This window comes from Chenopodium album, chromosome 11 (assembly GCF_948465745.1).
Source record: "Chenopodium album chromosome 11, dcCheAlbu1.1, whole genome shotgun sequence".
NCBI classification, from domain to species: domain Eukaryota; kingdom Viridiplantae; phylum Streptophyta; class Magnoliopsida; order Caryophyllales; family Amaranthaceae; genus Chenopodium; species Chenopodium album.
This window is the reverse complement of record NC_137844.1, coordinates 12,423,252-12,495,340: the sequence shown is the minus strand read 5'-3', so window position 1 is coordinate 12,495,340 and position 72,089 is coordinate 12,423,252. Positions and strand designations below refer to the sequence as shown.

Below are 72,089 nucleotides of genomic sequence, written 5' to 3'. Positions count from 1 at the left end.
ATTGCAAATGTACCCCACAACTAGTACATGAAAAGACGTATGTAACCTTCCACTGGTACTTGAAAAAACGATTCAGATAAACAAGTTTTTATCTGGGAAATTAACTGGGCACAGCTCATTGTAATCCTAGCAAAAAGGTCCTATAATCAGCAGAGCATCTACAAGCAACCCTGAAGCAAATATCTCTAAAAATGGTTTCAGCAGTTCTCCCATTCTGGTTGAAAATCAAATCATTTCTCTGAATCCAAATAAAGAGCATTAGGTAAACTATGTGTTTAATAGTAGAAATTGTTTCATACACTCAGGTGCACGGTGCACCCAAGAGTATTTTTTGCTCATTTCGATGATTATTGCTCATTTTATCATCAAATGAACAAACAAATTCCCTTGGGTGTACCGTACAGCCGGGTGTATATAACAATCTCTCCTTTAGTAGTTGCATCTCTTGCTATACCTCACAGCCCAAGTTAGCTCACAAGAAAAATCATATCCTGAATCTAAGTAGAGAATTGACATTAAAAGAAAATATGCTCAAAAAACTATGTAGGTTGCCCGCTGGAAGGAGGGTGTTCCTATCGTAGGGGATCTTCTCCTTAGATGCCCGTTGGCCCTTTAGAAGCCTAGGACTTTACACTTGTTAGGGTGTATTAGGATTTGAATTCCTCACTGTTTGGGGGACCTTGAATTAGAATTGATCTTGTCATCACGCTTTTTTTTTATAAGAAACAAGTAGGGAGTCGCCAATGAGTTTTAGGAAAACTCATGAACCTCGTTCATGCCTTTCTCCCATGTGGAGTTCATGGGATATTTAGCACGAATCGTAAGTTTACCCATGCCCAAATTGGTCTACATAAACTAGAAATGAGTTCGGGAGCGAGGGTACTAAAATAACGTTCCTTTTAGGGAGGAATCGCTATTCTAGCCCTAGTGCGGCCTCTACTAGCTCTTCCTTTTTCACAATTTCATCACCAAACAATATATGCAACGCGATACCTAAAACTAAGTTAGTTGATTTTATTTACACGCATTAATCATGTAGGAATTACATTGCAAAATTCGTTATTCTTATTTAATCAATATTCGTGAAAGAACAATAAATAAACAATATTCGCCTTGTCTTAAGTGATAAAACAACAATTAATTATTCAAATTTTAGTCTTGATTAACGAAAGAGTACTATGTGAATTAATTAATTAAAAGTTTGTTTAAAGTGATCAAACAATACTAATTAATCAATTAAAGTTATTTAAACAATAAAAGAAAAGTGATTTATCTAAGTGCTCAGGAAACTAACCGTTCTTCTTTTATGCTAAATCTCCGTTTATGCGTTTACGGACTTTCTTTCTTCTTCGTACCTTCAAGAGCTTCAATGGATGGATTAGGGTTGAAGAGTAGTTGGGAAGAAAGAGGGAAAAGTAGTATGATAGTAAAAAGGTTTGAGAGAGATTAGGGTTTTCAGAATTTAGGGTTTAGTATTCTGATTTTTCTGTCCGTTTAGAGCTGAACAAAGAACCCTATTTATAGACCCCTATCATTGGAAATCTCTGAATTTCTACTTTCCAATTCCGTTGGAATTAGCTTAAAATATGTTATGGATAAAAAGTTATGGCCGTTGGAGTGTAAGGGTGTTGGTTTTAGGGCCTGGTTTAGTGTTTTGATCATAACTTCTTCGTTTTGGCTCGGAATTGGGCTTATAATATACCGTTGGAAAGATCTTTGAAAGGGCTATCCATCTGTATAGGCCTTGAATGGGAATTTGATGGTTGTTTTATCTGTTTGGCTCGGTTTTTTCAACAATGTAGGTTCCATTGGATCCAATTATTGCATTTGACGCATTTGGGTCCGTTATTAATCAAGTTTAAACATGTATGAACACGTTTTAGGCCTAATTAGTAATCGGACAAGGCTCTAGGATAAATTGGTCTCAAATATGGGTTTTAACTTACTTCATAATGCATTTCGTAGTCCATAAACACTTCAACTTTGATCTAGCATGAAGAACGGGTTTTTGTAACATCATCGCACTTCCTTTTCGGGACAAAAGGCCAAAATTAGGTGTCTATAGTTAGCCCCCACTTTGATCGAGTCTAGAATAGACGATGATCAAAGTAGTCAAGGAAATAAATCCGAGACTTATTCTGCGAAGTTCTCAAAGAATAGAGAATCTTTCAGAAATGTTAAGGATGTCGAAACGATCCTTGATTCGCTAAGTGTTTGAAACAAGTAGCTATTAAGGCTAGAAAAAAGTATTTTCTATGTCTTAACGCGCTAAAGAATCTAGATTGATCCTTTGCATTTGTAGAACGCTTTTACGAGTAAAGGTGTTCTGGGTGATGTCATGTCATGAGAAGAGATCGGTTTAAAAAGGATTAAAAGGGGATGATGTCCTCCCAATCATGTCATCGTTGGTCTAAAGTCCCTCGATATGTCATTGAAAATTTAGCCCGACTTTAACAAAGTAAAATGATAAAAAAGGTGTTTTCGACATTCGAGCCTAGACGTTTTCGGTATTCGAGCCTCAATGTTTCGGCATTCGAGCTTCATCGGTATTCGAACCGGATGTCCACAAGATAGAAATACATGTCTCAGGACTGGAGGCACATATCCAAATCCAGTGAGAGAGAAGAAAGTCAGCAACTCTCTCAGTAGTTTTGTCCACAAGATGAGTACACGTGTCTCAGGACTGGGGGCACGTGGCTACACGGGTGCGACATCGTCTCGTCGCTTTTTATACAGGGGGTGGATGGACACCCTAACTGTCTGGTAAGCTAGTAAGCTCACTAACTACCGTATTTGCTTCCAATCAAGAAGTGTCTGTTCCTGATGGTTCGACGCGCCTGTCGACTCGTGAACTAACGCTTAAAGTAAAGTAATTCTCTACCTTTTAGTTCCGAGAGGTAGACCTCGCAAATCTTGGGCTGAATTGAAATTTTGCGCAACACCTACGCCATACAATTTTATGCTGTACGATACGCCTTGCATTTTTATGCTGCATGATGACGCCTTCCTTTTTCCTTTGGACGTGAAAAAAGAAGAAAAGCCGGACATTTATAACGTCATTACAGTAAAATAACAAACCTGTCTATGGGAGCTTTTACGTAAAGTACCACTACGGAACGTCTTAAGACACTTTTACGAAAAACGTTCAAAACGTATGCTTAGGAAGGCACAAAGAACGGTGTGCATGCAAGATGATGCAAAAAACTATCAAAGAAGAAAAGAAACTACTGGATGCAAAGCAATTTTAAAAGATTTCGATAATTCGAGCGTTATTACGTCTAACAACGTACAAAACCGTTGGGAAAAATTCAAAACGGATCAAAATATGAGTACTGGTCTTTTAAGTGACCAGTGTCCGCCCGCAACATAGTAAGTCGCGCTGGCCAGGCGCGCGCAAGAAACTAGGTTGTGCTAGGATGCCACGCGCAACTTAATGAGTTGCGCGCAACATTTGAATTAGTAAAAGAGTTGGAGAAGCGCGATCTGCAGCTCGCTTTCTTCTTCTCCTCTTTCTCCAATTTTGATCTCTTCCCATTTTTTGGTTGTCGTTTAAAGCTAAGGAAAGTAAATCTTGCTCCTTTTATTTTACCAAACTATGATCTTGGTTAATAAAATGGAGAAATCGAATGAACAATCCTAACTTGAAGTTGGGGCTTTTGATTCGACTTGTTTTCATGAATTTGTTTGTTTGTTGTTGTTTTAAGAAATATATTGCAACAAATTTCATGCGAAGTTGTAAAGTATTGATCCTGTATGAGCATGTCAAGCATATGTGTTTTTTTTGTTCATTCTAATTTTGACTTTGTGCTTGAACTTTATTTCTCTTTTTTGCTCACATAGACTATATTTGTTAATTTTAATGTAAATTGAAGTGTTTGGAACAACAATTATGCATTAAAATTATAAATGAAATTTTGAACTTTTATAATAGCATGAATTTGTTCTTGCGACTCTTTTTTTTTTTTTTTTTTTTTTTTTTTTTTTTTTTAATGCGTAAGTTGCAAATTGGTTTTATTAATGATAAAAAATAACCGATGGTTATTATTATTCATTTATAAAACTGTGATTTCAAGATTTCCACAAAACTAGTTAGTTTTAGGAAATTCTTGAAGAGATCATCGAACTGGAATAGTTTGGCTATACTTCGGGCTTTTGAGCCCCCATTTTATGTTTTCGAATATTGTAGCTCCCAATGTTGGGTGACTTCGATGCCTTGTTTGTTTTTTAATAATTAGACCCTTTCATGTTGCTTGAAATGGGTCTAGAAATCCCGTGTTTCGTCTTATTATGATAACAACTAGGATCTTGGAAACGATTAAACTAGTGTGTTTAAATTGTTTTTTGACCATTCATAGTTTTAACAAAGAAATTTGCTAAGTCTAGTAATATTGGTCATTCATTAGAACAAATAAGGGGAAAAATGAAATGTTGTTCAAATTTTTCGTCTATTCTTGCTACTTTTGAATTCTTTCTTTTGAGTTCAAATTTTGTCACTGTTTTGAAGCTCGAGAAAGTAGATGTTATCCTCCTTGCAAAATTCCAATGTGTGCAACAATGGAGAATAATTTAGAATGAAGACTCCTTAATTTCGAATTTAGGAGTCTTTTGTTTACATTCTAACTCATGAAATTGTTTGTCTTATGTTAATAATGTGTCTTGATACAATTTTCATGATGAATGATTGAGTACTAAACTTTCGTATGAGTAAGTATCATGATTTTGTTGCTCTATACTAGTCATACTCTTTAATCTCTAGAGTAAATTGAAGTATTGAAACAACAATTATGCACTAAGATTAGTTCTTGAAGTTGAACTTGAAAATGGCTCGAATATGTAACTTGTTTCATGGCCAAGTTCAGTTGCAAACTTAGTTTTCAAAGGAACAAAATGATTATTAAATCATTGTGATGCATTTGAAAATTATAAGGCTCGAGATCTACAACTATTTAGGCGATTCTCGAAAGTAGTTCGAATGACATGAATATCTCATTTTGTTTTTTGTTGATATTGGAGCCCCCATGTGTAGGGTATGCGCATTCTTGCTATTTCACAAGTCTTGGAGCCCCCAATTTGGGGTAATTCTATTGACTTGCTATTGTTTAGGCCATTCATATAATCATGATATTGAGATGGACCTATTCATATATCCTATTTTTGTTTTTGAGATATTCAGGGTAATGACATGCCTTTTGCATTTTAGTTAAAGTCATTTTCAAGAAAGCAAGTTAGTTATTTGCTTGTTTATAGACCAAAAACAATTGTGTCTAAGGTTTAGTAATCTTACCTAATGTCTAAACGTTTGTAAAGATCATTGCGGTGATTTTATTGTCAAAGTTGATTTAGAACATCAAATATTTTCTTCGTTCTTATCAATCTTTGATTTTGGTCTTGTAGGTGGTTCGTTTACCATCCCTTAGCCAATATTCGAAGGAGAACTAAGCAAGAACAAGTTCGAGTCAAGAAGAAGTCGAATCTTAATTCATTCCTTTTGGAAATACATGTATTATCCAAACAGTTATTTGAATCTGAAAATTTATTTATTTGAGAAAACAAAAATTCAGAAAGGAAATTTTGAATACTAATTTTATTAGAAACATGTTGTTTCGAACTAGAACTCAAAATTTGAAAAGGGTCCAATAATTTAAATGAAAGTTTATTTTGAAAAGCAATTTTTTTCTAGTAGGCAAAATACATAATCATATTATTTTAAAAAATGGACCCAAAATGAAAAGAAAAGTCTAGCTCGTAATTGAGCGTGACCTTTTTTGTCCAAGATTGATGAAGGTAAGTTGTAATTTGCAACTTATTTCAACAAAGGTATGACAGTGTGAGCAAACTTTCGTATATCTGATTTTGTTAGTTTTTTTCTTTTTAGTGTTTGTCATCACTGTCATATTTTGCTAATTGAAAGTGGAGTTCTTCCAATTAAAAGATGCCGTAGTTTGAAAATGAATATTTACCAAACTTAGGTTTGATAGAGTGTTAGAATAATTTATGAAATTATTCGAATCACTTTCCCAAAATATGGTCTCGTTTCAAAATAAAAGTTAAGGTGAGACCTATATTTTTAATTTGAAGCCCCCAAGTGTAGACTTTGGGTGGCGTTTGGAATTCATGTATACATATGTTAGGGGATGTTTCTCATGTTTTTTTTAAGGCCCCAAGATTTGTATTTCCAATTTGCAAAATATTGCATATGTTTATCATAAATTGTTTGATCAAGTAACATAATTAATTATCTTGGTCAAATAATAGGAAGTGGTATTCTTCCCTTTGTCATTTAAAGTTATTAAGATGGTTCGTAATAAGCTTTGCATGGCATTGATTTTGCAGCATAAATAGCGTGTTCCAATCTGTAAATAGAGAGAAGTGGGGATGTCCTGGCTTTTTTAAGTCCCCAATTTGAGGCCAAGAGCGAAAAATTTATACTATCTTTCGAGTATTTTAGTTGCCAAATGGGAGGGATCATCCCGACTTACCCCCTAAAAAAGAAATGAACAAAAAAGACGGATTTGTATAAAAAGGAAGGGGAATCCAACTTTCCCATAAAAGAATAAAGAAAGAAAATTAGACATGTTTTCGAAAAGTAAGGATTATTGACTTAATATTTGAATCATCGTGATGACTTGGCAGTGAGGTATATGTGTGATAGCGATAACGATCATTTTTTTCATGTAGCGATCATGTTCAATCAATGTTCCTCGCTTAGAGAAGATGGAGATATCCCACGCAGGCGGACATATTAGTTGTTCATCATAAGTGAGAAGACCAATGCTCAAGAGTTGTAAAAGACATCTAAAGTTGACGTCAAGGCTGTCGATATATCAAATCAATTTATTGTGTTAACTCTTTTTCTTTCTAGGCAATGTATATAGAACCTGAATTACCTTGGTAATAAATAGCCCTATTATTAAAAGAAAATGAGATGATTGTTTTTTTTTGTTTTTTTTTTTAAAGTGATAATCATCTCATTTTTCTTTGGCAAAAGACATGAAAAACATCGAATTTAGTTTGATTGGATTGCTTTACTAACATGATGTAATCAAGACAATGGCTATCAAGTCATCCAAATCATTTGAATTTTTTTTATATGATCTTGTAATCATAACTCAACACTTCATGCATTTTATATATGGGCATAACTACTCAATAGTAGGTCCATATGTGCAAAGGCCTAAGATTGACCATATTTTCATGGAATGATGATTTTGGTGTATGGTTATGGTCTACCTTAAGGAGGGCCTTTCCAAAGTCGTAACGTGGCTAGGCTTAGGGTTATGAACAATGGACAGGCTCAAGTATACTCCCAAAATCCCTTACTTTTGGTGCTTCTCAAATTTAAACCTTTCTGCTTTGTGTGGCAACTTCCTATATTAGGTGCCTTTTCCTTGTCATCTCTCTTTTGTTTTTTTTTTCTCTTTTTTTTTTGACAAGTTTTGTTTTGGGTTTGGAACGATTTTTTGATCTTTCCTTTTGGGTTTAGACTAACTTTGTGTCCCCCTCTTATGCTTCGTTCCCCCAATTTCCTATTTGAGATCTTTGCACTATTCCCATCCCAAGGTATGGAATAATGTAGGTTGAATAACTAAGGCTCAATTGACGAGGCTCAAAAGGGCTGCCAAAAACATGGATTTTCTCTAAGGTTAAGAACATGGGATTATATTTGTGGAGTTTCAAGTTGCCTCCTGTGTTGGTGAGATCATCATATCCTTTATTTTTGGGCCTAAGATAGGCCTCTTTTCATTCAATACATCTTGTAAGCCAAAGCTCATCAAGATTCTTAAAGTGTTGAGTATGTATGCCTTTTGATATTGCCTGTTTGTATGTATAAGTTTTATTTAATTCAAGTCAATAACAATAAAGAGATTGAAAAGAGAACAAGATAGACGTACTTGAAAATATATTTTTTTATTCATTAATTAATGAGAGTACAAAATAAGTAGATTCGACAGCTCGAATCTCTTAGTCTATCATAAAAAAAAGACAAAGGAAAGAAACAAAACAAGACCTAGGGGTGCTACATCTTGAATTGTTGACAACTTCTTGAGATTGCGTCTTCGAGTTTTGTCCATTTCTGACGTAGGTGAAATCCTCTCTAAAAATCAAGTCCATCTATATGATTCATGATTTCATTTATCAAGTCCCTTTCAATTAATATTCCCACATTATAGATTTTTTGAAATGTGTCTAAACCAAGGTATTGTAAATGACACTTGTACGGTGGAGACATATTGTCTATGAACTTTGGGACAAGTTCATGATTCGGAGGTCTTTGTGGAATAAGAGCAACCTTTGATCGCCACCTGGAAAAGAAGTCAATGAAGCCTTCTTCTTCCCGTTGCTTAAGTAATTCGAGATCGCGCAAGGTAGTTGTGAGCTCAATGTTATCTCCATATTGGGTTAAAAACGCTTTTACAACGTCACTCCAAGTGGAAGTTTGTTTTGCATCGAGGTTATAAAACCATGATCTAGCAGTTGGGTCCAATGAAAGAGGAAAAGTACATGCATATAGGCTTGGCTCAACCCCTTTCAATGCCATAATTCCAATAAAGCTCATTAAGTGAGTCCTAGGATTGTCTGTAACCTTAAAGGTTGGCAAATCCGTAGTCAAGAACTTTTCTGGGAGAGTCTTGCCACTAGGTTGTGGTGCAAGCTCATAATTGAAGTACTTATTCCCTGAGTTAGCTCGAAGGACAAGTTTCTCCAAGGCCTCTACTCTTTCGGCTCTTGCTTTTTCTTAAGAATGTTTTCTTTTTCTTTTTCTGCTTTTATTTTAGCCTTTTCTGCTTTTTTATGAGCCTTCATTTGGGCTTCTTCTTTTCGTAGGGCCTTTAGGTTTTGGAGTTCCTCTTTAAGTTTCTCCAATGCTGCTTTGTCACCCATGATTGGACTAGTATGCGAATGTGGAAGATGATCTAGTAATGTGTATCACGAGAAATTGAGCGTGTTCACTTAAACCTTTTCTGCCAAGCATTCAAACAATGAACCAAAGTCAAAATAATTTATTTATTTATTTATTTATTTTTTTTAATCCTTGTAATACGAATTCACTTTAAGCAAGTTTGTTGATGAAGAATGTCAAAAAATTCACAAACAATCATTAATGGAATGTCATGATTTGTGTTGACTTCAACAAGGTAATCATCTAAGGATTTTACTTTAAATGAATTGTTTTCGAAAAAGGTAGAAGAGAAAGACAAGAAAGTTGGATTGAAAATGCTCATCAAATTTTAGGAATATTAATCAACCCGAACATACTCCTTAAAATGATCAAATATACTATGGTATTTGTTGATCACTTAGATTGCAATAGAGATCTATATCATTTTTTTTTCAATTATGATTCTCATATTGCTCATCTTTAAAGGATAATATTTTACTATTTGCTTAAAAAGAATGATGGCCTTCGAATGTAAAATCCAAGAAATAATTAAATCATTTTCTCGGTTTTATCATTCATTATCTTCTCTCATTTTTTTTGAGAATTATAATATTTTTTTTTAAAAGAACAATTTTTTCGTTCTATTCTCTCTCTCTCTTTTTTTTTTTTTTTTTTTTTTTTTTTTTTTTTTTGTGAAGCAAACATCCTAAGTAAGGTTCTCGGGATTTTCTTTTTAAACCATAGAAGATGTAAATAAATTATACTTTTAAATCAAGGTTGATCAATTACAACTAAAACATGATGAACACGAAATAGACACATTTAAAAATAAACATATTGATGACGTCCTATTAAGGGATGCGAACTTCTAATGACGAACCTCATAAGAAGTAATGTCATTAGTTCGATTATAAAGTACGTAAACGAATCATTATAATAAAAAATAGTATCGAGCGCAATTTTCTGTCTTGCGCTAAGGTGGAAAGTGCATCCACATGCGGGTTTTTTTTTTTTTTTTTTTTTTTTTTTTTTTTTTTTTTGCGAAAACACAAAAAGAATGATAAAAAAACATTTTTTCGATTTTTTTTTGTGCGAAAACGCAAAAGGAACGATAAAAAAACATTTTTTTTTCGATTTTTTTTTGAAAAACGAAAACGATGATCAAAGTAAAGGTAATTAAGTCAGACAACGTTGTTAGCCGAAGAGATACTTTTAGCACCTAATTAACGATTAACCTTGAAGCGGTAATATCGTTTTCTCCGTATGATATTGCTCGTAATGAGTCAAAGTCAATGTTGAACAGTTGGCGCGCGCATGACACAGAGTTGCGCAGAGGTGCCACGCGCAACTTCTGAACTTGTGCTTGGAGGGCGCGCGCAACTTTGACAGTTGCGCGTGCCACTTGGTAGGTTCGACATTCTTTTTTATTTTTTATTTTATTTTTCTTATCGAAAACGCAAAAAGAACGATAAAAAGAACTTTTTTTTTATTCTTTTTTTTTTTTTTTTTTTTTTTTTTTTTTTTTTTTTGTCGAACCACAATTTTTGCGATTTTTTTTTTTTTTTAATTATATCTCTAGGTAACAAGTTGGAATTAGTTAGATTAGACACGAAGCACATATTCATGTAGTCACATAAGCACATAAAAGGAACCATCAAAGCATACAATGTCATTCTAAGGTCAAGACTTGGGTGTCCAAGGTTACCATATCTTAAGAGACGATGCACGAATCAATCACTCAACGTGTTGACCCATGACATAGCCCTCCCAACATTTTGTTGACGATATGAGTGGGATGATTGTTATTGATTTCGGGATAGAAGCCTAATGTTGGCAGCCCCTAATCAATGAGCCAATCCCCAATGGTTAAAGTGTGTTATACTTATGCATGATGCAATGTTGCTTGTTTGGTTTTTACTTTTGTGCAAAAGGAAGATATTATGCGTTCAAGTCTCGCTCTCTAACTAGAGATTATCCAAGTTAATTCCCGTTACAACCCATAGGCAACCTAGTGTTGGAAACCTTGGACCATAACTAAGAACTAATCTTGTAACCTCTAAGTCCCCAGTGGAGTCGCCACTGGAAGGAGGGTGTTCCCATCGTAGGGGATCTTCTCCTTAGATGCCCGTTGGCCCTTTAGAAGCCTAGGACTTTACACTTGTTAGGGTGTATTAGGATTTGAATTCTTCACTGTTTGGGGGATCTTGAATTAGAATTGATCTTGTCATCACGCTTTTTTTTTTATAAGAAACAAGTAGGGAGTCGCCAATGAGTTTTAGGAAAACTCATAAACCTCATTCATGCCTTTCTCCCATGTGGAGTTCATGGGATATTTAGCACGAATCGTAAGTTTACCCATGCCCAAATTGGTCTACATAAACTAGAAATGAGTTCGGGAGCGAGGGTACTAAAATAACGTTCCTTTCAGGGAGGAATCGCTATTCTAGCCCTAGTGCGGCCTCTACTAGTTCTTCCTTTTCACAATTTCATCACCAAACAATATATGCAACGCGATACCTAAAACTAAGTTAGTTGATTTTATTTACACGCATTAATCATGTAGGAATTACATTGCAAAATTCGTTATTCTTATTTAATCAATATTCGTGAAAGAACAATAAATAAACAATATTCGCCTTGTCTTAAGTGATAAAACAACAATTAATTATTCAAATTTTAGTCTTGATTAACGAAAGAGTACTATGTGAATTAATTAATTAAAAGTTTGTTTAAAGTGATCAAACAACACTAATTAATCAATTAAAGTTATTTAAACAATAAAAGAAAAGTGATTTATCTAAGTGCTCAGGAAACTAACCGTTCTTCTTTTATGCTAAATCTCCGTTTATGCATTTATGGACTTTCTTTCTTCTTCGTACCTTCAAGAGCTTCAATGGATGGATTAGGGTTGAAGAGTAGTTAGGAAGAAAGAGGGAAAAGTAGTATGATAGTAAGAAGGTTTGAGAGAGATTGGGGTTTTCAGAATTTAGGGTTTAGTATTTTGATTTTTCTGTTCGTTTAGAGCTGAACGAAGACCCCTATTTATAGGCGTAGGGATCTAGGTTTAGGGTTTTAGAGCCGCGCCGTCAGGTGGCGCGCGCAACTCTCTGAGTCGCGCTGGGTGCCGCGCTCATCTCAATGAGTTGCGCGCTCCAGGCGCGCGCAACTGATTGAGTTGCGCTGGTTTGCGATTTGCCTTATACGAAAAACGCGTTTTCAAAACTTTCATAACTTTTGATTGCGAAGTCGGATTAAGGCGTGTGAGATATCATTGGAAAGCTCTGAATGTCTAATTTCCAATTCCGTTAGAATTAGGTTAAAATATGTTATGTATCAAAATTTATGGCCGTTGGAGTGTAAGGGTGTCGGTTTTAGGGCCCGGTTTAGTGTTTTGATCATAACTTCTTCGTTTTGGCTCGGAATTGGGCTTATAATATACCGTTGGAAAGATCTTTAAAAGGGCTATCCATCTATATAGGCCTTGCATGGGAATTTGATGGTTGGTTTATCTGTTTGGCTCGGTTTTTTCAACAATGTAGGTTCCATTGGATCCAATCATTGCATTTGACGCATTTGGGTCCGTTATTAATCAAGTTTAAACATGTATGAACACGTTCTAATTAGTAATAGGACAAGGCTCTAAGATAAATTGGTCTCAAATATGGGTTTTAACTTACTTCATAATGCATTTCGTAGTCCATAAACACTTCAACTTTGATCTAGCATGAAGAACGGGTTTTTGTAACATCATCGCACTTCCTTTTCGGGACAAAAGGCCAAAAGTAGTTGTCTACACCTGCATATAGTACAAACTACATCTGAAATAATCTTCCAGTCATACAAATGATTAAGAACGACTAAGAGTTGGGAAGTCTCTCCATATTGCAAGTCAAGAAGTAAATAAACTCTTGGGAGTAGCATTATTGTTGCAGATAAGCCAACATATGCAAACTATATGAATTTCTCTAAAACTTTTTTAGGGAGAATGAAGATTTGACGCTAGAAAGACTACAAGCTCATAAGAATTACCTTCACTAGCTGTAATATACTAGCATAAGAAAGGTACTTCATTGTCCGACTATTAGCTTTTGCAACAACTTTACTAAGAGTTTTTAAGTGGTAAGAGGAACTCCCAAGTATATGGAGGAGAACGAATTTGCTAAACATTGATAATACTTTGCTGATCAGAATCAGGGATCCCAAAATAAATGTTACTTTTGTACAAATTTGCCTCTAAATCAAATGTTTTAGAGAAATTAAGAAGCATTGAAAAACTTAAATCAGCTCTGCAAAACATTAATTTATTATCTGTAAACATCATAGGTGTAATAGTCAATCTCTCACATCTGGATACCATATTCACAAGTACTCTTACCAATAGCAAATAGGAAAAGAGAGATAAGATCACATTGCCTAAAAAAAAACATAGGTATTGATATAAGAATATAAGATGATATAAGATACACGTAATTTCACATACACTGTTAATCAATGTATAATTTTCATGTAATTTTTATGTAACATATAATATTTCATTTATCAATGAATTTTATATCTAATATAATACTCGTACAATAGAATACAATTATTTTAGTTTTGTAAGTCATTATAAAAGTGTATTTATATGTTTTCCTTAAGGATAATTTACCTGAATTATTTTATTTACATTTGAATTAAGTTATTACGAATAAAGTGTATTATGAATGCGTATCGCGATATTGATCAGTGTTCGAGCAAATGAGTTCTCCCAAATAAGATTATGTTCAGTCACCTTCTAACATTGTAATGCTGAAAGTTATGAAATCTAACGTATCATTTGTAACAACAGCTTGATACCTAATATTTGACACCCTTAAATAATATAGTCATATTTTACATGATATAATCACGTTTATTTTAATTATATTTTAGATGATATAGTTACTATTTGATATTTTTTTTAATGATAAATTCTTTTGATTTCTGTACATAATCAGTTTCTGGATGATATAATCACTTTTCAAATGATATAATCACATTTCAAATGACTAGATGGTTGATTGCACAATAAGTTATTGTGCAACAAGTCTATGTTAGAATTTATACATTTGTAAAAGATACTGCACAAATCATTCCAAATATCCCATAAAACATTTAAGACATTATTTCCTTGGAGAACTTACCAATACAGTAGCTCAATTAAGCTTACTATAAATGATCTTGTTAGCATTGCTTTGTGTTTATTTCAAAATATAAACTATATACAGTGAGAATTTAAGATGTTAATGAATAAATTATGAATTAGCAAGTGTTAAAATAATTATCATGGTAAGTATAAAGAAACAAAAGAAGTATGTATGATAAATCTTCTGTCTCACAATTTGTGTGTTATCTAAAAGACAATTTTTATTTTTATAAATTTTTTATATTTATCGATTGCAGAATTTAGTTTCATGATCTAGGTCGTGGGATTAAAGTTATCCTAAAAACTTTTAGGGATGATGACTATTTCCTTATCCTTCACCCGACCCTATGATTCCGGTCTGCAAAGTTGAACGTGATTATCCTGCCTTTTCTTTTTAAAGTTAAACAATTATGGACATTTATTAAAGTTACAAAACTCTTCATGTTCAAGCATCGCTCCCAGTAGTCTAGGCCTCTATGGTAGCAAGCCGTAAAATTTTAATAGTCAACATTTGTATGGGGCGTCATCTGGAAGTTAAAAAAAAAAAAAACTTTGTAGCAAACTTATATCGCATATACTAGTAAATTCAATCTTTTTTTCTCTTCAATTAGAACAATTTCCATGTACCAAAATCAAATTCGTATACACGAGTGCTGAAAAATGCTAGTTATAAATGAATATAGTTACAAAATTGTATAAGCTATTGTCTAGTATCATAAGTTTTTAGACATATTCAATCCTCCAACCTTTCCTTAATGCATAGCCTAGGCACAAAGATCGACAATCTCAATCTCCAATAGTCCACCTCACATAGCAGTATTAGTTAAGAAAACACCATTATCACCAGGCTATCAGAAAATATACAAGCAAAAATGAAAAAGAAAGAACGATGATTGGAGACAGTATGATACATGATGGGAGCTATACTGTGGTAAACCATATGGACCTTGTGTAAGACTGTCAAGAAAAATGGTGAAGCATATAAATATGACCTGATAATTCTGTATGAGCTTCAGGGAAGGATACAAAATGCTGCATCTCTTAACCCCTCAAGAGAAAGCTATGTAATCCACGGTGGTATACCTCTGTGAGTCTATGCTTGTGATTTCTTCTTGTCACTATCTGTTATTATCTGTTAAGAGTGCCATAAGATCAGCATCGTTTATTTTTAGATCCAAAGCCAGCTGCATTGCAGATTTGCCTATGTTGTCAACAGTTCTACCGCTAGCTCCCCTACAACAACAAAAATTTACTGCAAGTTGTAAGCACAATTCAAGGCAATTAAGAAAGGAGAACCAAAGTAAAATAAAATCATCATTAACCCCCCTGCTACAGAATGTGATTTGTAAACTACTAAATGTGAGTCTCATGTTTTGATTTCACACAGCTCATTCTAACTCATAGCTCCACCTACTCATTGAACTGTCAACTGTTAACCTAATATGCCAACTTGCTTAATCAACCTCCTCAAACCCTGAGTTTTCTAATTTCTCTTTTCACCTTCAACACCAAAACTCAAACCCAACAACTTTCATGTATACATATTCTGCATCAAGTAATCTACCTCACACTCCCATATCCATCAGTCCAAACACACCAATATCTTTCCATACCAGACATGTATTTGATTCTTAAGTGGCTCGGACATTCAATTGCAATCCTCAAGCAATGATAGGAAAAACATGTTTAAAATCTTGACATATCTATACTGGAAAAAATTAGCAAGTCTTTCACATCTGAAGAGTTTAAGAGTCCTCAATTAAGCAAATTTCACTATTTGCTGTTCTAAAATAGCCTTAACACCTTCTATTGCATCAAATTGCCTATACAACCCTTGATCTTTGTAAGATTTTTTCACAACAGCAATTGCCTTTATCTAATTGACTTGTGCTCTTTATTTTTCTCGCCTTGACACACACTCAAGATACATAAGACTCTGTAATACACCTTATATTTTTCTTGAGATTGCTCAACCATAGCCACCATTCTCTCCAAGAGACCTATTATACTCTCTAAAAAAGTTTGTCTGTTTCGCATAGTCTTGCTCTTTGCAGAGTCAAAGAATCTTCTCAAACTATATTTCCCCTTGAACATAATGCCCTAAATCAGGTACCTGGAAACTCACCTGAAAGAATTTTACAAATCTCACAAACATCATATAATTCGTATGATTTGCACTTCACTACTCTTTGTGATGAAATGTTCCGTTTTCTAAAAACCTGTTAAATACCATCAAGTCATATGACACAACAAAGGCCATAGTAGTCTTTCCTTCTTATTCTTTTAACCTACCCTGCTCCCACTGTGAATGACTTCATATCCTGGCCTCCAAATACACTTTGTATCAGTCCTTTTTTTTTTTTTTTTTTTTTTTTCTTTTTTCTTTTGTATCAGTCCTTTTTTCCCATTTCATCAAATGCAAGGAAAGCAAGCCATACGCAATTCAACCTACCAACAATGACGAGGTTCTTCCAGCTGTTCTCTTTCAGTTCACTGTCTACTACTATCCCAAATTTATGCTTTATGGCTTCTGTCAGCCTATCTTGCTAGGTCCAACAAATAAGGTTCACAGTTTCCTCAGCACAAGCAAATTTATATCCTTTCTGTTAACCCTGTTAAATGTGATTACAGGCTTTCCACAAGTCTCAATGCTTGACTGTAGAATACAAAGTTCTAGTGCGGGCAATTAGTAGCCACCCTGACATTGTCCAAAGTCTGGAGAATCTAGTTTAGGACAGATCTGGCTATTAAAGGAAGCTTAGTAACCTACACCTTCACTTGAACTGGACTAGCTGGGCAGAAGTAAATAGAAGATTAAGGGAAGAAAATTGCTCTGACAGATTTCTAGAAACAGCAACAATTAAACGATAAACAGAAGCATATGAGAGGCTTGGTTATCTTCCATAAAACAAAATTAAACAAAAGGAAGCTCTCAATTATATTGACCATAAATTCTCTCTTTAACATGATCTATTTATAACGATTGGAATTAGCAATTGATTTTCTATGACGAAGAGGATGAAAACCACTGGCCCCTTCTTAGGAAGCAATTCACCCATGTCTGAGTTTAATACAATATAATTAATATTAGGTAGTTGATGCTGCAGCTCAAGCTAGATAATTCTTAAAGTATGAGTACAGAACTTAAACACCTTCAAAATACCAAGGTCCATGTCTAGAGTTTTTTTTTTTCATTGTCACGGTCACATACTCTGTACTTAGAGTTTAGTCAGGTGCACTATTTATAATACAGATAGGCAGTTTACGTTAAATTTTAAGTTCATGTCTTTCCAAAAGCTCAATGGCTTCCTAAGGAAAAGATTGTTCGGAAAGAGTGAGAGAAGTGGGATGTCTTTGAAAGCAATAATGAAAGAAATACAAAAATCCATAGAGAAGAAAAAGATGGGGATGCTCAAGATAAAGAATACCTCATGAGAAGTACTTTTGCTATATCAGTTTTCCGTTCTGATATACAATGATGAAGTGGTGTTCGACCTCTTGAGTCTACAGCATTTATATTAGCACCATACTGCAGGAGCAATTCGACCATGCCTACATCAGCAAATTGACAGGCAAGGTGAAGTAGAGAGCAACCATCAAGAGAATTGTCTCTAGAGGCATCTTTTCCCTTAATTAGTGAGCTCAGCGATCTTGAGGCAGTCCTGTCAACAGATTTTGCTCTACCTCTATCAGCATCGTGAATAAGGGGAGTCTCATCCGACTTTCTCGCTCTAGGCATAATAAATGATTTGGCGGATGATGGTTGACGGTGCATGGCATTAACATCTGCTTCAGAGCATACAATAAGGTGATAAACTGCTTGCTTGTTATTGGCACGGACACTCTCCCACATCTGTTGCGGCACAGAGAATGCATTTTGATTTCCTTTGGCCTTGCGAACAAATACTTTTTCTTCATACTGCAGCAAAGGAAAGTCATCATCACCTTTTGGGGTTAAATTGAAGCTCTAACTATTACAAGAGTTGTCATATCAATTCAGTATATAATTATGCTGCTAAGCAAAAGAAGATAGGAAAGTTTAGTCCTACGAATCTAGAAATGTGGAAAGAAACCTTTCAGTTCTCACACAAGAAATTTAGACGGGAAAGACAAATAGGAACATGAGATATTTTTCCAATAAAATAAAAAATTATTAGGCGTGGTCTAGCTAGTTAGGCATTAAATCATTCAGCAAGATTCAACTGCACATGGTGGGGCCTGATGGGACAAAATATCAGGCTGGAAGTTTTTTAAAATTCAATCTGTTAAGAAAAAAAAGTTGCAGATCAAAGAGTTTTCAGGAAGAATAATTTGGAAGAGTTAATACACAAACACATAATTGCAAAGACAATGTAAATTAAATTTATTTTGCCAAAATTTATATCTGCGTTATTGTGTCTATGAAAGCTCTTGCCTCTGATATTTCTATGCTATGTGTTATAAGAGACAATGAGATATTACATATTCTAGTATGGGTGGGTAGAAATTAGATTCATTTGAATTTCAAACATTCAATTTCCAGCCATGAGCACATGAATACAAATCCTATATATTATTTTGTTTTTATCTTAGATTCAATTGTGGACAACAGTCAAAGAGGTGATGATCTCATATCACAAGTCTACGTCAATAAAATTCGGTTGTCAAAATAACAAACACCTAATAAGAAGTCAATACAATGGATCATATAAATGAAATTTAATGAAACATAAGCCTGATACCTTTGCATGAATGAACAACTCTTTGACTGCAACAGGATCACTGGGTGTAGGCTTCTTCATGAACGCCGGTTTATGTTGCTCTGACTTTGGGAAACTGCAAATGTGAGCAAAGATTTTAGCACAGCAGCAAAGATTTAAAAAATTACATATTATATCTTTATATGTTGTGAAAGCATACGTCACTTACATTACCGGTCGTTCATCCGTTTGAGAATAGTTTCGAGCATGCAAAAATTCTTCCCAGACTGAATTTGCATAGACATTACCTAAGGCTTGAAACAATGATATAACAGAAGGCTCCCACACTCTTACATCCAGTGTTAATGACCTTACCTGTAATCAGTAAAAGGCATCACCAATCAGCACAAAACAAAAGCTCGATAAAATTTAATCAAGAGTCTGAGAGCAGCAGATGCATTTGACTGAGGAATAAGTAAATAGAATAAGCAGCAATCTGAGTAAACCAGCTCAAGTGACAATAAGTAGAAACTAAAACACATATTTTGAAGCGCCAATTCAAGATACTGTTAATCAAGTAGTCATAGCCTCGTAGTGGTGCAAAGAACTTTAAAGAAACGTATCTAATTTAGAAATCAAAAGTAAGTAGATAATGTTCTACTCGCTCATGATTAAGTGGATGGAGAGGAAGATAAATCTTCAGTCAATCATTGGAAATCTGATGCTACAATTACAAATTACTTTTCACTATGAAACTTTGAACTTAAATTCCAGTGCCACGCTTCACTGAAAGAAGCATTTAACATAATTTGTGTGACAAACCTTTGATATATGAACCCCAAGATTGCGATGGACACCAGAACATTCAATGCAAATGAGAATGCCAAGGTTTAAGGAAGCCCAGTCAGGTCCAGTAGCACCACAATCAGCACATTTTTCATTACCAGTCACCTTTCTTAAGAGATCAATAGGTTTTTCAATTCTCACACTATGTCGTTGCTGCTGGAAACTACGAGGTCCAAATGAATTTGAAGAACCTTCTTCAGTGGCTGATGGATCAGAAATAGAGGAACCTTCAGAGGAACCACTATCTGACATACTGACTGGATCCCTTTGATCTCCCCTCGATGAAAGTCGCTGGCAGTGCAGTAAAGTATGCTTTAGCAGAATGGTTTGGAAAAAAAAGAACAAAAAAAACTAAACTAAACAAGCCATATTTTATTCAATGTTTGTCATTATAAAACAGTAGGAAATAAAAGAAACAAAATACATTACAGATATACCCCTTCAATGGCTTGTGAGGATAGCAATGAAGCAATTACTCCTCTTATCTTCTCAATCCACTCCATTTGATCTGTTGCATTCTCAGCCTACATATCCCAAGAAGTAGTATTCACATTAGGATTTAATTTTAAAACATTATGCTCAGCTAGTCAACTTAGAAATTCTATGGGCCTTGCATTACAAATGAAAATGGCAAGTACCTGCAAGGTGTAAGTCTTCACAGGAGAGATGATCCTGAAGCAAAATCTCATATCTGACTGCTCAGCATCAAGCTTTATTGTTGATGTTAGCAGGTTGACAGTGTGACGAGCCACAGACTTTTCTTCACTGCTGACAACATTATTGTGAGAAGAGGAGATCCATCGACCAAGTACTGAGCCAGGGTCAACAGAGCTATGAAGTGGACTAGAAAGCCTACTTGTTGCCATCTGAATACAATGAAAAGCAAATAAGTGGAGGTTGAATATATCAACCTGATATGCGAGCTTTTATTTTTTTTGAACTTACAGATGTCTTGCTCCGGGGCTTTCGATAATAATATAACATCCCTCGACTGTCGAGAACAAAATACCTTCGTTTCCAGTCAGCCCTCAAACTAGAAGAACGCTTAAATAGGTAACCTTGTCGAATGATTTGGACCTGTAAACAGAAACTAAAAGTAAATATATGAAAAATAAGGAGCTACGAAGAACTGAAATTAATAGGCATTTGACATAGGCTCTGATTTTGACAGCAAATTGTGAAACACCTTTCCATTTGCAGAAGACTGCATAACTTCTTCCACTGATTTATTGGTGCTTTTGGTAAAAGGTTGTGGACAATCCACTCCAGAAAGATCATTAGACCCATTAACAGATTGTCTACTTTGTTCATCTATCTGCCTTTTGTACTCTTTCATCTTTTCATTGAGGGATGTGAGCTCGTTGCTGGAGTTTTGTTTTGACTGCTCAGCGTAGTCAAGAATCTGCAAGAGACATTTGGTAGTTATAACAAATACTTTCTCATGGAGGGACTAAAAAACAAAAGGTGACTTCTATCATTTGGTATATGAATAAGATATGAATGAGAAAAACAACTAAAGCAGATTAGAAACAAGACCAACTGGAATTTAGTGGACTTGGAGAACAACTGTTTTTTATTTTAAAAAAAAAAATCGCTCTACCGATTTGTGCTCCATCCCCATGCACGAGGATGAATCCAACATGGATACTTGAAGTGAAATAAATTTGTCCAAGTAACATGATTGCACTACTCGAGCTTATTATATATTTTTATTTAAAAAACCACAAAGCTGAAATGAAATGTCACTTAAAAAATTGCAATATTGCATTATTTGAGAACAGTCAATGCAAAAGAAAACATCAATAAAACACACTGACCATATTACAAAATACAAACTAGAAACATAAAATCACAAGATACAATAAGACAAACCTGCTTCATAAATGGTTCCATCTGATGCAACAATTCATAACCCTGGAAAGCAAACAATTAAAATATAATCAAATACCGCACACATCACAGATAGCAGATTACACTGATGGTGCCAACATATAATGTACCTGTTTAAAGTAATGGAGATGTGCATCCATTGATCGGCTAACAGATTCCAGAAACTCATAATGTTTTTTTGCTTCCACATTTGAAAGAGAAGTAACCTGCAGTTTGAATTTAGAGAATTCTACCTCATTAATTTAGATGCAGACAATCAATTATTACAAATATAGTTTCAGGGGAACTTCATATTGTGAAAGATCAAGAGGACAAAACAAACTCATACCAAATTGAAACGTGCTTGATCATATTGAGCTCTTGCAGTGTGAAGTTCCTGGAAGGTCTCTCTACCAAATTAGATTATGAGAAATAGTGATCATTGAAAAAAAATAGTTATCATGCATCCATCAGAACAATTTTGGCAAAGGACTACTACCTCCTCTGTGCTGGCCACTGTATCCTTCCTGGCACTTTTCTTCAGCGACAAAAACTTCTCACGAGCCTACAAAAACGGTATATTATGGCAATTTAGTTTGAGTGTCACAAGAAAGGGAGGGTGGTTTCCAATATTTACTTCTCTTGAATAGCATTATTTCACAAAAGGGGGGAGGTAAGGGAATCCCCCAACTCCCAAGCAAATGTAGTGGGGGGGCACAAAAGTTTCCCACCAACTCCACCAAGCTTGCTTGGTTATATTTAATAGGAAAAATTGGCAAAAATAATACAAATTTTAAGCGGTCCGCCAAAAATAAGTTAACATTTTGATTATTTCTAAATAATACAAACTTTAGGGAGTGTCCGCTTTAAACAAGTTGTGACCGGTTGGTAACTTGATTAATAGGTATTCAAGACACGTGTCATTGTTTTATTGGTTTAACAATTTAATTTTTAAAAAAAATTTATCTAATGTTTCTAATTTTTAAAAGATAAAATAATATTAATTATTATTAATATAACTATAAAAAAAAAAAAAAACCCAACCCCCTCCCCCACCAGCCACACCTTCCCCGGTGCTCCGGCTACCCCTTGCTGGCGTTGCAGCCACCGCCCTCGCGCTGGCGACCCCGATCCCCGCAGCCCTACCCCTTCCCTCTCCCTTCTCGACTCCACGACAAAACCCACAAAAACCATTATCCCCCACCACTGAAAACCCCAAACCGCCACTTCCACCACTCCCGAAACCCTAGCGGCTAGGGTTTTTGATGATGGGGAAGGTCCGATTGCGGGTTTCGGGGGCAGGAGAGGGATGTTTCGTGGTTTTTTTTGTGGGGAGTGAGGGGATTACGTTTATGGTGGTTTGGAGGAAGAGGAAGTGGTTTCGATGATGGTGGTTCGGAGGGAGGGAGAAGGCGAAGGTGGGGTAGGAATGGGTGGCGGCCGACGAGGTGGCTGGGCTGAGCGCCGTCAGGTTTGGGGGAGGTCGGTTATTGGTGGGGGAGGAGGGACTTTGGGGGAGGGGATTCAATGGTTCAGGCAGCGCTGGGAAAAGGGAAGGGGGAAGTGGGTGACGCGCAGGGAAAGTGCCGGCACCGGGGAGTGGGATTTGGGCGCAACCGGCACAGGAGGGCAGGGAGGGTGGCTAGCGGCGGTGGTGGCCGGTGGATGAGATGTTTTCTAAAAAAAAAAAATTTTGAAGAAATTTTTTAAAAATATTTTAATTGTTAATTAAAGTTGTTATTAAGAGTTAATTATATTGTTAAACAAATTTATTAAAAAGAAAAAAAAAAATTAACCAGTCATTCAAGTTGCAAGTAAAATTACTTGTTTAAAGCGGACACTACCTAAAGTTTGTATTATTTAGAAATAATAAAAAGTTTGGCTTGTTTTTGGTGGATCGCTCAATTATTTTTGATAATTTTTCCTATTTAATATTCTAAATAGGTTTAGGAATTAGGACATATTTTAATAAATGATATTCTACATGTATTCTCCTTCAATAAGAATATTCTAAAAAAGTTTTAATAATATCACACTTATAACGCCTGCTTACCCCATAAGCCATACAGGAATAGGAAAAAAAAAAGAAAAAAAAAACCCTTAAAAGTCACCTTAGCTAAATCGAATAATGAAATTTATGATGCCATCAAAATGATGATGCGAACAGGAGAGTTACTCACATTAGAATCTTAAACATAAAAAATAAAAAAAGAGTAAAAAAAACAGATTGGCTTTTGCACAAGTGAATACATTCCAAGACATAAATTGCGAATCCGTAATCAATGCTAAAGATCATTACGCAGCACTTTATAATTAAATCAATTGGAAGAATAGAGCATGCATTTGGAAAATTGAATGGCAATCAAAATGTGTAATAGCAATCCAGATTTTACTTTCTAACTTAGAGAAAACAGATTGTTCACCTGATCATATGAAGCAGCAGCCTTGTCAAACCGTTTTCGAGCTTCCTGTTTTAAAACACAATAGATCCTTATATAAGTATGTAAAGTCATATAAGCATGTTAAGCTTGATCATATCACATGCACTAATAATTCTAGGTGTGTCTTGTTTTCACACGATGAGCTTCATAAAAAGCATAGTAGATTCTGTAGAGGAATCCTATGACTCACAAGAACCACCTCAAGTTCATGACGGATTCTTCACGAACATTATATCAGATGTGGAGCAAATCATTAAAAGCAGAATGAAATAAGATAAACTAGAATTAAGTTGATTGTGGGTTCATTCTAAGCTTCCATTTTTCTTATTTTGGAAGAAATAAGTGCACAGAAATAAAACAGATATGGTAGATACCATCAAGTACCTTGACATCATATAGGTCGACATTGACAAATTGTAGCAGCTTAACGTTTAGTAAATTCTCCACCTAGTGTAGCCAAAAGATAAAATCAGCACTCAAAAGGACAATAATACAATAAACAACACACCATAAGTTTTCTATACAGACATGGAAAAAACTCCCTTAATTCACAGGGAAACACCAAGTGTAGTCAATGACAGTTAACATTTTTACTCACTCCGTTATAAGTTAAACACAAACCATTTAGACAGTAGGAACTTTACAGTCTTCAACAAATATGTTCAGCTAACAATTATCTCGGTTATTTCATATTTAATTTTTAATAGAATTGTACGTAAAAACTAGGGTTTTGTTATTTACTCACGCTTTAAGTGCTTTTTTTTTCACAATTTGATAGCAAAGTCCCAGCGGGGAGAAACTACTCATTAATCAAACTCAAGTCATCAAAGCTCAAAAGATACAATAAGAGAAGAAAAATCAGACATTCAGAAACTTTTACCAATATCCCACACACTTGGACATGAACCACCTAATATGCTCTCTCCCACAAAAGACGAAGCAATAGTCTATCACTAGCAAACTCTAAGATATTGCCAACAAACAAATGGAATGAGCTCAAACCCTGTTCGTTCCCACACATCTTTACAGACTTGTAGATTCCATAACAATCTTTTAAAATCCAAACTCCCCTGCAAGCTTCATAAGACCGACTTGATGAGCACCCTTGTGCTTCCAGACTTCCACATATTTCATGCCCCACACTTTTGAGAATAACAATGTGGGACACAAGGAATGCGATTTTTCAATGGGGGCAAATTTTTTTTCCCTGCAAGTCGTAACATTTTTCAATTGAGGCGATTTCATTTTTCCTGCAAGTCGTAACATTCTAGAACAATGCAAATCAGAGCCACCAGTAACTTGTGGAGTGATAACACATTGACCAAACTCAGAAGTTAAGTAACCAATATCAGATGAATGTGGTAGCACCAACTACCAAGTCTACCAACAACACATCCATCCACTCACAGCTAAACTAAACTAGTAAACTTCTCTTTCAAACAATTTGAGATAGATATTATGATTACTTTTAGTAGTATATTTCTACACTGAAATCTATGCACCACATTTATTCAATATAAAGATAAAAAATAATACATGCACCACTATTGATACTACCTATGTTCTTTTTTGTGTCCCATTAAGTATATTCCATTCAAAGAGAGAAACTTTGGCAATGATGGATTAGAAATAACATATTCATGTGGGGTTTTGTTATTCATCTCAAAGTATAGTTTCAAAATAATAACATGTTGATGCGTATCCAAGACATCAATATCATCATTTTATTATTTTTATTTATTTTTGTTGAGTCATCTATTAATCATGAGGTTGAGTGGCGTCAATCCAAAAGTTACGCGTGATTAATCGAATTAGAGTTGGAGTAGAATTAGTAGATTGATAAGATATTATTTTCTAATATTATTAGAAGATATATTTTGCTATTTAGGATAGGTTATTTGATATCTATATCTTATATATTTTATATATCTTTTAGTTATCCTAACGGCATGGGATGTTTGCCTATAAATATTCTTTATTTTCATTATTAAAGGTAGAGAAGTTTTGAGTTATGATCAATTCATATGAATTGTTTTAGCAAGAGAATTGCATATGATATTTTGCTGAGAAAGCTACCAATTTAATTGTTATTTAGTCTTGGCTAGATTAAATAGCTTCATATCCCCAAAATTCTTGAAGAGTCCATAGAAATACGCATCAAATTGGTGTGTCTGCTGCTATCGCTGTTAGGCGAGCGAAACGGAGCACTTCTTGAAGTTCATGCAAAATTTTGTTGAAATCGGGCCTAATAAAAATCAGTTTTGTAGGTCAGATTGTTTGGCTTTGTTCTCCTTCGTTTCTAAAGCTTTTGGGGTGATTCTTTTTTTCAAATTGGTTAACTTTTTGTCTAGTTTTTACCTGAGGAATTTGAGAATTTTATGAGTAGCGTAGATATTAAACTGGGTTCGTTTTTGGCAACTGGTCAAAAATCGAATTAGTCAGACAGTGTTGAGAAGAAATTAAACTGCAACCACTTGGCTGGGTATTTTTTGCTGAAATTTTGATCGAGTCTTGTAGACATATAGGGCTAGCATCATACAAAATTTCAGAATTTTTCAAGGTGTTTTGATTGGGTTTTTGTCCTCGAACTTTCGATCAATTTTCGGGACTGGTTTTGTGTGTTTTCTTATTCACTTCAACATGGTGAATCAAGCTAAATTTGCTGCATTGTTGGATGAGCTCAAGAAAATTAATGCTCGATTGGATAAGTCGGAAGAAGTTAATGCGACACTCCAGCAAGAACTACATAACCGTGACTCAACTCCGCACACACGCAATCACACAGTTGAAGAGATCAAACTTGCTGATTTGCCCACTTTTGAAGGTGATGGAGACCCGGAAACTTATCTTGATTGGGAACGAAGGTTAGACCGTCTCTTTAGGTACAAGAACCTAGATGACACTAAGAGGTTTCACTATGCTATTCTTAAACTGGCCAAATATGCATCTCTTTGGTTTGAATCCTTTCAAAACCAACAAGAATGAGATGGGAAAGCACAACTTGCAACTTGGACTGAATTAAAACAAAAGATGAAGAAGAAATTTGTGCCACGATCGCATGAACAAGACTTGTTTTTGAGGCTAAACTCTTTGCAATAAGGGTACATGACAATTGATAACTATATCAAGGGATTTGAGAGGTTATATATAGCATGTGATTGTAAGGATGAGGAGGAACAAAAAATTGCTAAGTTTGTTCTTGGCCTCAACGCAAGCCTGCGTTTTAAGGTCGAATTGCAGCCCCTAACTACCTTCGATGACGTTTGCTCGTTGGCTATGAAGCTGGAAAAACAGAACAAGGGGAAGAGTTCGGTTTTTGGGCAATTTTCGGCACCAAAAGCTGAGCATATTGCTGCCCACGAAACTGAACAACAAGCTGCCACCAAAGACGACACCATGGCTGCCTTAAAAAGAAAACTTGAAAAGGCTCCACTCTCGCAGCAACCAACGAGGAAGACAGTATGTTTTCGGTGCCAAGGTTTGGGTCATGTTGCCAAACAATGCCCCAATCGTTCCATGGTTACACGGGAGGAATTTTATACGTTTATGTTGCATAATATGGATGATGTTACAGTAGATGAGCAACAACAACTTTTGAACGATATTACATCGTCGGATTTTTGGGAAGCTCAACCAGGATGCACTCCGGAAGATGAGGGACATGCTTTGGTCTTGCGGCGTTCTATGATTTCCGCTTCGGAGGATGATTTTGACACTCAAAGTTGTAATCTCTTCCACTCAAATTGTCTTGTTAAGGATAAAGTGTGCTCTCTTATCATTGATAGTGGAAGTTGCACTAATGTGTGTGCTCTAAATTTAGCCGAATCTTTGCAATTACCTATGCGTAAACACCCTCATGCTTACAAATTAAATTGGTTGAATGACGATGGAGGTGTTTGGGTTCGAAAGCAAGCATTGGTGGATGAAATGTGGTTCGACGCAATTCCTATGATTGCTTGTGCTCTACTTTTAGGTCGTCCATGGAAAACCGATCGTCGTGTCATCCACAATGGCAAGACAAATGAGTATTCTGTGCTTATGGGGGATAAACGGTTGCTCCTCCAACCTTTACCACCACGAAGGTAGTCATCTACAACTAAACAAGAGAGTTCTAATAATCATGTATGCTTGAGTTCTTGCCGTGACGAGGTGCTTGATACTACCACTACTAAGAAAGATCGACACAACCAAGTACTACAATTGAGGAAGGGTACAACATTGGATGTTGGTGATCGAGTTTGGTTGTCACTCACAGCTCAAAGGCTTCACGTGAATCACAAGGATGGTGAACCTATGGATGAGGGTCCATTCCAAATCATTGACAAGGTGGGGTATGAAACCTTCAAGGTCCTATTGGGTGATGGAGTGTGTGCTAACTTGTCTTCGTGCGACCTAGTTCCTTGTTTTCCCGATGAAACTTGAGGACAAGTTTTTTTTCAAGAGGGGGAGTATGATGCGTATCCAAGACATCAACATCATCATTTTATTATTTTTATTTATTTTTATTGAGTCATCTATTAATCATGAGGTTGAGTGGCGTCAATCCAAAAGTTATGCGTGATTAATCAAATTAGAGTTGGAGTAGAATTAGTAGATTGATAAGATATTATTTTCTAATATTATTAGAAGATATATTTTGCTATTTAGGATAGGTTATTTGATATCTATATCTTATATATTTTATTTATCTTTTAGTTATCCTAACGGCATGGGATGTTTGCCTATAAATATTCTTCATTTTCATTATTAAAGGTAGAGAAGTTTTGAGTTATGATCAATTCGTATGAATTGTTTTAGCAAGAGAATTGCATATGATATTTTGCCGAGAAAGCTACCAATTTAGTTGTTATTTAGTCTTGGCTAGATTAAATAGCTTCATATCCCCAAAATTCTTGAAGAGTCCATAGAAATACGCATCACATGTAATCATTTATTACAAAGGAAGTACCTGTGATCTAAGAACTTCCTTGTACGTACCGATCTCTCTCAAGGCAATAGTAAATTTTGCCATGACTGGGCCTGTATTAGATGATTACACATGAAAATATATATGATGAACCGAAAATATGGATTAGAAAATCCTAAACAAAATAACTTTAAAAAACAATCTTCTAAAGAGAAGCATTATATTATCCATATAGAAGAGGAGAAAATCAAAGATGAAATACCTCCAAAAGAAACACCTAAAGGATCATTATTCCCTCCTGCAAATGTTTCAAGTGCGCTTGCAAAAGCAACATCTGCATCATAACCCTCTCCAAGCCCTTCCCTGGATTCATGTTGATAGCACAAGTTCAGAAAATTAGAAAGAAAAGGAGCTTAGGGCGCAGCATGTCACAACCTTCATTGATGAATATGAGCTTGCTGACACAAATTCCTAAAAAACACAAGATATAGCACTTGTTCAAGTCATCCTATATTTCCTTTACTGCTTTTGCATTAGCACACTAGCTTATTCAATAAAAAGGTCCAAGCTCCTTAAAAACACTCCTTACATCTATACTCCTTAAAAATAAAGATGAAACCAAATATTGAGAAAACTAGTTAATCCTCATGGTTATAATCAACAGGAGTCCAAATACCCCAAAAAACATGTTGCAACTAGTTAAATACAAGTAGCATTCAGCCAATAAAACAACAGGCCTCCTGACAAATGTTTAATTAACTCATAAACTTCCTACCGCTAATTCTCACTTCTAATAGTTATCTGTTCTGAATAAAAAGTCAAAGACCCTCCATACATAAAGCCCAACCCCTTCACCGGTCATTACAATAAACCAATCTGTAAGGAAGGATAAAAGGGGCGTTCAACAAGTCATGAATAGATAATCGATCACAAAAAAGTCTCTAGGCCATGGATGATTTAACGTTGCTGGTACATAAACTTAATACTGTGCTTAAAACCAATTAAAATAGTAACATAAATAATTGCCAAACTTATGAAGGAAACAAGATAATATATATAGAACTATATAAGCTACTAAAATACAACAAACTCCTAGACCCCAATATAAAGGACACTTGAGACTTGAGAGCCTCATTTATCGCATTGATGAAGGTATTATACATTATATAAGAATCAAGCAAAAACAGCAGAAAAATAAAAAAAATGTTGCTGCCTTACGTGTACTTGTGACATCCTTTGTAAAACTTTAAACTTCGATCCTTCAGCAATTCAGAGTTTTCTTCCAAGCATTGAAGCTGTTTCACCAACCAAATAATATAGCTAAGTACTTTGTTCAGCTGGGAACTACTCGGGGTGAAATTCCCCATTACAAAAAAACAAATAAAAATCTTTTTAAGTAATTTTACAGTTTCAATTATACACATCCTATCAAAGAAAAAGCTGATTTATATCTGGTTTTAATGCTTGGACCACCAACTCTTATTAGCTAATGGTAACATTTTGATCAATTTTGAAAGCTAATATAAGAAACTACCAATTATTTGTTTTTATTCATATGGTACACGAGCAACATTAAAAACAGAATTTAATCTCAGGTCTGGAGTATCAACCCAGGCTTTAACTTTTAACAAACAAATTAAGTTCATTGGCATTGTAAAGACCATGTAATCAAATCGGATGATACATAGACTAAAACAAATTATAACAACAGCTTTCATTGTCCTAAATTGTATTAACAAAATCCCTTGTAATTTGTTATACCTCATATACAGTGATCAAATAAAAATTAGAAAAAATCAAATAAAATGAAAATTATGTAAGATATAATAACCTGAGTTCTAAACATGGGAGAATCATCCAGCTTTAAAAAGTCCAATTTTGAGCCTTCGCCCATTCTTTTCTGCAAAACAATATTTCAATAATTCCATACCAAAAATTTACATAAAAAAAAAAAAAAAAAAATTGAAAAATACCCACATAAATGTATACTTTCTGACAAAATTAAGGATTAAATTAAATACCCGAGGAGATAGACCGTAACAGAACATGCAATTTCCTTCAAACAAGCAATTCTCTTACTTTTGCAATTTTTTGATACCAAATTTTTGATGAATTTATGAATGAAGTTTGAAAAAATCAAACCCAGAAAAGGCCTTAATTCAAGAACAAATTTTTAATACTATATAGAAAAATGATCACGTAAAGCAGGGAATTCCAAATTCCATAGAAAGAAATAAAAATAAAAGAGAGAGAAAAAGTGGATATCTGGAAATATTTTCTAATTATAAACATTTAGTTTTTCAGTTGAAAAGGAAAGTACTTAAATTAATTAAAACAGATAAGATAAAATAAAATGGAAGATTTGTGCATTTGTCATTGTTTTATTTTTGAGAGAGAAAAAAGGAGCGCGTTAAGAGGACGGCTTTTCATGTTTTTTTATTTAAATGACAAAACAAGATTTGGTGATGCCCAAAAAAAACATGGGAGGCATGTCTGTTTCTTTCTTTCTTTTTTTTTTTCTTTGTTTTTTCACAATGTTTATATTGTTGTGTGTGTTTATGTCAATTTTCATCCTTTTATGAGAACGACTTCTTTGAAATAGGGTGCTCTTATTGATTTTTTTCGGATGGAAAGCCAATATCTAAATTATCCGTTGTATATAGTTGTTAGTTTATATTACTTTTTTTTTCATATATTTTTTAAATTGTGTGTCGTTTAAATATGTAATGTCATAATGGACAATATTGTAATAAATAAGAAAGTTAGAATATTTTCAACAAAACTAGCAATAACATGAAATTTTAACTGTTAAGCTGCAAATATTCATTAGAGTAGCGGATAGCTGTCATATATAGATGGTTTAAAATTAATTGTTATAATAGTTACTCCCTCCGTTCCATTATAATTGACACACATTCACTTTATTAGCTATACCATACCTTTAATATGCCAATAAATAAATTTAATTATATAAAATATTTCACTACTTACTAATAGCGGTTTTCATCCAAATTTTCGTCTCTTGAACCCTACTTTTTACTTTCTTGTTTCCCCTCAAATTAATTTTACTACCTTTACTCCAAGATTTCTCCATTATTTTGTCAAAATTTTCATCTCCGTCTTAGATTTTAATCATGATCATTCACTTCTCTCACCCTCCATTGCCTCCATTATACTTGTTCTTGCTTCCATTAATTTATGATGGTCTCATCTCAATTGTCTCTCACTCACCATCGTATTTGTTCTTTTCTTCATGTATTACTTCAATTCATACCTCAATGGCATTCATTTCACCTTCAAGCCTTATTCATACTCCATGTAGCCCAAATTTTTAAAGTTCCAAATTTTTAGAATTTGTAGCCCACGCATTTGAAGCAACTAGCACGCACAGTGACACCTTTCCAGGCAAAAAATTGAATTTGTAGTACAAGAAGATGAAGTAACAGATTTATAAAAGTTGCTCAAAATTACTAAGATGGAATTTATGTTATTTTGCATTGAACCTATTTCATTTGTATCAAGCTAATTTTGTTTTAAGTGCCCATCAATTTGGCCAAATGATTATTATTCCAGGCATAAGAACTTTTTTATATTTTTTTTTTGAGAGAGGGGGGGGGGGGGATCTGGGGATCCAGGCCTTAGAATCTCATTCTCAATGTGCTCATGGATTTGCCTACTAGCTGCGTATTTTGTCATTTTGGGTTGCATAAGGAATTAGTTATGTGTCGCGGTGTTTCACTTGAATTGTGAAAAATGACATCGAAAGGGTCAATGTAGGAGTTTCTAATGAATCTTCAAAGAAATATTCATAAACATAGCATGGATTTCATGACAAGGACAATCAAAAGGAGAACATTTCAAAAGGACAAAATTCATGCATAAGTTTTACGTTATATTTCCATGAGAAACAATCATACAAATGTAATTAGGTTCACGGGTCAAAGTGGATTCGCGGATAACAGTAAGTAAAAGGCCCAAGGAAAAAAGATCCACCCCAAATTGGCCTTTACTCGATTCAATTTGACACAATGCTGCAATCTAAAGGTAACAATACATTTACCGTGTTAAAGATTCAAAAATAGGCAATTTATTTGTTTATAAATTTCTGGAAACAAGAAAAAGAAACCAAAAATAGGTAATGGTGGGATTAATTTGGCTTGACAATTGATTTTTGACAGTATATTTTGTTAATAGAATGAGTAGAATAGGTGGGACCGTGTATCAATTCGTTAGGCATGAGACATGCAAATATACTATAAACAGGCAGCAAAGCACCAGCAGATACTAATTCAAAGGAAGGATTTCACGTAAGGTGAATGGCCGGCAAATCACATACTGCAAGTATACATTAAATCAATTGGTTGAATCCTTGCAACTAAATTTCTAAACAATGCCGTCTCATTTGTTTTCAATCGACAACTGTTCACGTGGACTTGTAAAGCTAACGCAAGAAACAGGCACAAATGCACAATTGATTGAGTTTTAGCTTCTTATTTTTTTTTTTTTTTTACACTAGTCTGGAAGATCAAACATCCAGGAAGAACTGACGCCCCAAGTTTCACTTTTTCGACATCCACAAACAACATGCTAAGATTATAAAACTAAGCAATACAAAACTGTGAAATACAAAATTGTTCATTTATCAGAAACAATGATGAACTAAAATCAGAATCAAAGCTAAAATAAATAAATAAAGACAGGTCCTAATCGCTTTCAGTGTCAGTTTATCAATTTTCAGCAACACTCCAGAAAAGCTCCCTTTAGAAGAAAAGAAAATGGTACTTGAAAATGGTACTTATCTCCAAGGCCAGAAGCCTCTTGTCTTCTTCATCCTGTTGTCAAGAGTAGGGAACTCAATCATGTTGTAGGCAAGATCGAGAACTATTGGATTCCTTGGGACTGCTTGGAAAGCTGGAGGGAAGGCTTCAATGCGGGGAGGTACTTTTGTGTTGGAATCACTGACAGCAGGCTCGTACACATCAAGTTTCTCAGCAAGGAGTTTATCCTGTTAGAATGAAGTCGAGTGAACTATAAGATTATATATACACCAGCATACATAATATGTAGACCAGTGGATGATGCCAATACCCTTATCTTTCCCTCCAAAAACAAAGTAGTGAGCACACATATAACCATGATCTTTATGCAAAGCTTAACAAACCCCAAACAATAAAATTCATTTGAGTGGGTGGTGCTACATCACACAATCCAACATATTCAACTCGTTTTAAGTCGCCAGATATTGATCAGAGTTAGTAACATAAGGCTTCAATGTGGCTTACCTGACTACGTATTCCCCCAAGCAATAGTGAGACACCTTGTAGCACACAAGCTGGGCAACTATTTACGATCAGGGAGAAGTATGATATAAATCCTCCCCACCCACCCCACCCTTTTTTAGGTCGAATATAATTTTTTACTGCAAGCACATAACCCCTTTGACATTGGGATTCAGAACCTAGGTACCTTTTATTTATATTACACACTAGTGCAGGGAAATGCTTTCAAAGAAAACATTTCATAGAAGAGTAAACCATAATTTTGGTAGACAAACCTTCTTATCAGCCCCAGTCAGAGACATATTTGATATCTTTTTAGAAAGCTTTTCAGGAATCTTCTGCTCTTCCAAGATTCCGGTAGCATGCTCTATACAAATGTTTGATCTGCACTGTTGATGTAATGCCTTCAACTCTGCCATCATTCCCTGTCATGAAGAAAGTGTACCAATCAACCTTCTGGCAGTTATACTCACTAATCAATAAAGCTACAATTTACTTCACCAAAGGAAAAAAAATAAAAATAAAGCTACAATTTACAGTTCAAAGCAAGGATACAAGATAAGCAGTCAGCAGGTACAACAAAATTTCCTAGGCATCAACTTTAACATTACACACAAAATCCTTCCATCAGATATTTAATTCTCTTCCAGGGAATTCTGTAAAGTAATGCCCCCAACATTCTTTTCCTCTTGCCTCAAAAGAGACATATACAGCACAAAGCATCTGCAAACATGCTGCGATTCACATGATGGTAAACTTACCTGTTCACTGTTTTCCACGCTCTGCAATTTTTGCAGTGCGTTCTCCGTCACAGAAAGAGCACGAGAATATAATGCATAAGCTTCAGCTCTCTTTCCCGCCAAACTGTAGGATTTCGCCAGGTAAAAGCACCTTCAAAAATTGCAGTGCGATGTTAGAAATTATTAATCCTTAACATATTCTGAGAAATCCAAATACTTATCAGGTAAACTATCATGACAGCATCGGCAGCAATAATCAAGGAATGCTCACAACACTCGCTGGGAAGCAGAATTCACATTTACCCCTTGCATGCATATAGCGAAAACTAAAAAATAATCATGCACTTATTGCAATTTCTGTTTAGGTAAGCAGAACTTCACAATTGAAAAAGAATAAGGAGTTCACACAAATAAGGTCTAATCTCTAATGTATGAGTTTGAAATGACTAAAGCACATACCAAGCGTTTGTTTGAAAAGATATTCTATACACATACCTCAAGTCCTCAAACCCACAAGGTAGGGGTTTAGAAACCCAAGGGGAGAGGAGGGTATGGCTCATACCAAGCATTCAAGCATCAGATATGAAAGAAAATAAAAAATATACCTTTCTGCACGGAAAGCTAAACTTTTGAGAGTGCATTCCTCAGCAAATGCCACTTCTTCACCTTTACTATCCCTCCCAGAAGTGACTAAGTCAGACAAATCAGCTACATTCTGCAAATGATGACAGCTGAACATGATTTTTTTTCCAAAACATTTTACATGCTTGAACATATGGAATACCAACCACCGTCATGGCGTCATCCAATCAAGAAACCGGTTTATATATCCAAAACGAGTATCATTCTGAATGCTTACTTGTAATAGAAGATCGTACAAGCGAACTAGTTCCTCGGGTTTGGTAACCTTTTCATTTTTGTCATCACGGTTTCTGCTGAGTTTGCTCTTGGCAATACTAACTAAAAGCTGGTTTCGCTCAATGGTACGTTGTCCAAGAACGGCACTTACAGCTTTGTCAAGTCCATTCAATTCATCTTTCACATTTTCAGCACTCCCTGCAGTAACCTATGTGACAAAGTTTTAACCAATCATTATTTTGGACACTAAAAGCCACCTTTGAAATCAAGCCACAAGAAGACATAAAAGTAATCAACATGGTACCAAACTACCAGAAGCAATGCATACCAAATCATTGCGAATGCAACTCCTTGCATCATGATAGGCAGAAAAAATTTTGTCAAAGACAGCAAGTTTTTTCTCAGCTGACAGCGAGTCTGCAGTTGGACCCTGAATATCCTTCTCCAATTCCTGAGCTACTCACATGTAGAAATAAAAAGCTATAAATTATATAGGTTCAGATGTATATAGTGTAGGTTCAGAAAATAGCAACAACTAGAAGTTGAAGATAGACAAGATACTCCATCTCCAGAAGCAAGCTCTGGAAGAGCCAACCCCTTGCTTCCGTTTTTATGCCCATTACTTACACATACCCTCAAGATAAACTTTGGGGAGAAATGTGGTAGATAAACCTCAACTATGGAGTGACAGGGTAGCAAGTTAATTTAGTTTATTTTATAACAAAATGAAGCAGATACAAGAGTTACTGCAAAGCAAATAAAATATAACCATTTATCGACTCCTTTCAATCAATCAATCAAAGCCTTAATCCCATAAGTGGGGTCGGCTATATTTAATTATCGACTCCTCTGGCGAATAAAATCTTGAATGGTAGTAAATGATGAGTTTTTATTGAGTTGAAATAATACTACTAGCAAAGAGAAGGCTATATATAATTATATATACTCACAGCTTGTTAAATCAGATGAACCCATCACTACTAATTATTAAAGAAGAATGAGCTTATGCCTTTTATCTTTATGCTCAGCAAATTCCTAGTGAAATTAATCTACCATGTACTTCAAAAGGGAAGCAGCCTAGCCACAAGATTAATACACACGGCCACACAAGTAGGTGGAAAACAGATTGGGATCTGATTCCCTTGAAGAAAACAAAACCGAAGGAAACATATCAACAGGGAGACAATTCACTATGCAAAGGAGAACAGAAGACTAGATGAGAGCAAAAACAGAAAATTATTAGTGAATCCTTCTCATCCTTGTATTTTTATGGTTTGGAAATTCCGTTATATTAACTGTGCATATTCAATAAACCGTAGGAAACAGAAGCCAAAAGCGCAAAGCTGATTTTGATCAAGTTGTAGTGTATTTTGGTTATGTTTCTCTAGCAATGAGCAGCTAATTGTTTTCCAGGATTTATTATCAAACTTTAGCTATGTAATTTGATAATTAACTTAGTGTTGGAATTATCTTTGGTGCTATTATTGAATTATTCATCTATAAAATTGATAATTAATCCTAAGAAATTCAGGTTATAAAATTATGCAAAGATAACAATGCATTGTGATCAAACCAATGAATGCATTGTCTAAGCTTTGTTTATACAGGCCATGTCACCAAGTCAGTCTCAACTGTGACCCAAAGCTCATAGCCTAAGGCACCTATATCCGTTTAATTGCAAATCAAACTAGAAAATTAGCTGTATAATTAGTGGTGAATCAAATGTCCTTTCCAATTACTGATTGATCCCCCAGGTTACCCTTATCTTGACCATTTAGATAATATAGTTTCTATTCTGTTATTTGTTTTATATTAATTAGAATCAGAAACAACTTATTTACCTGGTTTTTGTCACTAACTCACTATCTATAAGATATCCAAGTATTTGTCACTATCCTTTTGAACTTCTACGCTTGTATGAATACGATTTATAGCATGTCTAAATTTGCTATCAAGCAACAACATTAAAACAAGAAACATGGAGCTTTTAACAAGGATATGCACCATTGGAACAACTAGTAAGAAAGCTCCAAAATAGTGCTACTTCAAAGCTTAAACAATGCTCTCCTGACCCACTTCAAGAGTGATCTTTACCAAATATTCTCAAAGAACCAGAATATCATTGTCTTGTGTGCCATGAAAGGTCATCAGACAACAGCTAGCAAATAGCTCGAGAGTGGCAGGCATGTAGTATTTTGAACCCATGATTCATGGTGATCAGGCAGAGAAGAAATACCAAGCCAACATTTTCAGGGAAATCATGAGTCTAGATATGGTTCAAAAAAATCTTCCGGGACAAAGCTCACGAATGCTAGAAAAGTATATTAGTTAAACTATGTTTTATAAAAGATAATGACTACTAACCTTTTAGAATGGAAACCCTAGTCTTAGGATTGGAAATTGGAAATCGGTGTCCCAGCCAATTGAACTCTGTCATTGAAGCAGCTTGTTGAGACCTTGCCTCAGCCATGACAGCCTGCATATACAAAGACAGTTATAGCTCCTTGAAAGACCTGACTGTAGTCTGCAAATTGGTTTAAGCCCAATTCAACAGGATAAATTGTATGTTTAAAATGATTGGGAAAGTAGCAAAGCACCCTCAACAGATGCATATCTTTAGGGATTACACTATTCATGACATTTAAAGATATAGGCTGATAACTCTTACTTTATAAAAATGAAGCATAAATCCAAGCTACAAACGAGTCTGATACATGTTTTTCAAAAATATAAGGTAGTTTTTCAAGCTAAAAGTTCAAGGACCTTCACAGGAACATAAACTGGCAGAAATGGTTCAAATTACAGAAAAGCAAACTTACTTCCAACTTGGATTTGAAAAGGTCCAATGCTGGCCCCTCCATTTCACCAATCTGCTTAAGTTCTGAAGCTTGCAGATTGGACTGGCCTATTTTGTGTAAGCAGTACCTAATACTAGGCTCTAGCTCTTCCACACGTTCACGACACAGAACCTGATTTTCAAGGTCTCCATACTTCCCAAGCTCTTCATAGACAGCCCTGCAATGTTAACATTACCATAAGAGTTATGCTCTGTTTGAATAAAGTGACAACGAATATGTGCCCCCGTCATACATAACATTCCTGCAGCATGCAGCCTAGAGGCATGTGGCTTCCAATTAAAACCAACAAATGACACTAAGACAAGTATTCTAGCATCTTCAGATGTTCTTGAATCATTAATGCCATAAGAATCATGCAGAAGGATATAATTCATAACAAAATAAGATTTTTTTTTTTAACAATGACACTGCTAGTCATCTACAAGCTAAAGACAGTATAATGCACCTGGCACTCTTGAAATTCCGTAACGCCATGTCCCAATTCTGATCTTGCTCGAACAACAAGTTGCCTTTCATATATGATGCATAAGCCTGGTCACAGTGAAACACATGTTCAGTTCCAATAGTAAGTAATAAAAACTTCAAATGCGATGTTGGTCATGCAACCTAGTTTTCTTGAAAAACATACTAAAACATTATAAGTTTAAGTCACAATGCTGCTTGAACAATAACGCAGGAAAACAGAAACTAGTACCTAACTGTAGCTTTGGCAACTAGATATGAATAGCTCCAAAAGTGATTAAAGTATTCAAGGGAATTAAACAATCCTTAACTTGCCTAACATCACAATCAAGAGCATATCGCTCAAGACTATTTTGCACTCTGTTCATCCTATGTTTAAAAAAATGGTTGCTTCTCCACAGTCTCCAATGCATACCTTTTTTGACCATTAATTATGCATCATTCACTCCATCTTAAATTAGTTGCTCTATTTGCCTTTTGAAGGTCAAATTTCATCAACTTTGCCCAATTACTTATACCATCATATGAGGAAAATTATACTATAGGGTATCTTGTTAGATTCATTATAATGTATACTTTCAAAATACCAAATTCTTATAATTTTCTAAAAATGCGATTAAAGAAATTATTGGTCAAATGTGTCTTGGAGATTTTGAGAAAAAAAAAATAGGCAACAAATTGGAGACAATAGGATCATCAAAAATGATTTCTTGCAACCAAGATCTTACATGATAAATATTATGTATTGGTGAATATCAATGGCTAAAGTTTTGGCTACGAAACCTTTCTTGTAGGAAGGTGAAAATGGGGAGGAGGGAGGATATGAGTTATAGAAAAGTCATCAATGCATAATTCTGTACTAGCATTACACAAAATCCACTACATGTAGTCCTTTATGCAGTTGTTTACATTGAATTTTCTACAAAAACCAGTACCTAGACAGCAATGATGTAATAAAAGTCCTAGAAATACATTTTAAACTAAGAGATGTCCAAGGTTCACACGACATGGATGTCAAATAAAGAATAAAAAAAAACACAGTTAAAAAGGTAAATGAAGCTTTATCCTGCAGTAAAAAAACAATTAAAAAAAAAAAAAAAAAATTGTGTCGGACAGCACGGGCTTGCTTGGAGCTTATCAGCCACAGCTATAATAATCCTCACCTTCACAAAAAAAAACACAAAAGGGCCTCATATATCTCTTCAAAATGTCATGGAAAGTTCAACCAGTGAAATGGTAGAGAGGCACAATGGGAGGATGGAGACATTAGATGCAACTCTAAAAGGGACTTGTATATTTCAAGATGCTTATCAAGCAAAATGACTACAGTGAGTGGCATAATGGGAGAATGGAGACATTAGATGCAACTGGCGCATCCAAAAGATCATTGGCATTGGTACCAAACAGATGGGTTCACAAATCACAATACTACTTCATCAGTTAAGCCATCCTTTATACATCCAAGAAAGAATTAGGGATCGCAACACAAAAGTTTCCTAAATATAATCGAGAAGCATATCAAGAACTTCCAGAGCTATAAAGAAGTTCCATTCAAGAGCACAGAAACAAATATGTTGACTAGCAAATTTCAATAGCAGTTCAGAAGAACAATTTTAGGAGAGGAAGATAATGGCTCATTAACCCTTGGGACTCGAAGAAAATTCATGAGATACATGATGAGCTGAAATAAAACTATGTCCATAGGCTACTCAATAAAATTAGAATAAAAGTTCTACTGCTCTACATAACCATGGGTGCTAGAGTATCAAGACTTGATTTTCAGTCATCTTACCAGCTTGACAAAAGTTCACACAATTCACTAACACCATAATAAAATTTATTAAACATTCAAAGGAAAGGAACCCACTGCAACCCAAAAATAATACAATTTAAAAGTAATATATATGCGATCAAACCTCAGCTTCCAAAGAGGTTCTGGAATCTCCTTTGAGTGCACAAAGTTGCGCAAAAAGAGTAGCCCATTTTACAGCCTTCCTCAATCTTCCAATCAGATAGATGCGTTGGCGCCCATTTGGACCATCCGGTAGTTGTCTTTTCTCCATGGCATGGCTCCATGCCCTTTCAGTTGTATAGAGTAGAATATGGAGAAACCTACAGACAAAATAAATTCCAAATAAAAGAAACTTGCTTAGAATTGCACAGCACAGCAATGGAAACATTTGGCAGAGCCGCAGAGCACAGAGAGAAACATAGTGTAAGCCACATACATTCCACACTTAAGGACAGTGATTGAACAATTAGTTAAAAAAATGAAAATTACCTTACATCAGTAACAGTGCTCTCAGTAATAACTTTCCGGCTGTATTTATTACGGCCATGTGTAAACTTGAGGGATTTATACAGCCTTCTCAGACGAGCTGTACAATACCGCCTGCCATTCAAACATTCCAATCAATCAATAAAAGCACCTCAATCATATTAAATATATACAGCATTCAACTCAACACAAGAAAGCCTATACCCTATGTTCAAGAGAAAATTAGGTATCAAAATGTCACAGAAAGACAGACTAACAACAATCCATTCTTTCATTCTAATTTATTTAAAAGATTAAGACAGATATTCAGGTCTAGACATGAAGCTAGAGGACTTCTGATAAAGATAAGTTATGTTAACCCACCACATTAATGATCTTCGCATCACATGCTTTACGAAATGCAAGTTTACAACTATTTAAAAAATATGCTGCATACAAACTTAATACGGAGTATCACTTATTCTACATTTTTACCCCCATATTTTTTAATATTATTAACTTAGAGCTCGTCCACTATAAGTAACTTTTTTTTTTTTTGGCTGTTTATTATAAAGATTTTAGTGTTATTTTTCAATTTTTACAAAACCAGTACAAAGCTACTTTTGTTGTTGCTAACTTTAATTTTTGAATACCTATTTTTAAATCAAAAAGAAAAAAAGAGAAAAGAAATTGACTCGACCCACTTCATCTTCCTTCACAACCATAGTTGACACCCCTAAAGGCCTAAAGATTCTGAACCATTGGCAGCCACCACAGCCCCTAATATTGACCATCAGCATCACTCCCCACACCCCTCTCCCCCTCTCCTCCGAACTATTGTGTCACCATAAAGCCCTTTAAAGTTGCAACACCACCTTCACTTGTTTCCCTGCTTCTCGTTGCCTCTTGTTTTATCTATTTCATATTCCTTGAATGCCTAGTGTTTCTCTAGCAGGCGATGCCCATCACGATTAACCACTCCACCCTATCTAGCATCCTCCACTGCCCGCCAAACATAATGCACCTGCTATACTGGTTGTGACCTGCTGTGCAGTAGTGGTGGAGGTAGACATGGGTGCTAAGTATATGGAAGGAGTGGGCAGGGCATTTCAAGGGGGTGAGGGCATGGGGCACAAGGCAGAGTTGAAAGCAAGGTCTTGTTTCCAAATCATAATTCATAAAACCACTATAAGTGATTTTCCTTTTCTGCAGCGATTTTCATATATCAACAAGTTGTTTTTTCGAGCAATTAAACTGAAAAGGATTCGTTTCCATCCTCCAAAACATAAGAAACGAAAAACACAAAATCTACAATGCCGAACTAACCTTAGGGCCTGTTGTGTTCAGCTTAATTTCAGTTCAATTCAGTTGTTCCTAATTTCCTTCTCTCGTAAACAATTCATTTCAACTCCATTTAGTTCAGTTCAGTTGTTTTCAGGAAATCGGAACAGACCCTAACCATAAATTGCAAAGCATACCCAAGTTTGACAACAAGAAAACCACCTATATATTGCCATGCATTATCACTCACTGGATAATTAACATTCAACAATTACAACGAATTCATGCAACATTCTTTATCCCACTGGCCCGACAACTCTAAATTGTACAATTACAGAAAATCAAGCAACATCAATCTCAATTGTTTTATTGAACAAAGAATTTCGACAAGTGCAAGTACCTATAGCGAGTGTAATCGCCATGGCGCAATCCATGCTGCATTTGGGCAGACTTCAAGAGCTGCAAAACTAACATCATCACGAAAATCAAACAAAAAATCAGAATTACATGCGTTTCAACAATCATAATCCAAGAAACGAAAACAAAATTAATACAAGTATACCATTAATGGAGAATTTAGGTTGATCGGAACCAGTCGATTTTAGGATATCGATATCCATTGACGAAGCTGAATCGTTTACTTTCGCCATTCCTTCAATCAAATTATCAAGGAATCAGATCGATAATAGGTGAAATTTGATGCAATTGGCAACCAATATGAATAAAATCTGCAATTAGGTATTCGATAAACCCTAATTTGCTGCGAATTTGAAAGAAGTAATTGTCGATACAATGTAATCGGAAAATAGAGTGTGAAATTTACCTAGATTGTACGGATTCTGGGAGCAACTGCAACGTCTGCAATGGTTGTGTTTAGAAAGAATTCTTTGACGATGCACTACGATACTTGCGATGATGATTAACCCGGCTATATTCGGGTCCAGCTAAATAGGAACCGGGACCAAAACCGGAGTATCTAGATACAAATTTCGTTAGGATTCGAACAATTTCCCAAAATATTGCTTTACACATTTTGAATTTTAACACCACAAAAAAGACACGAAAATAGTTTCTAACATTACAAAAAAAAAAAAAAAAAAAAAAAAAAGTTGCACCACAACAAATTCACAAAATAAGATCTTTAGATGAAATCCAGTAAATGGGCCCCATAAAGTACACGTATCACAATTTTGTTGGCTAAAAAAAAAAACCTAAAACTAAGGGCCTATTCTTACTAAACTGAGCTGAGCTGAATTGAACTAAACTAAACTGAACTGAACTGATTGGAGCTGAACTGAACTGAGCTGAAATGAAAATTTTATGAGAAAAGGAAGCTAAAAGCTGAATTGAACTGAACTGAAATTAAGCTGAAGTGAAGAGGCCCTAATACAGCCACCCTACCACCACCACCACCAAGACCTGACCACCACCGACACCCACAACCATCGGAAACCTCTTCCAACGCCACCTGTGCAGCCCCCGCCCCAACCTTGCCTATGCGCACCGGGAACCACCTCCCGCAGCCAGACCGACACCCAATGTAACCCTAAAATGGCCGTCGTACCCCAAAACGGTCATGAAATCTGTTTGGGGTAAAAATATCCCCTATATGTGGACCAATGCCACCGCGACACGTGTCCGCAAGCTCAGCACTTAATGAGCCAATTAGAGCATGACACGTGTCACTCAATGATAGAAGGGTGAAAATGGGCTCTAAGCCCACAACCCTAGAGATCGTAAAACGGTGGGAAGCCAATCTACTTAGGTTAAATAACCTAAGAGGCACATATCCCAATGACTCTATAAATACTGATCTTTACATCAGTTTCAAGGGATCAAATTCTCTCTCCAAGGGCAATGCCGCCCCACAATTACTCTCTTTTCTCTCTACTTTCTCTCTCTAAAATACATTATTTCGATCACTGACTTGATCGGCGGAGGCGGACCTTCGGCCCCCCCGGGGTCCGTTGTTTTGCAGGTGACCGAGCCGTTCGAGTGTTGCATTGCGGATCTGTCTCCCGCGGGACGTACACGCCCTCCACTCGGGTAAGTACAAAAAAACCCCAAAACATTTGGCGCCGTCTGTGGGGAGACACATCTGTAATGGCGCAACGGTTGTGGATCACCGACTCAAGAGGGGAGCCTCCTTCGGGAGGCAGCAGGCATCATGAGGCCGGATGTCAAGTACAGCAGGCGTCATGAGGCTAAATTTCGAGAGTCAGGAGGCCAAAAAGGCTTGTCAGACTAAGTCATGCATTTTTTATTCTCACAATTGGGGGTTCAAAGGCAATGCCGTTTGACCTAAGTTGGGGGATGATTCATTAGGGGTGACACGGCTAAATTGGCCAATTCCCCTATTTAAATCCGGCTCATGTAATGAGTCGGCCGCATGCTACACAGCCGGATGCATACAGCCGGCATTCTACTCTATCTATAGATTCCACTAGTTTTGACAACTAATGGAACAAGCTTATTTATCTTTTGTAAAAAAGAGAAATAAAAGAGTAAAGGTTTTTAATTAAACCAATAAAGTGTTGTTAAGCACTATCATATGCATGCGGCAAAACCTAAACAATCCTCCTTCATTATCCATGAATAATGAGGAAGCCGCAACTTGTATAAATACAAGTGGCAATCTTTTTACACTCAAGTAGCTGCCAAACGGCATTCTCATGTGCCGCATGAGTGCAAGCCCACCAAAGCACAATTTTATATTCATATTACTTATATTATAATTATAAAAGTCTTACTTTTATGATTATAAAGGTAAGAACAAGTTTAAGCTCCACTCAAGCGGCATGAATAAATGCTTGGTGTAGTAAGCTTCTCTCTGAATTAGGAAGCATCCTAATTAAGAAAAAGGAGGTGGCCTAGCAATATATAATAGTTCCCGTAGCATAAATGCTTGGTGTAGTAAGCTTCTCTCTGAATTAGGAAGCATCCTAATTAAGAAAAAGGAGGTGGCCTAGCAATATATAATAGTTCCCGTAGCAAATTACCCCTTTCGAGGGGCTAATGTTTGGGGTAAAAATATCCCCTATATGTGGACCAATTCCACCGCGACACGTGTCCGCAAGCTTAGCGCTTAATGAGCCAATTAGAGCATGACACGTGTCACTCAATGATAGAAGGGTGATAATGGGCTCTAAGCCCACAACCCTAGAGACCGTAAAACGGTGGGAAGCCAATCTACTTAGGTTAAATAACCTAAGAGGCACATATACCAATGACTCTATAAATACTGATCTTTACATTAGTTTCAAGGGATCCAATTCTCTCTCCAAGGGCAATGCCCCCCCCCCCACAATTACTCTCCCTTCTCTCTACTTTCTCTCTCTAAAATACATTATTTCGATCACTGACTTGATCGTCGGAGGCGGACCTCCGGCCCCCCTGGGGTCCGTTGTTTTGCAAGTGACCGAGCCGTTCGAGTGTTGCATTGCGGATCTGTCTCCCGCGGGACGTACACGCCCTCCACTCGGGTACGTACAAAAAACCCCAAAACAAAATCGGCCACCAACGGTCGAAAATGGCCGGTTTTGCAGTTGAGTGGTCGATTTTGACCCTAAACCAGCCGATTTCGCCCATTAGTGCCCGATTTCGTGGCCGCTTTTAGGGAAAAGTCGGTCGTTTTTGGTGGGTTGTAAGTGTGTCGGTCAGGCTAGGGTTGCGGAAAAGGGTCGAGGGGAGGTTTTTGGTGTCGTCCTGGGAGGGTTTTCGCCGAGGGCTGGACCTGCGCTGCTAAGGTGGGGGAAAGGGTGCATGTGGGGGGAGGTTGGGGTTTTACTTTTTTTTTAATAATTTTTTCTTCTGTTTTTTTTATTTTTCTTTTATTTTTTAGCCGACTATATGAAGACACGTGGCATTGTGGCCCCAATTAACGGATTTCATCTTAAAATTCATTTAGTGGTGGTAAAAATAAAATTTTGAGGTTTTTGGTGGTGTTCAAATAAAAGTTTTGTTTTTTGAAGTGTTAAAAATTATTTTCTCATTTTTTTGTGGTGTTAAAATTCAAAATTTCCTATTGCTTAAATATAAAATAATTTCATATTCGCGTCGGTTTGATAACTAATTCCTACCAAATTGTCCTTCTAAGATCGGTGGAAGCTTTTTTTTTTTTTTTCTGATTTAGGGAAAAATCGCTATTGCATTTTACTCCCGAATCTTTTTACAAGGAAACCGAGGGAGTAACTGTAGGGTAGGAGGTATTACGATAGGCGTGGCAATCGATCCTCATAACATAACTATTAGGGAAGAACCGCTAACGGTGATAGCGGCTCTATAAAATAAAATCGCAATCACCATTAGCGATTTTAGGGAAAAATCGCTAATGGGTTCTGATTTAGGGAAGAACCGCTAACGGTGATAGCGGCTCTATAAAATAAAATCGCAATCACCATTAGCGATTCTTCTAATTAAAGTTGTGGTATTGTCTAATTTGCATGCTGGTGGTTGCAAAATATAATATAATTTTTTAATTGGAAGAACCGCTAATAGTGATATCAGTTTTATACAATTAAACCGCTATCACCGTTAGCGTTTCTTCCTTAAATATTGAAAAAAATAAAAAAATAAAAAATAAAAAAAAAACTTCTACTAATCCTACGTGGACAATATGGTGGGAATTAGTTTTCAAACCGACGCAAATAAGAAATTATTTTATATAATTAAGCAATTTTTGTTCTTCATAGCCATTTGGATTCTCAGGGTAAATTCAAGTGAATCTTGACGATAGGGATGACAATCCAGTCCGGATCCGACCCTACTTCGCCCCGATCTGAGGTAAAAAAATCCGCTCCGAGTCCGAGAAAAAAAGTAATCTGAGTTCGACTCCGTTAAAATAATCCGACTCTGAGTCGGAGGAGGGTCGGAGTCGGATCCTACAAAAAATCCGAGAAAAAAATCCGACTTTGACAAATGTCCGACCTTGACGGATTATCCGACTCCGACTCCAATATGTAGTGGATTTTTGTGTGGGTCATGGTAGCATTGGGTGTGGGTTGTAAAGGCCCAAATAGCCCAATTTCTCAAAGTATATTGAATAACGAAAAAAAAGTCGAAGTCGGGTCGGATCAAAGTCGGAATCGGAGGTCGGATATTAAAGTCGGAGTCAGGGTTGGAGTCTTGGAGTCGGAGTCAGATTTAGCCTCCGACTTTCTGCCGGGTCGGAGTCGGATTTAGCATAATCCGCTCCGAATCCGACCTGTTGTCATCCTTACTTGACGAGTATAAATAATTAAAGTGAATCTTGACGAGTGGAAACAATTAAAGAATTAGCTATTCTAAATTTACATTCGATAGTCCCACTTCTCAAACACAAGAAAAAAAAAAGGGTAATTATTGTTTTGTTTGGGAAAAGAGAATGGTATTATAAATTGAAATTGTAAATGGAGAAATTCACTTAATCGAACATTGTATAAAAAAAATTGGTGAAATGCTAAATACCGCCGTCTAAATTTATCGCCACCGCCATCATTTCTAGCAAACTGACAATTACCCTTACTAAACCCAAACCCATCTTTCACCCTTATTTTTTGTGAATTGCTATTTGCCACAATGAAATTACTCAAGCTATAGTATTAAAAGACTTTCATGCCCCTTATAATTTTGAAAATTACATAACAATCCAACCATTATTAACTACTAACTTTGTCTTAGCTCCACCACCCATACCACCACTCACCTTGACTGGTCCACCACCACGACTCCACCTTGACTGGTCCACCACGACTCCACCTTGACTGGTCCACCACGACTCCACCTTGACCATCATACACCATGACGCCACCTTGACTGGTCCACCACCCACGACATATAAAATGAGTCGACGACGGTCGGCGTTCATATCGGAGGCACTTGGTGGGGACGACGAACCGTCGACGCCGTCGAGTCAGGTATATGTCGGACTTTTTTTTCAATTTCCGTTGTACCCGGTCGCATGTTATATGCGACTATACCACGGTATAGTCGCATGCTATATGCAACTATACCGTGGTATAGTCGCATATAGCATGCGACTACACCGTGGTCCAGTCGCATATAGTATGCGACTACACCGTGGTCCAGTCGCATGTTACATGCGACTAGACCATGGTATAGTCGCATGCTGTATGCGACTACACCATGGTATAGTCGCATGCTGTATGCGACTACACCATGGTATAGTCGCATGTAACATGCGACCGGGTACCTTTTTTTTTTTTAAGCAAACCGTTTAATTTGTGTTAATTAATTTTTGATAATTACTAAAAATAACAAAATACACTTAATTTAATTAGTAAATTTATGGCTTAATAAAAAAAATAGTAGTTTAAATTTGCAAAAAAAAATAATAATAATAATTTTAATTTTGTTTTCAATGGAATTTTATTTAATTTGTAGTTAAATTTTATTTAAATTAACTTTGTATTTTCTTTCTAATAGGATCCTATTGAAGATTTTGGTGGGTGATGGGGTAAATTATTACCCACATTTTCAGACCGATCAATTATTTCCAACGTATCAAGAATTGTCACAATGGGCGAAAGACATTGCACTAACACTCAAATTTCAACTTGTGATTTCTTACAACCATAACGGATGGTTGTATTTGAGATGCAATCGTGGTGCAAGAGATAGAGGGAAAAATAGAGATCTTCATGTTGCGCAACGACCGAACGCAAAAACTCAACATTGTGGTTGCAAGTTTTTGATCAAGGGTTATAAAGTTTCTGATGATGAAGGATGGCAGATTGTCTTGGGTCCCGATGCATATGGCAAACACAACCATGAGCTAATTGTCTATGAAGAAGGCAATCGACAAATGAGTAAGCTTAGTCCGGGTGTGAAGCAACTTGTTCGTGACCTGACTGATGCAAAAGTGAAGCCACAAAATATCTTAGCGGCTGTGCGGAATTAGTTTCCTGATGGTCATCCCAATCGTAGACATATTTACAACTTTAAGGATCGGTTGAGACTTAAAGAAGCTGATGATCGAGCCGCTGTTACATATTTCCTTGAACTTGGTATCGAGTCGCAGTATACACATCGGAGCTTGGTTGACTCGGATACGAATGTTTTGACCCATGTATTTGTGGCACATCCTACGTCTCTAGCGCTCTTAGGCACGTATCCATGGGTCATTGGCATTGATTCAACTTACAAGACAAACAAATACAAAATGCCTTTTTTGGAGCTCGTTGGTGTTACTCCTTGCAACATGAATTTCTTGATCAAGTATACTTTTATGAAGGATGAGAGCGTTGTGAGCTATGCATGGGTGATAAATAAGTTGAAGTTGCTGGTTGGTAGTGATGTATCGCCTACGGCTATTATAACCGATTGTGAGTTGGGTTTGATGTCGCCTATTCGGGAAATATTTCCCGACACTGCTCATTTACTATGCACATGGCATATTAACAAGGATGTAGAGCATAGAGTTGGGAAAATAACGAATAATAAAGATCAAGGAAAAATTTTCAGGTTGACAAGGTGGAATCCAGTTCTTAATGCCACCACATTGGATGATTATAATAGAGCGGTTCGGCAAATGGAGGAATCTTATGTAGCATTTCTTGCTGTGATTTCTTATGTGAAGGACACTTGATTAAACAATCATAAGGAGAAATTTGTGAAATTTTGGACCAATGGTGTGCTTCACTTCGGCAACGTCACCAATTGTAGAGTGGAAAGTGCACATTCATCTTTGAAGGGGTGGTTGGAAACTTCAACTGGTTCTCTCGATTCTGTATGGGCCAAGGTAAACAAGGCGATTGAAGATCAGGTCACACAGATTAAGCAATCACTTGAGCTCAGTCGACGCAGTCATGGCTGGATATATGATGTTATGCCATTACAACATCTTAATGGACGTACCTCCCACCATTGTATGTTGTTGTTGGTGAATGAGAAGAAAATAATGAGAGAGTTAAGTCATGAGGTGAATGTTCGGTGTGGATGTGTTTATAAGACGACTCATCAGATTCCTTGTGCATGTGATATACATCGTGCCATTGATTCGGGGACATACTTCTACTTAGACCAAGTGCACCCCTTTTATAGGACACTAGTGATTGGTGAGGATGGTTGTGTTCCGAATCCATTGGATGACCCCGATCATCAGTTACAGGACAGTCGATTTTTTGAGAGTCTTGTGCGTGAGGTGAGTAGAAGTGACCCAACAGTCATGCATTCTGTATCTCACCTAATAGATGAACATCTCCATTCCGATCAATTTGATGTTAATGAGCCGCTCAGGAACACGACTACTAGAGGGAGACCACAATCAAATAGTACACGACGTAATCATAGTGCATGGGAGTATACACGTGGTACTCGTGGGCATCGTGGTCGTAATGGGGGACGCAGTGATGGTGGTCGTAGTGGAGGTCGAGGTAAGTCTACTCTATGTTTTTGCATTTTTTTGTTTATTTTACTATACTTTGATATTTATGTTAACTACAAAAATAATAATTCGTTATTCATCAGGAGCAAGAGACATTTCAGATTTTCCTTACCTTTATGGGCTTCCCGATATCATCAAACCATTTGTGGAGGATTGGAACAATGTAATGGGTGATGGAAATTGTGGATTTCGATGTGTTACAGACTTTTTCTTAGGTAAGCCTTTGCATACAGTAAGTGTCACATTATATTCCAATGATTTTACTTAAAATTTTGTTGTTTAATTTTTTATTAGGTGGGCAAGACAATTGGATACAGGCTTGGTATCTAATTGTGAACGAGGTTAAGGCCAATTGACCAAAGTACAAACATTTGTATCACGGAGGCTTGGATCAAGCAATTGATTGTATCACCTGAAACGGTGGACATTGTGGCCCGAACCATTACATGGACTTGCTTGATGATTTGTACCCAATTGCAAATTTTTGGAATTGTGCAGTTATGGTTTACGGAGTTGGCCCACGAAGAGAGTTGTATCCGTGTATGACAGTTCTACTGTTGCGAGCTTCGTCTATTGATGATCGACCTCGGATTGAGATTGCCATTGCACACATTGGCCGCCATTATGTTCGACTTAATCTATCGCCAAACTATCCAATACCTCCTATTTTTGATCCATGGTTTATGTATAGAGATCAAAGTGTGATTGGTTGGGAGAAACTTTATCAAGAAAGGAGGGCATATTGGGATCAACTAATAGCAGCATCTACTTCATCATCTTAGGAGGAGGATACATTGGAATTAACTTTAATCAATTTTTTACATTTTTAATGTAGTTTATATGCTTAACTTGTAGAAATTGCTTATGTTATATGCTTATTTGTAGAAGTTGCTTACCAATTTAGGCAAAAAAATAAATAAATAAAAACTAGCACAGAAAAGTATCTAAAAGTTATAGTTACATAGTCAAGTCCATCAATTACATAACAAATCTAAAACATAAAATAGTAGCAAATCGTCCGATACAAAATATAAAGTGCATCAATAAAACATAATCATCCAGCATACTCATCCCATTCTTTCAGCACTTCAGCAACACGTGGATGGCAGTCGATGCAACCCTTAATGGCCCGAGCAATCCGTCCCATCCACTGCAAATGAGATATTAATAAGTACCAAAACTAGAGATATTAGATAAATTAAAATTAAAGCAAAATAATATTAACTTGCATAAACTGGGAGTGTCCTATCAGGAACTGCAGGAAACACTGCATCCACTTCTGGAACAACAAAGATATGTGACACGTAAGTGAACCAGTCATAATAACCATCTACAACATCAGAGGAACATTGAGCGCGCTGGAACTCTGCAAGAATCAACCGGAAACCTCTAGGATACAAGGTCCAAGCATTCTGAACACTCGAGACATTCCACTTAACTTCATACAATTTCGAATCTGCAGGCCTGTATGCGAATCTAGACGGTTAATGGCATAGGAATTGTATGTACATAACCAAACTGCCGTAAGACACGATCGGGCATGTGCGGCTCAATGACATCTCGATAACGAAGCCATCCAGTAAATACAGTCCTAGGAACATCTGAGGCTGGCTCTGGACCATAGGGTAGCCAAACGACCTGCACGGAATGAAGTAAAAACATTAATAAAGTCGCATTAACCGTTGTTTAATGAAAATATGTAGAAAGTGTTATAATTTACCATGTTCGAATCAAACTCGTCTAACCGCTGACGAAAAGATCTCAACCGAGCATTAGAAAAACCCTCCTTTTTGATACTCTAAGTAGAGGCACGAGTCCCATGAGATGCACAAACTAATCGCTCCCTATGAGGTCGAAACGGTGGGAAATGCTCATATCCAAGCCTGTAGTAATGTCAAACAACCAGCAATGACTGAGCACATACCCATGCTCGCAATCCCTAACTGGCGATAAAAGTTCGCCAAAGTGGCGACTCCCCATGCATAATCTGAAATATCATCCACACCGAATGAGCTCGGGGATGTCAGCTTGTCGTACCCTACTAGCACTCTTGTCTACAAACAACGTAGAACCAAGCAATAGTAACATGTAACCCATACGTTGCGTTTAAGGACTACGCTTTGAGCAAATGTTGATAATGGAATAAATGGAAATCGCACCACTACAATAGTGCGGTGTAGGAGGTGCCAAAAGTGTATCTCTATCCACTCCAAGCAACTGCATAGCATGTATGCGCAACTCCTCACTAGTAGCTTGAGTAGCAACTATACGCCCATCCACTGGGATGCGCAAAATGTGCCAGACATCATGTAGAGTAATAGTCATCTCTCCAAAAGGGAAGTGAAATGTGTTAGTGTCAGGTTGCCACCGCTCCACAAATGCACAAATAAGAGGTATATCAAGGTGTCCAAACATATTCGAAATTAATTTACTAATTAATCACAAATTCGAAATTAATTTACTGATGCTAATTCAAAATTTAAAAAAAAAATAAATTACAACCATAATTCGAAATTTAAATTCAAATTCAAAATTCAAAAAACAAAAACCATAGTCGCGTGCTATATGCGAATCCACCACGGCTTAGTCGCATGTCAAATGCGACTACACCGTGGTAGAGTCGCGTGCAATATGCGACTATATCGTGGCTTAGTCGCACGCTATATGCGACTCCACCACGGTGTAATCGCATGCTATATGCGACTATGCCGTGGTGGAGTCGCATATAGCACGCGACTATGGGAATCTATGCGAAAATAAAAAAAAAAACTTACCGACGAATTGGCCGCCGTTTTCCCCACGTTTCCCGGCAAACGAACCCCTTCCCACGCCGCAATTCCATTGTCGCCAGCCTCTTTCTTTTTCCGGTTGATTTGGTATGATAAGTGGTTGATTTGGTGTGATAGATAGTGAGAAAATTGGATGATTCCGACGACCTTAAGGTGGTGGTGGTGATGGTGTTTAGGGTGATGGTGATTCCGACGACCTTAGGGTGGTGGTGGTGGTGATGGTGTTAAGGGTGATGGTGGTGGAAGGAGTATGGTTGGTGAGAAAAATTAAATGATGTCAAACATGGAATTTATAAGGGTAGATGAGTCATTTAATACCGCGCCCTAAGTAATTCTATTGTGGCATTTAGTAACCCCCTATTTTTTTTCTCTCTCCTCAAACACCAACCACCCACCTTTTTTACCACACAACCTCCAAAACCACATATTTGGGGTTTACCGGGAAGCAATTGGCGGCGAGCTCAGGCAGCGGCGGTGGCGCGATCTCAGGCGGTGGAGGCGGCGCGGACTTAGACATTGGCGGCGGCGACGGCTACGACGGAATGGGCGTAAAGGAGGTTAGTAGTTTCCGATTTGTTATTTTTATGAAATAAGTGGGTGGTAACCGGAGGTGAAAACCGGTTGCTAACACCGGTAACCGATGACCAAATTCGGTTGACCGCAGCCGGTAATCGGTTTTCACCTCCGATTACTAATGGTGGGCAACCGGTTTTCACCTTCGGTTACCAGCCACACCATATTTAAATTTTTTTAAGAAAATTGAGCAAATTTTGAATTAGGCTCCGATTACCGTCCATGGTAACCGGTTTTGCCCTCCAGGTATCGTGGTCGGTAACCGGTTTTGATCACCGGTTGACCATGGTAACCGGAGCCCAAAATCGGTTAACATACACGGTAACCGGAGGTCAAAACCGATTACCGTGGAGCTCCGGTTGATCCTTGATTCTTTTTTCATCAAGCCACCTCGATCACCATCCATTTCTCGTCGACTTTGGCCGTCGTTGTGGATGTGCGGTGTAGAAGGTGGTGGTTGATACAGTTGTGGTTGATGGACTAATGTTAGAGAATGAAAATGGGAAAAAAAAATAGTAAGGGCAAGATTGTCAATTTGCTTGAAATGATGGCGGTGGCGATAAATTTGGACGGCGGTATTTAACACCCCCCTCCCCAAAAAATTGTGGTTAAAAGAGAAAAAGTTTCTCTGTGATAATGTTGGGACATTCACCAAATAAATTAGGAAAATTAATAAGAATAATCCCAACTATTGATATCCTTCCCATTTTAATCCCATCTATAGTTTAATCTAAAGAAATCCCAATTATTGAGTGATCCTTCTCAAGATAGTTTCAATTTTTTTAACTTGTTGATCTTGTAAAAAGAGTGATGTGTGAATTTGGTTTTGGTTAGTGCTTTTTTTAAAGACTCCTTTTTTTTTCTCTTCTCTGAATTACTGCCTACCTCGAGACCACCCTCCTAATCTCTTAGATTTTCAGCCACCGAACCTCAAACCCTAACCACCATCTTAGCCACCCACAACTTCCGAAACCACCATTCTAGCCAAGCCCACCTACCAAAAACCACCATTTTATCCATGACTAACCACCGAAACACCTACCCAATGGCAGCTACAACATATACCACCGATACTTCTTAATTATGAATGTGACGACTTCTTAATTATTTTTATAGGATTTTTAGAAATGAAAAAAAAAACACGTATTTTATTGAAGTAACCCTGACCGAGTAACCCCTTGAATAACCCCTGACCGAATAATTCCTTAAACAACCGACCCCTGACCGAATTCTTCAATTAACCCCTGAACGAGTAATTCGAGTAACCCCTGACAAAGTAACTAGAGTAACTCTGATCACACGGTGTGGTTGGCCACATATAAATATTTATGTATATAGTATATTCTAATCGATTCAAATAATATACTTCACAATCTAATATGATTTTAATACTGTATGTAGACCTGTCAATCAGGTTGGGACATGAGTCATTTCTGATCAAGTCACTTCAAGTTACAGGTTAATAAAGTTCAACCCCAGCCCAAAGTTTTGGGTTCAGGTTAACCCAACGGGCTTAGAATAATTTTTTATTTAATTTATTTGTTGTTGTTATTAGAAATTTCTAATATTTCATGCTTACTTTGCTATTTTTTTTTATTTTTTTTTATGTATTTAATCGAACATTTTCACCAACATTATTATTAGTTATTACGTGTTTACTACATAGTTTATATCGTCACAAAAGCACATCAATTCTTAACTAATTTTGAATCATTGATATATTTTAAAATTTGACATATAAATTAAAAAATTAATCTTAAAATTCAATAAAAACAACTCGAGTATCGCACGGGGTACAAAACTAGTGAATGAATGTAATTAATCAATTAATCAAAATCCTCAATACTAAAAAGGGGATCCAAATTAGTTGAATCCATTTAAAACAGTAAAAGCAAGCCAGCAGCCTGTGATTAAAGTCAAGAAGCTCCATAGCAACAATCCCAACACTTCCAAGTTCAATAAAGTAAAATTGACAAATCTGCTACGATCAGCTTCTAACAACAATGGAGATGATTCCTTTAGATGCCATCCTCGAAAGTTGTTAAGGAGATGGTAGGGGGATAGATAAAGATGAAAATAAAAGAAAAGAATGAAAAAAAAAAGTTTTTAACCGATATATGAGGCAATTGGTGAAGGAGACTATTTTGAGAAGGGTCACCCAATAGTTAGGATTATTCTAGGTTTCATTAAAGGATGTTTCTATAGCGGTCGTTTGAAATATGACTACCTTAATATTGTGGCTAGCCACACATTGTGGCCACATTGATTTATAAGAGTAATCTTCATTTATATATATGAGTAATCTCATTTTTTCATAAGAGTAACCCCATGTAGTCCATAAAAGTAACTCAAATTCATTATACGAGTGAAATCAAGTAATTTAGAAATAAGTAACTCCATTTGTTCATTTGAGTAACCCCTATTTTTTCGTTTTAAAAAACGAAAGAATAATTCCACTTATTTAAGAAAGTAACCCCTTTTTCTCATTTAAGTAACCTACATATGTTACGGTAACCCCATTTGATCTTCACCTTAACCCCCTATTATTTAATTAATTTCTTTATATGTGATTATGTGAAATGGCCACACCATGTGGCTAGCCACATATAAGACTTTGTGTAAATAATATGAGTGACCTATTTTTTCACACTATAAATTGGACACAATTAGTATTCTAATTTCTACAATGCAAATATAATTTTTGAAAATTTTAATCCAACATAAAATAAATATTTTTTGAGAAACTATAAAATAAGAGTAAAAATTACATAAATAAAACTAAAAATTTGATAAATTAAAAAAATGTGGATAATAATATTTTGGAAAAATGCACTTTATTAATCCCAACTTTGCCCAATTTACTTTAAATAATCCCAACTTTCGATTATTCTATAACAATCCCAACTTTCACCTACGTTTTCTTTCTTCAATCCCAAACTGGTCAACGAAAGTCAATGACCTCTTATTCTAGGTAACTGTACATGTGTCAAGTTGTAATTGGTTCAAAAACTAAAAAAAAATTTAAAAAAAATTAAAGCAAAATTCAATTAAAAAAAACCCAGCCAAGCCACCACCAGCTCACAACTGCTGGCGGTGGTCACTCACCCCAAACCACCATCTCCGTAGCCCCAGCCCCCAAAACCTCCCCAAAGATAGCCTTACCACCACGAAACCGGCCCACTCTACCTTCCCCTACCCTCGAACTAGCCATAGCCGAAACCCTTGCCTTGAACCTGCCCACCCATAAAACCCGAAACCACCATAACCTAAGCCGACGACCTTGAAACCGCCACCCATAACCCCCGAAACCACCATAACCAAAGCCGAAAACCTTGAAACCGCCACCCATAACCCCTGAAACCAACTGTAACAACAACCCTAACCTTTAAAATCACTTCTCCAACCCCCAAAACCACCAAAAATGCAACTCCCTCACTTTATCTCTCCTCCAATTGCCGTAAAACGCAAATAAACGGAGTGAGGGGAGGGTTTCTGTTGCGGGGAGGGAGGTCGGGAGGTCGAAAAATTGGGGTTGGGGGATCGAAGAGGGCGGTTTGGGAGTAGAGGTTGCCGGTTGGGGAAGGGCGGCCACCAACATTTGGTGGCTGGTGGTTTTTTTTCTTTTTTTTTTGGTGAAGCAATTAGCATGCAACACGTGTCAAATAAATGAATTTAAATTTTTTTTAACCCTTTCTTTAGGTAACCGGTAATCTGGCTTGAACAAAGAAAATGCAGGTAAAAGTTGGGATCGTTGCAGAATAATCAAAAGTTGGGATTATTTAAAGTAAATTGGGCAAAGTTGGGATTATTAAAGTGCATTTTTCCTAATATTTTATAGCAAAAATAGAGTAATATAATTAATTACTTGGATAAAAATACGTTAATTATGAAATATATAATCATTAAAATATTATGATAGTCATATTTCAAATGACTATTGTAGAATTTTCATTAAATTATAGTTGGGATTAAAATGAGAAGAAGGACAATAATTGGGATTATTCTTGTTAATTTAAGGAAATTTGAAGAGAGCTTTTTTATTCCATGTATGGAAATTAGGAAGCGGAAAAACAGAAGGCTCAAAAGTACGGAGTATTACTTATATATACATTATACATGCTTGTCACAAATTTTGACCAAAGTTTAGGGAGTGTTTGACAATTGGCTTTTTGCCTAACTTTTGACTTTTGGCTTTTTAGTTTGGTCAAACAATTAAAAAATATGTTTGGTAATTGACTTTGTTGGCTTTTAAGATAGCTTTTCCGTCAAAAGCCAGAAGCTAATAGAATCAACTTTTTCTATTGACTTTTGGCTGGTTGGTCCACTTTATCACTAATAAATAGCTAACAACTATTAATATTTTTATCAAACACTTTTGTAAACAGCCGGTTTAAGCAAGTAACTTAGGGCCTGTTCACTTCAGCTTAATTTCAGTTTACTTCAGTTTAGTTCAGCTCCAATCAGTTTAGTTCAGTTCAGTTCAGCTCTAATAAATTCAATTCAGTTCAGCTTAACTCTAATAAGTTCAGTTCAGTTCAGTTCGGCTCCTAATTTTATTCTCTCATAAAATATTCATTTCATTTCAGTTCAATTCAGTTTAGTTCAGTTCAGTTCAACTCGAATCAATTCAGTTTAGTTTAGTTCAGCTCCAATTAGTTCAGTTCAGTTCAGTTCAATTCAGCTCAATTCAGTAAATGTGAACAGGCCCTTAAAAAGCCAGTCCATATAGCTAACACTTCCAGCTAGTCAAACAAGCCAAGCAAACAAGCCAATAGTTAAAAGCCAACCGTCGATTGCCAAACAACCCCTTAATTGTTAAACTCCCATAAAATCTGTACATCACCGTTATTTTCCCCAGTCACTCATCTCATTGTTGGATTTGAAATCATAAATTGTTTAAAGATACTATCCTTTAAAGTCTTATTCTCCTCACCTTATTTTTGTTGAATTGAAATTATTTTTGTTGAATTGTAATAACTTTTATAACAATCAAATTATTTTTATTAAGCTTAGCTTAAATTTACTAATTTAAAATTATATTCACTAATTCTCAATTATATTTGATTTTTAATGTTACAAATTTATATTCATTAATTTTTTTTACATTAAACTATACCCTTTTTGCTGAAATTAAATTAATTTTACTAAATTGAATTTAGACCCTGTTATTTTATTCACCCTATTCTAATAATGCTTAGTAAAATTAATTAATTTAAGTTCGGTAAAAAAAAATTTACTCAATAAAAATTATTTAAGCTTAGAAAAAAAAAAGTTCGATTGAGTAAAATTATTTTTTTTCCAGTGGAAAATTAGTAACTTTAAAGATCAAATACAACAATGAATTAGCAAAAATAAGTTTAAATTATATTAGTAAAAAATAATGTAAGTTTAGAAAAAAAATAATTTTAGTTCAAAAAAATTGATTTAATTTCAGTAATAATAAGGTGAAGACAATAAGACCTTATTTATTTTTAGTTTTGTTTTTTGCGGGAAAATTTTAATGGAAGAACCAAAAACCTTCACATACTATTGCGTATTATGATTATTGCTAACAACACAAAAATCAAGTGTTAATTTTTAAGATCCCATCATTCACCAAAAAAAATATGTATGTATATGAAATAAAGATAACATTGCGTATACATTGATACATATTGTACCGTGTATTAATGATTTATTTAGGTCCTGTTCACTTCATCATATAAATTAAAAACAATATTCGGTAAATTAATTTTAGTTCAATTAAAATCAATAAATTTAAAGAAGAAATATAATAGAGAATCAATAAAAATAATTTCAGTTCAGTAATATTAATTTAAATTCAGTAAAATAATTTCAATTCAATAAAATTAATTTCAATTCAAATAAAAATAATTTTAGTTCAGCATAAATAAGGTGAAGTGAACAGGGCCTAAATAGAATGTGTGTTACTTTAATACATATAGTATTGTAGCTAAGATGCTTTACAATTTTAAATTAATACGGAGTACCTCCGTTTCTTATTATTTGCTACAAAGGAATTTTTTTTATGTCTCACAAATAAGGCCCTTTTCACTTCACACTAAAATGAAAGCTGGACTTAAATTATTTTTATATAACTCAAATTAAATTCATTAAACTGAATTTAATTTTACTAAATAGATCTGAAATTATTTTTACTGATTTTCTATTATAGTACTTCTTTTTTGAAGTTACTAAATTTTACTGCACTGAACTTATTTTTATTGAAATGAAATTATTTTTATAGAACTGGACTTATAATCAAGTGAAATTATTTTTATAGAACTAAAATTATTCAATTTCTTTTACTTAATATTATTTTTTAAGGTGGAGTGAACAAGGTCTAATACCCCCCTGTTGCAAATAATAAAAAATGGAGGTAGGTCATGTTCACTTCACCTTATTTTTGTTCAACTGAAATTAAGTTTGCATGCTGAACTTAAATAATTTTGAATTAAATAAAATTATATTTAGAAAAAATTGACTTTTGGTACCTCAAAAATGGGCCTTGTTGACTTTCGATACCCTTCTAATTGTTTTTTCTTTTATTTTGATACCTATCAAAGTTACAAAATATAGATTTTGGTATCACTTAACAAAATTTGTTAGGGTTCCGTTAAGTGAGGCCCATTATCTAATTAATAATTTAATTTATTTTAAAAAAATTAATAAAAAAAAACAAAACTCAGTCACTGCCACCCCTCTCCCCTCCCGTCATCCACCCTTCTCCCTCCTCGTGCTGGATGCCGGTGCCCAAATGCTCCCCCACCACTCGGCGGCCCCACCCCCTTCCTTTCCCTCCTCAAATTTCAGCCGCAACATCAGCAAAATAGCAACTAAAATTCGAGTTTACCCTAGCAAAACAACAGCAACACAACACCGACAACCCACCACTGGAGTCAACTACGAACCACCGTTATTTCCTCCACGGCCCTCCGCGCCTCCTTAGCCTGACGTCGTTGTTTTCCCCATTCCCAAAACCTTGAATCATTCCTTCCCTCACCCCAAAACACTAGCGACTAGGGTTTTTGATGGTGGCCTGGGGATGAGTGTGTGGGATTTTCAGGAGTGGTGGTGGTGGCCGGAGTTGCACAGATTTAATGAGAGTTTGAGTGGTGGTTTTAATGGAGTTGGTTATGGTGGTGGTGGCAACTGGAGCGTGCAAGAATCGTCGGTCGACTGTGGTGAATAGGCTGCATGCCTGGCTGCGTGCCTAGTTGCTGCAATGGCAGACCGACAGTGACACTGGCTTGAAGGTGGCTAGAAGGTGACATGACCTCACTAACGGAAAGTTAAACGGAAGTTAGACGGAGGTATCAAAACCTATAATTTTAAAATTTGATAGGTATCAAAATAAAAATAATAATAAAAAAAATAGAAGGGGACCAAAAGTCAACATGCCCCATTTGTGATGTACCAAAAGTCAATTTTTTCTTATTTTTACCGAATATTATTTTTTTTTTAGAACAACTTCAATGGTAAGCTAATTTGACAATTAGCTTGTCATGCCACATAAGCTTTTAAGCTAATTAATATTTTAGCTACTTTTTGCTCCAATGGATAGCTATTAGTTTAGTAGTAATTGTTGGATAGAAAATATACGGAAAGAGCTTTATTGGTGTAATGAACATTTTATTTTGGCAAGTTTCATTCCCAAGCAAAATAGCAAATTAGCTTAGCAAAGCTAATTTGCTTAGCCAAGCTAATTGAGTTTTCTAGCTCCAATGGTCAAGCTAATAGCTAGGAAATTATTGAAATTGCAAGCAAGTCCCTAGTTACAATCATTGGAGTTGCTCTAAGGTGAATTGAACAGAATCTTAGTGTTATTTTGAGAAAAAAAAATTATTTCTATTTAAATACTCCGTATAAGATTGTCTTACTTTATTACATTCCAAGAATCATTCATTTATGTTTCTTTCAAAAAAAAAATTCTTTCATTTATGCTAAAAATCTTTAATTTCCTATTTTATATTATTGTGTCTTTATTTATTATTTTTTCCCATTCCCTTATATCTGCCAACTCATCATCATTGTATGACACATCATTAGCCACATGGATTTATGATAACTTTTTTTTTTTTGTCACGATTTGCAACATTTAGCATTTCCGGTGTAGCAATTTATTTATTTAAAAGTAATTGTAATTGTAAGACCCTTTTCACTTCACCTTAAGAAAATCAATTAAAATAAGCTCAATTTAGTAAAAAAATAAGTTAATTTCAGTAAAAAAAATAGTTTCAATTCTACTGTAAAAATAAGTTTAGAGTCCAATAAAAATAATCTAAGTTCAATAAAAATGTAACACCCCTTATGATTGCTGTAAAATAATTTTTTATACTACTTATACCAACAAGATGCATCTTTCTTTTAGGGAGCTCATATGCTAAGATACCTCTCAGTTAAGCGTGATTGGCTGAGAGTTGTGTGGAGAAAGTAATAAAATACAAATGGAGTAATAGTAAATCAGTTAAAATAATTTAAGTTCAGCAAAAATAATATTTATTCAGTAAATTAATTTCAATTCTGTAAAAATAATTTCAATTCAGTAAAAATAATGTGGAGTGCATAAGGCCTAAGTTTCACTAAATTCTACTTTTTAACTATTTAAACTTCAGTTGAGCCAAGCCAAAACATTGCTAATATTTTTTTAAAAAAAAAATTAAAAAGAGAAGAACTTTATTGAACTATCACCTCTCACAACTCACAAGTAAATCAGCTAGTCCAATTACACAAATTAACTTTTTGAGAGTAAATAGACGGTTGAGAAAGATTAATCTTTCTCAAACTAACATATGTAAAAGGTAGGAGTTAAACTAATGATGCCAAAAAAAAAAAAAAAAAAAAAAAAAAAAAAAAAAAAAAACCTAATGATGAATTCAAAGTCACAAAAATGAATTTCCCAGCATTTCCACCAAACAAGTTGGTTAAGCACTTAAGCATCACCAATACTAGATAATTCAACTCTAATCTCAAGCATGGTTGATAGCACATAACATAAATATTTGTATGTGATTTAGTCTGCGTAAAAACTTTCACATTCATAGATCTCTGGGTGCAGTGGCCCCTATGTGAGGTTCGAGCCTCATCGACTAACCATGAACAAATCCCCCCTTATACCTAGGCGTCGCCAACAGGCATATATCCAGTCATAAGAGCATTCGATAGAGGCTCAGTTAACCTTACCGTATAAAAAAAATCATATACGTGTCATTTTCTAATCTTTTACATCACACTCTTATTATTAGTAGTCAACTAGTCATTTTTTTTTTTGGTTAAATTCTGAAGTATAGTTGGCAACTCATTAACATGAGCAACATCTACATCTACATCTACATCTACATCTACAAGCCCTTCTTCTACAATATCACACTCATATTAGAGTCATATACTTTGTACTCGTAGATGTTAACATGAGTAATATACAAAGTATATGCAGTGTATATATCAAGTGACTCATTTTCATAATAAAAAAAGACCAATTATATCTTTGCAATTGTCAATAAATACGGAGTACAAATCATATAAATTTGATAGGATTAAAAAATTACACATTAATTCTATTCTAATGATATGATCAAAGTTAAATACTTTAAATAGGTAATATAATGCAATTAAAAAAAAAAAAGAAAAAAGAAAAGAGAGAGTAACATGAATAAAAATAAATTAAAAAAAATCCAAAACAGAAAAATAAAAGTTGGAGCCCCACAATAACTGATAAAACTAACCCTTATTTTTATTCAAGCTAAGAGTACGTGTTCCAAAATCATGCCATTCAAAATCAGCTCATTAATAGCCTCAAACTCAAAAAAATCTCTTCCTCTTTCATTACATTGTATGTTAACATTTGTCTACCTTGGAGTTTTTGAACCTGACATCAAAAAATTAGTAACACTAATTAATTAATTATTGTCTACCCCTAAAACTATACCATATCAACTAATAAATTAATAAAATTACCAAGTATACAATATCTTTTGATAAAGTAATGAAACAATTATGGACCGTCAATCAAAGAATGTATGAAGAGTTGTAGACTAATCACAAAATCATCTTCTAAAGGCAAATAAAGTTGGACCTTGACTTTTTCTTTATCTTAAAAGATCTCCATTTTGGGGTTCACTCGCACCATTGCAACCATTATGACTGTTATGATGATCAACTCCGTCGTCATTTTGATCGTCGTCATCGTCGTAGTCGTCATCATCGTCGTCGAGGCCGTCCTCGTCGGTCGTCAAGGGAACTAGGCAGCACGCTCCATACATATGACCATTTATGCAAACAAAATACTCTAACCCACCTTGGTGCGTACCTAGTCGTTTAGCAGCCGTTTTCGGAACTAATTTAGCCGATGTCATACTCCAAACTCGTGCACCACAATAAGGGCAACGAACTTGTTCCTCGAGTTGTACTTGTCTTCCTATTAAACAAGCTCGAGTTTTCGACCTCATAAACCCCCGAAAAACACCTCTATATATCCCCAAATCGTCCTCCCCTTCACCCATAGGATGCTCGCAGGGATCGCTAACGTATAGCAGATCCCCACGGCATCTCTTTGTCAAGAAACTGAGGCCCGATGTTTTTGAAAATCGGGCCTCCTTGACGAAGTGGCCTGGTAGAGACACTTTGAGTTTTAGGGTCGAGGTGGGTTGGCACCCGCAACAGAAGAACATAAGCTTTGCTAGCGCGTGCCAACCACCCCCGATCCTTGACCCGGGTAGCCCGTGGCTTAAGCCCGCCACCATGCGTGGGGCCCGGTAGCTACACATGGCCCGCCATAAAATCCTCTTCGCCACGGCCCGAAACTTCCGGCTGACCCGAGCCGTGGCGCATACCGTCTTCAAATCCCATTTTATGTACCCGAACACGAGCAACAAGATCTCTTCATTAAGGATCCTTGACTCAGGCGCCACCGGTTCCGAATCCGATTCATGACCCGTTGGGCCGGTGTTGGCCCGTTTATTGGATAAATTCATATCTTGAGTTGGTGGGAAAAAGGGTTGCATAGTTGCGAGGTTTAAGTTGGACAAGACCTTTGTGTTAGTGTTACTAAAGACTATAAATACACAAAATCAAGATTAATGGCTTGAACATGCCACGTGTATGTCTCCCATTGGCAGACATGGTGCTTTGTGTTTAAGGTGCATGTAACTCAACACGTGTTGAGCACCCATTTGGCCTAATGCCACGTGTTATCATAGGAAAATGAAATGCCTTATCACTTGATCATAGAAGTGACATATGAAGCCAAATATTTTCGTACAATAAAATGTCAATCAGGACACGTGTCCATCTAGGTCATAGAATTTGATGATATCTTCCAAAAATATCTTAATTAGACACTACAAAATATCTTTCCTGATGCTTAGGTAATTTACTAATTACCCAATTAAGAAATAATCTCCCCATATCAACAAATGAAAACGCACCAAGTATAAAGATCAATGAAGATATTTAGCAACAAATTTTATTTTATTTATTTTGAAATTGAGTTGGTCACATGGATTTAATAAAATGGGAGAATAAAAAAAAGATTGCATAAGATATGGGTTTGCTAAAAACAGGGAGGAGTTGTTCTACTTGATAGGAGTAAAATATAATGACATAAATAAATGGGAAAGTTTCTGAAAAGGGAGCCAATGATGAGGGTTTATAAAATTGTGAGATGATTAAATTAAGGAAAAATAGTTGCCTTATTAGTGAAGGGAGCCAAAGTGGAAGAAACCTTTGAATAACATGAGAGGATCCAGTCACTTCCCCCAAAGGGTAAGACCACATGCTACCATGTGATCTCAATTTAGTAGATTAATAAACAAATTGAGTCAAGTTTACCGATTTTGGAAAGAACCAACATCTTATATTTTTAGGTTACTTTATCGTTAGTTATTTACTCCATAGTATGCAAAAGGAAATAAGTTTTGACAATATAAGTTTAAAATACATAAGGTTTTCAAGTATATTTTGTGATTTATACTTCTTTTATTTCGAGTTAAATACAATATTTTAATTTTTATAACGGTTAATAAACTTGTTTTTGTATTTTTACATTTTAAGATCTAGATCCATGCAACCAAGAATAATCATAAAGTGTAATCAACTCTTAAAATTTGTTCCATCAAGCATGAGTATCATAATAATATTGATTGGTATGTATCACATAATGCATCCAATACACGTATAGATTTAGGATTAAGTAGGGGTACCTTTAGATCTTGGCACAAATTGTTGAGAGGTTATTTGGGGTATTGGTTATACAGTATATAGGGGCCAAAATTCAAAGATATTCATTAATACCATTACATGTCAATCTGTCGAAAAAGAAAGTAAAAAGGTGAGTTGTGTTGCTAATCTAATATATAATTGTAGAGTAAGTGAATGAGGAGTCTCCAAAACCCCCAAACAAGCCTCCTCATTCACTCCCTCCTAAAAAACTACTCCCTCCTTCCTTTAATTCAAAAAAAAAAAAAAAAAAAAATGTACACTCTCACATTTATCACTGCAAAAATAACTATTACTGTCTAATTTTAACTTTCAAACAAAAAAAGAAAAAAACACACAAATGCTTGGATGCAAACTGCTAACTTCAGAAGCACTACAATCCAACTAATATCGTAACTGCTCGGATAACTAAATTTTAATCCCAAGCCCACTAAATTCTCCATTCCATCAACTCTTGATTGAATAACTGCACACTTACACGGTTATAGTATACCCACTAATCTCATACTTTTCCATTGCAACAACTCTAATGCAAGTCTGCAATACTCCCACATTAATCCATTTTGCAGGAATAATACGTACACATAAAAATAAAAAAAATTAAAAAAAAAATAAAAAAAACCAAAACAACAAAGGCCTTATACTTCATAATCGTAACAGAGAAAGTGTACCATTGTCAAGGGCCTCAAGGTAATGTAAGTTTTAATTCTCCATTAGATATTTCTTGGATTTTGTCATTAACCTTTGTTGAATGGTAATCGAAGTAATTTGGTTGAATTTATGCTGTTAAGTATTAATTATTCAATTCAAATAATTGCTATAATACCGAAAACATAATAATTGCTATAATATTCCATATAAATAAGTATGTATTTTGCCTTATCCCCAACGCAAAAGGCTACACATACAATCAATGTATGTGGTCCCCAAATACAATTTGAGATGGAAGCTTTTAATTGGTTGTTCAATTGGGCCCCAAACTCCACTAACTTTGAAATTTTGTTTGAATTTCAAATGAAATTTTTAATTAATTTAATATTTGAAATTCAAATAATTTTTCATTTCCAATGCACATATTTAATTTATGAAATTATTAAAATAAATTATTGTTTATTTTTCACCACCATGAACAATAAACCTTACAAAGCAAGGGGCATGGAGGTTGAAAAAAAACATGAATTTTGTTTTGTTAAATTATACATTTCATCCTATTCGAAACTTTCATCCATATTAAGGTAGCAATGGAGGCTGGTTGTCATTTGTGGTGGAATTGGACTGTGTAGTCCTTCATTGCCCAGGAGAAAGAAAGAAATTTCGACTATTGGCATGATTTAAAATGATATAAGGAGATTGGTGAATCAGAGTATTGCTATTTCTTTTGCTTTCATTAGGAGAAATGGGAATAAATCTACTCTAGCTAAGCTTAGTCTATCCCTTGGAACTCTTAATGTATGGTTGCAAGAAGGCCCAAGTTTTGTTGTTATAGCTGATGTTGCTATAGCTTAAATATACAATTCGTTGATGTTGCTTAAATAAATTTGCCCATGTTTTGTTGTTAAAAGATAAAATTAAATTCTCAAATAAGATGAATTTTGTTTTTGTTAAATTATATTGGGATTTTGTTGACAAAACAATCAAAAGTATTGAAATGGGTCTTCTTCCACTATATATATACCGTAGTACTCCGTATTAAAGTATTGAAATGGATCTTCTCTTCTTGTTCTTCCTGCCATTTTCTTTTGAATTTGGATTTTGGGTTGAAATACAATAATTATTAAAGGGACAAAAGTATCCAAAGACATTTTTTTTAAAAAAATTTTACATGGTAAGATACGGGGGTAAATTAAAGATTTGAAGGACCTCACTAATGGCTGAAAATGGTTTAAAGTCGTGGTAGAAAACCCCCAATAATTTCGAACACTTTAATTTGCAAATTATTTAGTAACACAAGTTGATATGTTTGGTAAGCATATATCATAAACATACATGTGTTGACATAGTGTTTATCTCGCAATCTTGGTTATTAACGCTGAGCATAAATTGCATTGATGTTAAATTGTTTCGAATATGATTCATTGCAAGCACATAATTTTCCCTATATTCGAATTTTTTTGTATTTTTACCCTTACAATGAATTGGAGATTCAAAGGACATCAGTAATGGGTGGAAAAAAAAAAGTTTTAGACTTAAGGATACGATGTAGAAAATGAATATATACTAACTCCTAAAAACGTCGAACACTTTAATTTGTAAATTATTTAGTAATACAAAGAATCAACTTTGGTAAGCAAATATCTTAAACCAACATAACAATTAAGAATATTACGAAGTATATTTTCTTTCATTTATCTCGTAATCCTTGTTAATAGCGTTGAACATAAAACAACATTGATGTTACATTGTTCCGATTTTGCTCCCTTACAAGCACATAATTCGTCCATTTTTCAAGAAAAATATGTTACCGCCCTTCTATGAATTTTCTTATTGTAACATAAATTAAATAGTAACAAAAACAACAAATACAGTATCCTAAAATATGTTATAATTAAATAATTGCTTCACCAAAAAAAAAGTTATAATTAACTTATAATTTCAAAATAGCACTTTTTCTAGTAACAACTATTTAGCAATAAATTGATTTTTTGAATTTAACTCTCAATTATTTTATTCAAACCCAAGTATGGATATAACCTTGATTATCATATTTAATATAAGTACCAAAATTACAATTTCGGCCTTCATAATTTTAATGGATAACCTTTCGTGATTTCATTTTAACTATCGATTATTTATTTTAAACCCTTCAACGGATGAATTAAATCCTCCAATGTACGAAGTATAAATTAACCCGTACAACACTTGATAATTTTATAATTGTTCTAACACCTATTTATTTTTATACAATTACTTTATATGTAATAAAATTATAATTTATACATTTTTTGTATGTTTGAAATTTTTGTAGTAACCATAAAGCCTAGCTAATTACTAACATTTATTAATAAGATCACACACTATAGTAAGGTTGAAATTGTCCAACTTCATAATTTTTTCGAAAATATATCGATATGGATGTCTATAGAAAGATCTTTATAAAATAATTTTATTGGTTTTTTTATAATACTTTTTTGATTTGTAGTTTGTGAAATATCGTCTAATAGGGTATTATTCGATTCTTATAATAAACATCTCTCTTCATTAATGATGCTATTATCTCTGGTAACAAATTTGTATTTTTTAGTAACGTAAAATATTTTTTTAGTAACGGGATTGTTATTAGGCGCCAATGAAATTCTTCCCTCCTATTTCTGATAAATGGCGCCTAAAACTATTTTTTTTTCCCCACTCATTTTTCCTTCTCATTTTTTTGACTTATAATGAGTTGTCAATTTTCTATTGGTAATTGTAGGGAACATTTCAAGCCATTAACCCCAAGCTTGAACCCCACTGTGATCATACACTTAAGTATGGTGGCGTCCAAAGGGAAGGAAGCCAGAGCAAAAGAGTCGCCAACAAGTTTTAGGAACTTGTAAACCGTTCACAAGGTGAAGATTACACCCCTTAACGATCCATGAGATCGTCAACTCCAAAAGGTCTTGAACCAAATAGGGTTCGGGGATGAAGGTACAAATCCAACCTAAATGAGATTGAACCTGCCCCAAATAGGCCTCTACTTCATTCTTCTCGTATTCATGTGCGCTTTCTGACTAGCATGCAATCAATAGGTTAACCCTAAACTTGTTTATCTATGTTGGTTGAATATAATGCACAAATAAAACTATTATTGGCGATCACTTGAATTATAATCATATTAGCCCTAAACAAGATTATTAATTATCTTATTAAGCGTGATTACAAGTACAAATTCCCTTAAAACATGCATAAGAGGGTGTGATCAAGCAATAACAATAAATAATCATTAAGCAACATGATAACAATCATCATAATTATACTCATAATAACAATCATGTTAAAGCATAAAGCATAATAATAGCAAGATCCTAGGCATGATACTAACAAGATTAATAACAAACCCTAGCATGTCACTAAGAAATAAAGATCAAAGCTTTATCCCTAACATGGTACTAACATGATACTAGGAAAGAAATAGGAAGCATCGCAGGAATCATAATAAACATATTTGATATTATAACCTTTTCCCTAAACATGATATTAGAAAGCAATAATAACATCCTAACATGATACTAGGAATTAAACAAATTTAAACATGCTTTCTACAAGAATAGAGCAATAAGATTACATACTTTGATGCCTCGTATCTCTTTCTAATAACAAAATACACGCGTTAGTAACTTCAAGGAAAATATAAAATCAAACAATCAAATTAAATAATTGAAAGAGAGATTTGGGACCAAACCCTCAGAAATTATAACCTTTCACGTCTAGGGCGAAGGCAACTTCGAACTTGGCTAGGTGTGTCTAGATCTTGTGAATGCGGAATTTTGTAAGAGGGAAGGTTTAGAAAAAGAGAGAGAAAGCTTCTAGTTTTAGAGAGAGAAAGACTGTTGTTGATTGTAGATTGTAGATGAATAAAAACGGAGGCTTAGGACCCTATTTATAAGAAAACAGTCCGGACATAGGTAGAATTTGATAAGAAATAAAACTCCACGCTGTCGCTGCAAAACCGACCTCGTCGCCAGGCGACATGGTCTGTCGCGTGGCGACAGGCCTGTCGTCTAGCGATAGCCTGGATTTCTACGCGCTTTCAACACGGAGTCCACATATGGATCAAAATCGATTTGTAAAGTCCGTATGAAAACTGAAATCATATTTTTCATAAAATAATATTTTATTCCAAATAAAACTTTATCAAAATATAATTATTAATTCTAATCTTATTAGGATTAAAGAGAACCTTCTAGAGAATTCTAGAAAACTATAATCAATTATAATAACTTTAGTAATAATAATATTGGGCCCTCCCCTAGATCATGGGGCCGTATGTAAAGATCAAACCGGGCCCAGTTTAGTATTTTGGCCATAACTTCCTCATTATTCATCGAAATTGGGCTTATAATATATCGTTGGAAAACTCTTTGCAAGCCCCATCCAACTACAATATTATTGGACCCTTGTCGTGGACCAAACTAAACTGGATTGGCTGTTTTCATAAAATAGAGTTGTTTTCGAAAACAGAAAGAAAGAATTTAATATAAACCAACCGCAACACTTGACCTTTCACACTTTCACCTTATTCGATAATCATTTGACGCAAAAGGTATTCATCACTGGGTTTGGTTTTGGGGAGACACATTTGGGTGTCTACAGAACCCCTACTTTGACTGAGTTTGGAGAAACGCAAATTTCGAAAACGAAAGTCAAAGTAGCGATAGGGACGGAGAATGATTCAGAACGTTCTGCGATCCCAAATTATTCTTGTAACACCGATACCTGCAAACTAGCGTTAGTTAAAACTGATAAAAGAGTTAAGAAACACGTATCTTGCACCGTCGAGCACACGTCTCTGAAGTAACCGGTTTGTTGCATTTGTTGAAGACCGCTCTGCTTGTAGCTGCCTCCTATTTCATCGAAGATGACTCTGCTTGTAGTCATTCTCCTCCGCTTGTGACCATCTTCCACATCCTA

General features: G+C 35.4%; 4 protein-coding genes across 5 annotated transcripts; 1 reads left to right on the top strand and 3 right to left on the bottom strand.

Annotated features, from left to right (window-relative positions):
* Positions 1 to 14,669: 14,669 nt before the first annotated feature.
* LOC145567400 (ADP-ribosylation factor GTPase-activating protein AGD3-like) lies at positions 14,670 to 30,059 on the bottom strand. Of its 2 annotated transcripts, XM_081626667.1 has the most exons (19): positions 30,005 to 30,030; positions 29,049 to 29,149; positions 28,829 to 28,899; positions 24,265 to 24,327; positions 23,863 to 23,907; positions 21,939 to 22,004; positions 21,789 to 21,836; positions 21,571 to 21,666; positions 21,443 to 21,484; positions 20,757 to 20,972; positions 20,516 to 20,647; positions 20,209 to 20,436; positions 20,008 to 20,094; positions 19,547 to 19,861; positions 18,954 to 19,099; positions 18,767 to 18,860; positions 17,474 to 17,964; positions 15,129 to 15,278; positions 14,670 to 15,002 (listed from the first exon to the last, which is right to left on the bottom strand). In XM_081626667.1, the coding sequence occupies exons 3-18, from the start codon at positions 28,889 to 28,891 to the stop codon at positions 15,164 to 15,166; spliced, it is 2,247 nt and encodes a 748-aa protein (XP_081482793.1). In that variant the 5' UTR covers positions 28,892 to 28,899; positions 29,049 to 29,149; positions 30,005 to 30,030; the 3' UTR covers positions 14,670 to 15,002; positions 15,129 to 15,163. The 2 variants fall into 2 exon arrangements, with proteins under 2 accessions (XP_081482793.1, XP_081482794.1); XM_081626668.1 differs by having other exon boundaries at positions 14,670 to 15,278; positions 30,005 to 30,059.
* A 3,299-nt stretch (positions 30,060 to 33,358) lies between these two features.
* LOC145568599 (uncharacterized) lies at positions 33,359 to 43,498 on the bottom strand. Its single transcript, XM_081628029.1, has 14 exons — positions 43,345 to 43,498; positions 43,084 to 43,173; positions 42,922 to 42,988; positions 41,265 to 41,375; positions 40,900 to 41,095; positions 38,967 to 39,052; positions 38,483 to 38,678; positions 38,028 to 38,139; positions 35,992 to 36,119; positions 35,665 to 35,871; positions 35,411 to 35,520; positions 34,827 to 34,956; positions 34,341 to 34,490; positions 33,359 to 33,791 (listed from the first exon to the last, which is right to left on the bottom strand). Exons 2-14 carry the CDS (start codon positions 43,169 to 43,171, stop codon positions 33,582 to 33,584), a joined length of 1,791 nt encoding a protein of 596 aa, XP_081484155.1. The 5' UTR covers positions 43,172 to 43,173; positions 43,345 to 43,498; the 3' UTR covers positions 33,359 to 33,581.
* A 4,842-nt stretch (positions 43,499 to 48,340) lies between these two features.
* Positions 48,341 to 51,686, top strand: LOC145566309 (PKS-NRPS hybrid synthetase cheA-like). The gene is made up of 8 exons (XM_081625767.1): positions 48,341 to 48,415; positions 48,565 to 48,680; positions 48,945 to 49,380; positions 49,465 to 50,079; positions 50,122 to 50,893; positions 50,988 to 51,136; positions 51,199 to 51,226; positions 51,403 to 51,686. Exons 1-8 carry the CDS (start codon positions 48,341 to 48,343, stop codon positions 51,684 to 51,686), a joined length of 2,475 nt encoding a protein of 824 aa, XP_081481893.1.
* An 11,945-nt stretch (positions 51,687 to 63,631) lies between these two features.
* Positions 63,632 to 65,265, bottom strand: LOC145568598 (EID1-like F-box protein 3). The gene has a single exon (XM_081628028.1). It carries the CDS (start codon positions 65,237 to 65,239, stop codon positions 64,355 to 64,357), a length of 885 nt encoding a protein of 294 aa, XP_081484154.1. The 5' UTR covers positions 65,240 to 65,265; the 3' UTR covers positions 63,632 to 64,354.
* Positions 65,266 to 72,089: the final 6,824 nt, after the last annotated feature.

Bases quoted from the DNA above. Each gene is read 5' to 3' on its own strand.
- LOC145566309 (XM_081625767.1), top strand. From the start codon at position 48,341: ATGAGTCGACGACGGTCGGCGTTCATATCGGAGGCACTTGGTGGGGAC. The intron at 49,381-49,464 runs GTGAAGCCACAA...TACAACTTTAAG, and splicing joins GTGACCTGACTGATGCAAAA to GATCGGTTGAGACTTAAAGA. The intron at 51,137-51,198 runs GTAAGTGTCACA...ATTTTTTATTAG, and splicing joins TAGGTAAGCCTTTGCATACA to GTGGGCAAGACAATTGGATA.
- LOC145567400 (XM_081626668.1), bottom strand. From the start codon at position 28,891: ATGGCAAAATTTACTATTGCCTTGAGAGAGATCGGTACGTACAAGGAA. The intron at 21,667-21,788 runs GTATGAGTTTGT...TTCAAACTGCAG, and splicing joins ATCAAGCACGTTTCAATTTG to GTTACTTCTCTTTCAAATGT. The intron at 17,965-18,766 runs GTATCAGGCTTA...CCTTTGCTGCAG, and splicing joins AGTTGTTCATTCATGCAAAG to TATGAAGAAAAAGTATTTGT.
- LOC145568598 (XM_081628028.1), bottom strand. From the start codon at position 65,239: ATGAATTTATCCAATAAACGGGCCAACACCGGCCCAACGGGTCATGAA.
- LOC145568599 (XM_081628029.1), bottom strand. From the start codon at position 43,171: ATGGCGAAAGTAAACGATTCAGCTTCGTCAATGGATATCGATATCCTA. The intron at 41,376-42,921 runs GTACTTGCACTT...TTTGAATGGCAG, and splicing joins GGCGATTACACTCGCTATAG to GCGGTATTGTACAGCTCGTC. The intron at 35,521-35,664 runs GTAAGCATTCAG...CATCATTTGCAG, and splicing joins TGTACGATCTTCTATTACAA to AATGTAGCTGATTTGTCTGA.